This window comes from Electrophorus electricus, unplaced genomic scaffold (assembly GCF_041902795.1).
Source record: "Electrophorus electricus isolate QZ-2024a unplaced genomic scaffold, ASM4190279v1 Scaffold34, whole genome shotgun sequence".
Taxonomy (NCBI): domain Eukaryota; kingdom Metazoa; phylum Chordata; class Actinopteri; order Gymnotiformes; family Gymnotidae; genus Electrophorus; species Electrophorus electricus.
This window is the reverse complement of record NW_027658627.1, coordinates 768084-840172: the sequence shown is the minus strand read 5'-3', so window position 1 is coordinate 840172 and position 72089 is coordinate 768084. Positions and strand designations below refer to the sequence as shown.

At 40.5% G+C, this 72089-nt stretch overlaps 4 long non-coding RNA genes across 5 annotated transcripts; 3 read left to right on the top strand and 1 right to left on the bottom strand.

Moving 5' to 3' along the window:
- Positions 1 to 27834: 27834 nt before the first annotated feature.
- Positions 27835 to 36366, bottom strand: LOC145655748 (uncharacterized). 2 transcript variants are annotated; one of them, XR_014121705.1, is made up of 2 exons: positions 35763 to 36366; positions 27835 to 29911 (listed from the first exon to the last, which is right to left on the bottom strand). It is a non-coding gene; the product is annotated as an uncharacterized LOC145655748 (long non-coding RNA). The 2 variants fall into 2 exon arrangements; XR_014121704.1 differs by having other exon boundaries at positions 27835 to 29908.
- A 443-nt stretch (positions 36367 to 36809) lies between these two features.
- Positions 36810 to 42114, top strand: LOC145655749 (uncharacterized). Its single transcript, XR_014121706.1, has 3 exons — positions 36810 to 37515; positions 38831 to 38926; positions 41740 to 42114. It is a non-coding gene; the product is annotated as an uncharacterized LOC145655749 (long non-coding RNA).
- A 4231-nt stretch (positions 42115 to 46345) lies between these two features.
- On the top strand, positions 46346 to 51650 carry LOC145655752 (uncharacterized). The gene is made up of 3 exons (XR_014121708.1): positions 46346 to 47051; positions 48367 to 48462; positions 51276 to 51650. It is a non-coding gene; the product is annotated as an uncharacterized LOC145655752 (long non-coding RNA).
- A 4234-nt stretch (positions 51651 to 55884) lies between these two features.
- LOC145655750 (uncharacterized) lies at positions 55885 to 61176 on the top strand. The gene is made up of 3 exons (XR_014121707.1): positions 55885 to 56590; positions 57906 to 58001; positions 60802 to 61176. It is a non-coding gene; the product is annotated as an uncharacterized LOC145655750 (long non-coding RNA).
- Positions 61177 to 72089: the final 10913 nt, after the last annotated feature.

Genomic DNA, 72089 nt, shown 5'->3' with positions numbered 1-72089 from the left:
TATCCAAAGTGACTTACGAGTGAGTATAACTTGAGCAATTGAGGGTTAAGGGCCTTGCTCAGAGAACCAACAGTGGCAACTTGGCAGCAGTAGGGCTGGAACAGGTAAGCTTCTGACTACATGTCAAGTATCTTAACCACTGAGCTACCACTGATCACTGCTGGAGGTAACCATAAATGTTAGAATTTAAAATGTTGGATACTAAACTATTTAAAAAACATTTTGGAACATTTATTTATTTCATTTCCCCTAACCTTTGACAGCACGGCTAGTCCAGACCTCTGTATATGCATCTTCTTACCCCTTCTCTCTGCACACAAAAAATAAAACGCATTGAGAAGAGACTAATTGCCCAAAGGATAAAAAATAAAATGACATATATAATGATAAAAGGAAAAGGTAAATAGATAACAGTAGATGTGTTAATATAAAATCAAAAGTCATCTAAACAGAACTCAATGCAATAAGTGTGTTTTGAGATGTTTTTGTTTTGCTGTTGGGTTTTTGTTTTTTTTTTCCTTTCAAGTGCTAATGCCATTATGAGTTGCTAGACCATGAAAACATTTAAAGACATTTAAAGAATAATAAAATAATTTGATTTTGCTGTAAAAGACAGATGTCATGTTCACACTGCACAACTGCACTGCTTAAGCAGACATCTGGCAGACACGCTTATCTATAGCAACTTACAGTTTCAACTATATTACAGAGCTAGGTCCATATAGCGGTAGGAGTTTGACTCAGTTCAGTTCAGCTCACTCAGGCTTTCATTTCTGTTGTCTTGTCTTCAGGTTTTGTTTCATTGTCCCTAATAGGTCCAACTTGTGCTTGTCTACTCATGTCTCACTGTCCTCCTTTGCTTGATGTCACAACTTCATTGATACCTAAAGTGAATGTTGGAAATATCACATGTTCTTTGAGTAGGAATCAAACATCATTGCTCTAATACACTGGACTGATAGTGGACTCTGCCGAGGTACACCTACCCCTGATGTTGTGATGTTACTGAGCCTCATCCTGTCTCAGATGCCTTGGCTACTCCCATCATCCCCTGACGTCCCCTGTTGTAGCCCACACCACCTCCACCCCAACCAGCTACTCTCTGTTGCCCTTAATGGACGTTCTCTTGCGACTTGGGTCTCGGACACATGCACACAAGTCTAGAACCTCCAGAAAGTTGGACTAAACATTAAATGCTTATTTCATTTTTTAATTTATGTCTCTCTTTAAACAGCCAGAGGAAGATGGGACCCCCTTTGAGTCTTGGTTCCTCTCGACGTTTCTTCCTCATGCTCTAGGGAGCTTTTCCTTGCCACTGTCACCCTTGGCTTGCTTACTGGGGGCTTGGACTTGGACATTTGAAAAGCTGCTTTGTAACAACACCTGTTGTAAATAAAATAAAATAAAATAAAATTTTAAAAAGTACTTTATAAATAAATTTTGAATATTTGATTTTTATATGTAATCTTAAAATTCATAAGATAACTAAAATATGTTTTTTAATGATTACATTTTTTCACTTAAAACAAAAATAGAATTTGGAGAGTCCCAATAATCTAGAAAAATCAAATCTCATCATTACAGTGCCAACAACACATCAACATCACCAGACTTCAAAGCACTTGTCTGAGAGGAAGATTTGTATGCCTGTAATTCTGTTGTTGAAGAGCCTATAAAATCAAAATAGGCTTTTAAATTTGAAATTTTAAACTCAAATAAATACAGCCTTATTTTAAATGCCTAAACACACACACACACACACAGTTACCTCACAGTGTGAATATTGTTGTTGGTGGAGAAAGTATCATAGATCCTCTTTGCTGACACATCAGTGATGTCATTGTGACTGAGGCTGAAATTAGATGGATTATAATTACCACATTGTTCAGGATTCCCAAACACACCTCCCTCTACTAAATCACCGTGTAGCAGTACAAACACCTGTAGATTTATATATCAATGAATTAAAGTAATGAACGAATGAATGAATAAACGAATGATTGAATTAGCAAATGAATGAATAAGCAAAGCAATAAATAGTATATTTGTGTCAGTGGACCTGAGTCATTAATGGCCAGATAATTATGCATTTTGACATTTTAAACAAAATATCATTTCTTTCAGTTCTTGTACACATGACTTGTTATCTATCAGGTATGAAACTGTAAATCATAAAGAGTCTGTTATGCCTTATTTCTCTTTTTAATGAGAACATGTGTTTCTACAAGCAGTCTGGATATTCTGTAGACCACAGAGATCCATCCTGCCAAGTACAGGCAGTGATCAGTGATCCAGGCAGCCAGTGAGAGAGGTCGTCATTTCCAAATAAAATCACCAAGAAAATCAAGCTTTTTGCTGTTTGCTTTTGAAAAATAAAGTCCTTGAAGGAACACAGGATATGACTGAATGAGCAAAGTTACATTTATATAGAGCCTTTCAAGGAACATACAATGCTTTACAATGAACACACACAGCTTCTATGTTCAGTCACCCTGCCGGATTTTGTGTTAAATTGTGAGAAAAAGAGTAAAATGTGTTATGTTCTATGTTAGTGCTCACTGTGCACTCAACAATCAAGACTCTCTACACATCCCTCCTCCCGCTTGTCCACTCACTCCAGGATGTGGGCTTTGTGCTGGTGTGCGAACAGCATCTGCAGGCAGTGGTTAGTGAGCTGACAGTGGCTAAGGTCCAGTTCTGACAGCCCTTCAGAATGTTCCAGAAACAGTGCCAGTGACCTACAGGCCTGCTGGTCCAGCCGGGTCTGACTGAGGATCACCATCTTACCCAGAGCCCGGGAGAGAGCCACAGCGCGTCTCACACACTCCACATCAGTCCCCACACAGAGAAGAGACAGGAACTGGAGCAGCATGGCTTTATTGCTGCTGAACACACTCAACATTCACCAACATGTAGAGTCACAAAACACTAACACACTCACATAACTACTAACATTAATGCTATTTACACACATTTTGTTTCAAATGATAAAATTATTTTCCCTTTTCCAGAATGTTTCCCTAGTTTGTGTGGTGTTGAGTCAGTGGCTTACTGAAGGGTGACTGTGTGTAAAATGGGGAAGAGTTGCCCTCACAGCCGTGTAGAGTGAGCTGTGTGTGTGTGTGTGTGTGTGTGTGTGTGTGTGTGTGTGTGTGTGTGTGTGTGTGAGAGAGAGAGCTCTCTGGATGACCATGGAGTCGACTCTGCAGTCCTCAGTGCTCAGAGTCAGTGTGTGTTTCTGTGTGTCTGCTGTGAGGTCCAGAGCAGAGCAGCAGGAGAAATCCAGTCTGTGCTGCAGAACGAAGAGCAGATCTGTTGCTGCTGCCCCCTGCTGTAGTTCAGAGACACTGTAGCAGTGGAGCAGCCTCAGCAACAGCAGCCTGTCAACACGGAGAAAACAAAACACACACAGACAGTGGCAGAGCAGTTAATTTCAGGTTAATATAAATATTTCACCTAAATTTAACAATTTCCTCCAGAAAGTCATTTTATTCTGAAGTAAATATTCATGGATATTGCTGATTACCTGACAGGAGTCTCAGTAAAACCTAAGTGATGCTGGCACAAAATGACTTTTGAGGAAACTCGTGAAAAACACATAAACGTACATAAACGTTTATATAACACTCCCTAAACAGACCAGTTCTGTGTTAAAATTCTGATTGTGAGAAAAGTTCAAGCCTGAGACGGGAGACGTGTTAGAGCAGTGGCTCAATGCTCTCCAGCTCCGCCTTTGGTATGGAGGTGAAAAGCAGGCTGAGAGAGACTGCTGTGCAGTGCTGGAGGGTGAAGCGCAGGGCAGCACAGTGGACAGAGTCCAGCTCTCTGCTGTTCAGGTTGATGCAGTTCTCTGCTGAATTCAGCAAGCTGGACACACAGTGATCAGAGCCAGTCTGATAGATCTCTCTGATGATGGACAGTACAAAGCTGGAGCTCAGCCTGGGGAGAAGGCACACACACACACACACACACACACACACACACACACACACACACACACACACACACACACAAAAACACAGACACAGACACACATTTCCAGGTCTCATACTGTACAGTATAATTAAAGTGTTTGGACTGTTACTAACTGTGTGAACAATCTGAGCCACACAACACATGACTGTATTCTCTCACCTTCTGATCTGAAGTCTGGCCAGTACAGGCAGAAGGTCTCTGGGATTTTGTTACTTAATGTTGGGGATGTGTAGTGGTCCCATGAGCTGGTGGAAGCTCGTCTACTTTGCCGTAACGTCACCCTTTCGCCTTGCTGTCTGGATGCGTACTGTCTGTCAGACTAGCAATTCATCTACACTTCTCACAGATAAAACTGCCACTAATGACGAAGAATAAACATGCTGCATTCAGTGCTCTGAAGCAGAACATAAGTCATGATGAAAAAGCAAAATGTTAACATTACTTATGTTTGTGGTAGTTCCTTAGATATAGTTTGTGATGATAAAATAGTTTTCCATGGAAGTTGCCAGTTTCCAGGTAGAAAGTAGTTAAATGCAACAAAACATTTGTTAAACAGATAGAGAGCAGTAAGAGCTAGTATGCTGAAACTACCTTTTTCAAAAACAGGAAGCTTCCTTATGAAGGAAAGAGGTTCTTATGAACCTCAGCATTTTGACAGCAAGTATTAACCATGGCTATAAAACCATGTGAATAATTCAGTTATGGGATTAATCCACAAAATAGAACATCAAATCTAATTATTTGGCCAGTACAGGGTTATGCAATATTCCTTCATCTCAGCAAAATGCAATAGCTTGACTTCCTTAACTGATTAATAATTAAAAAATATCTTTCTTGACTATAAGAATATAGCTTACCCATTAGAAAGATTAAACATCCAGTGAGTGTGTATCCTGGCATGTTAATGTAAAAGGCAGCTCCTACTGGATTTGGGGAAATGTGAGGTTTAGGTTCATCTATAGTGTTACAGTATCAATGTGAAATATGAATATTGAGGTCAGCATCACGTGAGAATGTATATGTGTGAAACATCTTCGTCGCCATAAATGTTGTGTTGTTACATAATTAAGCAGTCCATCCAGTTTCATTTACTTGATTTATTAGCAACCTGTGTCCACTGTCTAACTCAAGTATTTTTATTTTTATTTCCTCCATGTTGTTTATAATAGGCCTACAATAAGAAATCCTTTTAACTGATTAATAATTAAAATATATCTTTCTTGACTTTAAGAATATAGCTTAACCATTAGAAAGATTAAACATCCAGTGAGTGTGTATCCTGGCATGTTAATGTAAAAGGCAGCTCCTACTGGATTTGGGGAAAGATTAGTAAAAGATTTCAAGTATCTGCAAAGCAGAAAACTGCCTATTCAACAGGCATGAATGATGTGCTACAGAAGTAGTTGTTTTATTTGCATAGCCTAATTAATATCATTAGATCAAGTTCTATATTACCTATATTGTTATATTACAATTTTGCTTTTGCTTTTTTGCTTCACAGTTGTTACACATAATTGCTGCACCTGATACAAGGATAGGAATTTAAATTTATTCATACTGGATATAAGAATCATTAATGGCTGCTGAGTGAAGCACTTTCATTGAAAATTCATCCACCAATTTTTTTTTTTTTTAACCAGAAACAGGGCACATCAACCAGGAATACATTCCAGCTCTGTTTTAGAACACTGGCTGTGATTCATTACATTTTGGCAATTGTGAAAACAAACTGGATGATACTTCTAAAAGTAATTGTGTTTGCAGTTTATTTGCACAGTTACATGAACAACACATGTAGTAGAAAGTTGCCAACCCTATTAAAATATTAGATTTATAGTATAATATTTGAATTAAACAGACAAAGCATTAATCACAATCATTTGCATGATGATTAAATCTTGAACCAAAAATGTATCAGAGAGCTCCAGTGTTTTTCACAGACACACACCCAATTAAACTGTGCTTGACCATTTCTTGCCCTCTATATCATTCTCTGCAGTTTACTGAGAAAGACCTGACACTGGGTAATGCCATTGTCTATTCGAAGGCCAAAACAACAACAATCTTGGTTATCAAAGATTCACTCCACCCTGACCACAGCCTCTTCTTTTAGAAATCTGCAGAAATAAATATATGAATTTATTACCCCCCATCAGTGGACCTTTAGAGCTTTATTATTCAAAATAAGACAGACAGATGAACAGACAAACGCAAAATGTATATATAATATTTTTAAGTATTCGCCATCTGCACCATTACAGGAATAATGTGTGTGTGTGTGTGTGTGTGTGTGTGTGTGTGTATGTATGTATGTATGTATGTATGTATGTATCTATGTATATGGTTATGTGTGAGTACATGTATGTTGGATTGTATATATACACGTATTAGAGTGTGATATTTATCGTTTATGGATTGGCTCTGTATGGATTTTATCAAAGGTGTCCAGTCTAGATTATTGGTTCTGTTATTGATTAATTCTGAGAATTATTCTATTGATATATAGTCTATCAATAGATTTTTCTACTGGGTGACACTAATATTATTTTTTGTTTTCCAGTTCATGAGTATGTTTTTTTGTTTGTTGTTTTTTTGCAATAATATTTTTATTATATCAATATAATAATGTTATCCATAGTATCCTGTCATATTGGATGATGATATGTCTCCTAGGAGACATAAAGATGGTGTTGGATGGATATCGTTATTTAAAGCATGGGATATGTTGGTGATGCACTATATTGGACTGTTTGCACTTGTGTAGCATGTTGTCTGTTGCACTGTTGTTTTTATGTTGCACCAGGAACGTTGTCTCGTTTTTGTTGTGTACTTGTATATAGCTGAAATGACAATAAAACCTCTTGAACTTGAACTCGAACTTGATGATGACTTGCCAAAATTGCTTGATAGGTGTGCTCTGCCACGTGGCGTGAATGTAATCGTCAACTGTGTTTTGAGTAAAGTATGTACAGATTGCTGAGCTTGTGAAACCAATTTTAAACATCCAATGTGTAGCATAATGTACTCTGTATTATTTTGTACTGAATGCATTGTAGGTTAGTGTTGCTGTCATGTGGTAATGATTATTACACATTTTAATCCAAACTGCATCGTCGGGGGCTAGTAATAAATGTTCCTCCTATTGTCTCGATGGGAGAGTAACTGTGAGATTTGATTTCACTATTATTTTGTATATCTTAGATAATAGGTTTTTTGTATTAAGAATGTTTGTTTATAAATTCTGATATGGATGTAGGTATCGGAATTGATTTTTGAACACATAGGTGATCTTAGCTGATGTTATTGTAGGAACTGGGTGCTCTTTATACCGTATTTTGGGGCTAGTTGTGGGCGTGACATGAAAGAAGTCTTATGATAAATATGTTTAAGGTGTGTAATGCCCTTTTCTATCCAAGATGTAAAGTTTAATATTTTTGTTCATGGTAAAGTCTGGATTGTTCCAAATGGGAGAATGAATAGTTTGTGGAATTTCCACCAGACTGTTAGTGTCATGGCCACCTTCAAACTGTTGAAACATGGATATTTTTGAATATGAGTCTGGGCACATTTGAAACACCTGCCGCAAACATTACTGACATTATATCTTGTTTATGTGATTGGCTGTTTGTCTAGCCACAAGTACTTTTTGATTTATTTATTTTTTAATTTGGCAATTTTATATATAACAGCAACAAATGACATCTTAAGTTTTATGACAAAATGTGCAAACAAGCTGGCCTGAGAGGTGTGTAGCGGGATATGACTCAGTGCATCTCTGGTGCTGCTTTTGATGAGTACAGTGTCATAAGTGTGTCTGTCCAGCAGCGCAAACAGGGGATACAGCTTCTTCTCCCGGAGGTTTCCGATAAATATGTAGATATGTTAGTATGTAATAGAAAGACAGCTGCCCATCCTCATAGTCTAGGTACATGCCCACAATTCCTGGGCAATTGTGTCAGGGGCAGAGGGGTCTCAGGCTTGGTGCAGGTGTACGACTTCTGGATGCTCCTCCAGAGCACCCAGAAACCCTCATAGTGGGTTTCTCAACTTGCTCAGACTCAAATCTGAATATCGACGTCCGAAAGGTCTTAGAGAGGAACAAAAAACACAATTCATTTGATTAAATTGTTCCAGTATAAATATGGTTACCAAACATGCTTTTAAAAATATACTTCCATGTAGATGGTACCCTACAGTGTAGTGTTGGAACAGTGTGTATAGGCTTAGCGTCATGTTGTGGCCCCGCCCCCTCCTCAAATATCTTGGTGTTTGTGTGTTCGTCTTTGTTGCCACACCCTCTCGTGTCGTTCACCTGTTCTCTGTTATGTGTAATCGGCTTGGGTGTATATATGTCTCGTGTGTCATAGTACATGTGTTGGTGTTTGAGATGTGCATAGTGTTTGAGCTTTGTTGTATGTTTTGCATGTTTGCAAAAATAAAAGTGCGTTTCATCGTGCCTCGTCCCCGCATCCTGCTTATCCTCGCAACGTCACAACTAGACCACTTTAGATGTAACTTAGAACCTCCAGTGACCTCTGTATGTGTTTCTTTAGTTGTATGAGCTCCACTGGAGGACTCTGAATAGTTGACAATGGAAGAGGGGTATATCAGATTCACCCGTTCTGCGTCGGTGTGACAGATTAACACACTGCATTAACGTTTAGAAATAAAAACATATGGTAAACACAGTCTAGAAAATATTACCTTGTAACAATTCATTCAGTATATGAACTGTTTTCTGTGTCCTTATGTCTATAAATTAAAAGTAATAAAACATTTAAATGATAAATAAATTACAATGAATGTATAAATGTTCACAAATAAGAAACTACATTGGTCTGCACTTTTCTCCACAGATTCAAGGAACTCATGAAAGTTGGAAGCTATAAAAACACATAATACATAATTATAGACTGACTGATGTGTGAGCAGAAAGATCACTGTGATGTTCTCATATCTAAAGCACTCAAAGCATTGTTGTTGTGTAAATAAACTGTGATCTGATTGGTTTAAGGAAATAGATTCACCTACTTTGAAGTTCAAGTTTTTATCAAAAGGTTAGAACTGGTTGACTATACTTTGTCTGTCCTGCAACAGGAAATTTAAACATTTATATCCAAAGTATTACGCGATAGAAATCAATTCAAGACAACCCATTATTGACCGCTAGAGGGCGGGAGATACGAAGAAATAAATGAGTCCAGCTCCTCCTGCCCGACTTTACGGTGAGACTCTGCTTTTACGTCATTAAAACGCTAAAGAAAAAAGGCCGCCATATTTGTAGTTCCACAACGTGAAAAGGCGTCATTTTGTATGCCGATGTATGAATAAACACCGTGCCATGCCTTGAAGACGACGAAATTGCAATTTATTTAGCTAGCCATAAGAATAAGAATAGCTGTTTAATTTACATAATCACAAATATATTGCATGTACATACATCTACATTTCAGTCGATCAAAATGTTTCACGTATTTATAACCGCAACTTTGTTACAGTGGTCATATCAGAGATTTACCAATATAAAACGCAACAGGTGTCGTGTTCTGTAATAGAACATTTTAACATTTATATCCATATTACACATAACCAAGGTGTAATATAACCATATGTACTGAACAGACATGAACAGCCTGTGTATTGTGAAAATACATGTATGTGTCTTCTACAGCAATTACTGTGCCGTGCACACCTTAAGTTTGGCATGAAGTGTTTGCTTTTTCCAAAGCAAGTAATATTAAATTATTCTCATAGAATAAATTTCACAAAGACATGGACTTCTCGGTTGACCGTAGAAATATGTTTTTTTTTTTGTATTTAATTTATTTAATGCGAATCGTATGTAGGTTACCACTGCTAAGCTTCACCAGTGTCAAGGTAAGACCTCGAAAGGACGCAGAAAATTATTTTAATAACAGCTTCTGCTGATTTATTCAATAACTGTATGACACCGTTTGAGTGTACGTACCGACTGAAAACAAACTCAAATTATTAGAGACACTCTTACTGCGTCTCCACATTGAAACATATCAGTTAGTTAGCTAGGCTGGCTAACTAGCTTAGCTTTATTAGCTAGCTAAGCTAATGGCGAAGAGGATTACGTTAAAGAACCCCCGGTCTACAGTTGTGCACATACAGGAAAATTAATGAATAGCATGGTAATACACGCATTTATTGGAACAGTTATGTAGCTAATATGCATTTGTAGTATGTGCGCCTGGCGTAGAAATGAGTCTTTGTTAGCCCATTAAGGCTATCTTAGCTAGGCTAGTTCGAGCAAGCTAAGTGCTGGTTGCTATGACAACGGGCTTGGTGTATTTCGCGAGCTTGTCAGCTACATAAGACAAGTGTTTATCGCTTTACTGCTGCGGTGAACTGTTATTATTGTAACACTCTGCTAATGCCAGATGTGTAGAATAACTCACTAGTGATGTTTACTTCGAGACTTTGGCAGTTTTAAGATGGATAGAAAGCGAATGAGCCAGCTAGCTGTCCTAGCTAACATGCAACCTTCTGTACATCCCGGGTACTCCCAGCCCTTATCAGGACCTCACAGTTCCCTTTGAGAACTCCCTGGTATCACGATCATAACTTTGGACAACCAGTTGTCATTCTCAACTCATGTTTCAAATCATGTTTCAGATTTCTCCCTTGTAACATACGAAGGATTTGGCCCTTTCTTTCGCAGGAAGCTACCCAGGTGTTTGTGCGGTCTCTTGTGATCTCAAAGCTAAACTACTGCAACTTACTACTTGCTGGTCTAGTAGTACTCTAGTACTTATTGTTTATTGCACTTATCAATGTTTAAGGTAGACCTTATGTATTTTGTACTTCTTGTTAGGAACTGGTTCAAAGTGACAAGTCCTTCAGGTTCAATCTCCTCCAAGTTACCCTCTGCCCTCCGTCCTCTGTAGCCGGATCCGGGGAAGTCAAGAGATACTGACACCAAGGTAGTGAATCAAGAGAGTTCCACTTTATTGAGGAAAGCACAGAGTATATATGTGTCCTATATCTACTATCTAAATCTACAGGATGATGGAGAAAAGTGAGGCATGTTCTAAGGGTCTACGTAGAAAGGAAAGGGACAAGGTTATTAAAGATTAGATGTTCTCTGCATGAACGAGCCACGAGCTGTTCCCTTGCCCGCCATTAGCCACTCCTGTCCTTAAAGAGAGACGGAGAGAGAGAAAGGGAGGGGTAAAGGAGACAAGAAGAGGGAGCGGATGACCTAGGGCGACCAGCTTGTGGTCAAGCCGCCATGTCATGGCTGATAGGCAGAGACCTTGCGTTGGGTGCCTGAATAGAGAAAGGCTCCAGTATCTAACACTTCTAGGCATCAGCAGTAATCCCTGTATTTCTACAGTATTCTAGATCATTGCTATATTGGACTCTAACCTATTGGACTGGCTAGGATGTATTCTATGAATAAATAACAAAGCACTTTTGTAAGTCGCTCTGGATAAGAGTGTCTGCTAAATGCAGTAAATGTAAATGTCCAAGGAAAGCCGACACTAGCAGGCAAACCGAGCATTGCACAGGCCATATTTGAAATTCCCACAATGCTTTTCTCACCGAGCGTATGTCCGGGCAATAACGTCAGTTGGTCCTACCAGACAATTATCAGCATGACGAGAGTCTTTCATATCAATAAATTCTGACAACACTTTGAAAGTGATAAGCAGTGGTTAGCTCGAAAGTTATTCATAAACAAGCACGTTGAAAATTACGAAACAAGAGACTTAGATCAGCTGTTGTCTCTATCGATGGTGTGGGTGACCCATGTGTTCTTAGGATGCAGGTAGGGTCTAACGCCTTCTGTGCTGAGTTGCTGTTTCCATATTTTAAAAATAGAACATTGTTAAACGGCATCTGTAATAGTTAAGGAAAATGTGTTATAAGTATAAAGTGTTACAGTAAGTGTTTTGGCCCCTGACTGCCATTAGGACAAGCCAAGACAACCGCACACTACGTTATCTTATCTACTTGTTAAATCAGCCTGAAATTAAGATACAGATAAAAGTGTTGATTTTTATACTAACATTATAACAACTTCAGCCAAAGTATTCAGAATGTAAATGTTTGGTCTAGCAGATATGGCCCACAACTGATGCAGAGAGTGCATGACATGGCAGAGGGGATTCATGTTGGCAAAATGCCCTCCTACGAATTAGTCCCAAATACTGAAGCAAAAAAGAGGCCGAATTCATCTGATGGAAGTAAGTCTAAAAGGGCTTCTTGATGATGTTACCCTGGTGACTTGCATTCTTTCCAGATGCTCAACAACCATTAAAAGTAGTGCATTGCTAAAAACTACTACTTGTTGTGCTGGAGGTGTTGAAAATATGGTTTCCTTGTCATTGTCAGTTTGATTTTATAAGGTTCTACGTGGGTATCGATAGGAGCTGAAACTGTGCATGTGTTGCCACTCTGAGGAGATGAGCCAATGAGGAAGATGCCCGTGTTCAAATTTGACTCTAGACCACGCTTTGAGCCGGTGCACTTTGTCAGCGTTTGAAGTTGCAGCAGCATTGGCGGAGTGGGACGCAATGGTGAGAAGGAGAACGAGAAGGATCTCAGGCGTGAGAAGCTGAACAGCGGCAAGCAGCAGGAGGCTGGAGACAAAGCCTCTCCTCTCCCTTCTCTGACACAAACAGTCACGTGTTATATACTCACATAATCCAAAATCTAGCATCTTTTATTTGCTGTTAGCTGGCGAAGAGTAATCAGTATAGTCAGATTCCTTTAATGTAAACACCTGGGAAAATTCCTGCCATGAGATCACTTTGGACACAGGGAAGATCTGATAGTAAATATTATGACAGGGTGAGGTCATGACTGCTTAGAAAAGTTTATAATGAAAGTCATGAAAGGTCAGTTTTGACTAATTGCAAAAAACGCCATGTAAACATTAGAATGGGAAAATCAAGCGGTCTGAGCGAAGCGAACTGCGAACGAGGCATGGAACAGACTAGCCAGGACCAATATTTTGAAAGGGATCAGAAGAGGATGACATCAAGAATCATTCTGATGATCATGTGGCGCACGGTCAAGCAAATTGCAGCCAGATACAATGCTGTTGCTCCAACTAACATGTCTGAAGGCACACCATGGGTCCTCTGAAATCAGTAGATGTTTGAACAGAAGGGCTTACCTATGTATTGTGACCAAGTGCATCCCTTCATCCAGCTGCTTAAACTATGGCAGAAGGACACTTTCAACAAGACAAGAAACCCTGCCGCAAGGGTTGTATAATCACGGATTTGTTCCAGTATCAAGACAGCAAATTTTCAATGTTTCCCTGGCCTTCACAGTCCCCAGATCTTAATCCTATAGAACATCCCTGGGTAAAGGTATAACAGGCAGTTTAGAACATGTCAGTCCCTCCAAGTAATTTAAGAGAAAATATCCTATGAAGATTGGACCAAGATTCCTGCAGAGCATTTTCAGCATATAGTGGAAACTATGCCAGAAAGAATTGCTGCAGTTCTGGAGGCCAAAGAAGGTCCAACATGCTATTAAATGGGTGTACTTAAGCCAGATACACTGTGTCCTATAATAGGATGTTGCTGGAATGTATGTGGATGTTGTTGGAATGGCCGCAGAGTTGCGGCAGCAGTACAGGTAGTCTGTGATCCTTTCCCCCATCCGAGTGAGTTTGCCCTTTTACACGGGGTCGAGTTATGATGTGAATGTTTAATTACACAGGATGGATTGTGGGTGACAGAACCGAACAGCCTTCAGGATTCAAATAGAGAAAGGTGAAACTTCTCCAGCCTTTGAGTTAATCACAGGACTATTGCATAGCAATTAGGGATAACAGAACAGCTTTCGGGGGGGTTTGGGTGGGGTGCCTTATCCGCCCCTTTAACAGAGTAGTCACAATTCAAATTTCCCTTCTTCCATTGTTTACAAGGCATTATACATGTGGTTTATTTATAGTGCACGGAGTAATATGCAGCGAGTCTGGTCTGTCTGCTTTGGAAGAGAAACATTTGGCCAAAAGAGCAAGACACAGCCAGGAGGATGATTGGTAAGAGCACATCATAATATGCACCTTAAAGCTGTGCTCTACAGCTAGGTCCTGTTCCATGACTGCATATATAAATTTACTACTGACATTGCCATTTATATCTGGCCATTTACAGTGCACTCTTGCTCAATGCAGCACTTGAAGCTGATTTTCCATTGTGTAGTTATTATGTTCAAGAGATGTTTGACCCGGTCAGGGTGACACACTTTAGGGAGGGCAGCAGTATCCTAGAGGACACTACAGACAGTGACGGAGACATCTCAGAGCGCGAGGTGAGAGGTTGAGTTTTTTGTTACTCTCTCTACGACATACTTTTCATGCCAGGTACTATTGTCCAGTTCAGCCAAATTTAATTTACTGCCTTGTATTATCATATATAAATTGCTGAACATCTTATCACTCAGTTTCAAACATCCCCTCAGCTGTTTTAAGCCATTTCGGTTATTCAGAAGTACTGCTAAATGGATGTGGTGGGAAAATGAGAGCACATCAAACACAGACAGCTTTATGCATTGAGTAGTAAAGAGTAAAAGTTTATTGAGTTTGTAAAGGGAAAGAAATGTGAGTTCCACCTTCCAACTATAACTTTTCTAGGATACGTGATCAGCCATGGTGAAATCACTACGGATGATAAGAAGATCAAAGCCATCTTCCAGTGGCCCATTACTATTATAGTTAAAAAACTCCAGAGATTCTTGGGATTTGCAAACTTTTACCGATGCTTCATATGGAATTTTAGCAGCATTGCAGCTCCTCTCACAGCCCTCCTGAAAGGAGCAATGACCAAGCTACTTTGGAATCAGGAGGCTGATCAAGCATTCAGGAAACCGAAAGAAGCTTTTACCACGACTAGCATACGTCGACATCCTGATCCTTCCATTCCATTTGTCGTGGAAGCTGATGCTGCTAACATCGGGGTAGGAGCTGTACTTTCACAACGATACGACAAGTCCAAGTTACAATAGATGATTAAATAGACAAGTGTATATAAAATAGATGATGGAATAAACAAGCCATACAAGACACAGTCATCCCAATGGAATGTCTGTCGGGAAAACATTACCTACCTTGTGCTGTGACCATCTGTTGAAGTGGGCTCATTCTTCGCTGGTTCAGGGCTATGACAAGCGATATTTATAAGTATGTTTCTTCATGTTCAATTTGCAGTCAAAGCAAGATGCCTAAGACCCTACCCACAGGAAAGCTCATGCTTCTTCCCGTACCAGAAAGTCCTTGGTCTCACATCACCTTAGATTGCGTTACTGACCTCTCTGTCCTCACTGTAGTTGATGGATTCTCCAGGGGTGTGTGGTTCATTGTGTTTCCGAGTATGCCTACAGCCTGCCAAACTGTGGAAGCCTTGTTTAACCAGGTGTTCCGTATATTTGGCATCCCAGAGGACATAATATCATATTGGGGACATCAATTCACATCTCGAGTTTGGGCTTCCTATATTGAACACATCGGGGTAGCTATTAGTTTTACATCCACAGTCAAATGGCCAATTCCTACATTGTTTTTATATGAACAATCCATCAGACCGGTCCAAGTTCCTCTTATTGGCAGAAATGGCCCAAAATTCACTTACTAGTTCATCCACTGGCTTGACTCCTTTTTATTGTATTTTAGGTTATCAGCCTCAAATGTCCCATGGATTTCCATATCAGCTGGTTTCTCAGCTGTGGATGAGTGGATGCAGCGGAGCGAAAGGGTATGGGAGGAAACAGATCAGTGTATTGTATGAGCTCTCTGAATGTATAAGGAAATTGCGGACAGGCACAGAGGGGAGAACCCGATATACCAACCTGGTGACAGAGTGTGGCTCTCTACACAGGACTTCCGCAAGCCGGGGTCATGTCGCAGGTTAGGTCCCAAGTATATCGGTCCATATGAAATTACCAAGCACATTAATGAAGTCACATATCAACTCAACTTACCTGCTCACTTTGTGTTTTGAGGTCATTTCATGTGTCGATTTCAAAATCGTTTATACAGAAGCCAATGTTCAAATGGCTCTCTGTGCAGTGAGGAAACATATCATAAGGAAGTGCAAATTCCACTAAAGTTTAAGTAGGATCACTGAATTCAAAGTCTAGAGCACTATTACACTATGACTTCTAACAATAGCGTAAAAACAGTAATGTCATTCGTCTGACTAGCACATGCACAGAAGCATAGGGTATTATGAAGGCTCTGCATGATATCGTGACCCAAGGTTGAGCTTACAGTAGGTGGCCATATTGCCTCATATCAAGGGCAATGTATGTTGGAAGACCATAGCAGAGACGTGTGACCGAACTATGTGCACGAGCGCATAACATGCCGCATTCCTTGTTTTCTCCCATTTTTGAGTGAAGCTAATTGATAGTGCCATCTGCCATCTCCTTTTAGAAAGCCAGTGCAGTGCCTTGGCTGTTGATGTGAGTTGTTTTGTCAAAGGAAATAATTGAAAATGTGAGCGGTGATCTCCATGTAATACTTAGGCTTTAATGCCCTTTACCACTCATTCAGTGCTTGTCTGTGTTTATGTTTTCAGTGTTACAGTGTGATTTTATTTAGGTGAAATTTGTTTTCAGTCTATCTGCAGTAGTGCACTTAAAGGGCCAGGAAGGTTAGTGGAACACATTTGCTGGATTGAGGATTTGGAGGATTGAGATCCATTCAGGTAATTTTGCAGTCTTCAAAAAATGCATTGAAAGACATTCCAGTAGCTCAGTGGTGCACCTGCGCTCCACTCTGCTCCCCAGTTCGGAGGATGCCAGCACCTATGTTTAGTCTTTTATGTTTAGTCTTTTTTAGTCTGTTTCTCTTTATTTCCTTTGGACTCCAGTGCTTTTTAATAATCTGTTTTGGACATGGTATGGCTGCTCCATTACCCAGGAGCCCATACAAAGGTTCATTTCTGCCTGCCTGCATAACTGCTGGAGGGAGGATTTTATGTCCAGAAAATGTTAAGATGGCAACAGCTCGGTGGGAGACAGTATGTGAGAATCACGTCTTAGGCTCATTTTACTGTTTCTCATGTAGAAGGAATTCCCTCACTATGTTCCCATTCTGAGCATCAAAGCCAACTGGGATGGGGGTTTGTCACATTCTGAATTCTAGCTCATGTCATATTTTGTCAGCATTGGCTTTGATAGACTCAGGTTATCGGTACAAATTTACATTCAAGATTAGTTGTCTTTTACATATATATCCCCTCTCTTGCAATCATGGCTAATTAGCTGCATCCGTCATTGTAATTGTTTAATTTTTCATGCTAGTTCATTCACCCTTGTATTAGTGCCATGCATGTGAAACAGACTCTTGAAAGGTTTTCTTTTTGTATCTTGCATGCCTAGCATAATAGGACATTCAAAATCCCTTACATTTTAAACTTTTTTTTTTTATGTATATATCTCCTCAACATTCCCAGTACAACTGCTGTAGAGTCCACGACTCAACTCTTGACTAAAGTCTTCACTCCGAGCGTCTGAGTCGGCTGCTGCGGCATACGCCACGCTGCTCTGTGACCCTCACTCTCCACTCCTCTCCTCTCCCAGCTTTTCCAGATCCCTCAGATGCAGACAGCCCAGCCTGCCATTCCAAGTAACATCGCTTCCTTTCGACCCGTGTCCAGCCAGCCCATCATGATGTTCCTGACGCCCATGCCCTTCACCTCATCCCAGACCGCACAGTACTACGTACTCCAGTACTATGTGCCTCAGGTACCCAGAGCAGAGAAAAGCGCCTATGCAAATATGTACACAGTGTAGCAAATGGGTTGAAAATCTGTCTATAAACAGGTTGGCCAGCAATAAATAAACTGCTCCTAAAATGTGTAGATAAAAATGTTTTATCTTGGAAGCAGAAATGAGAAGTTCTAGTTTAGTTTTTTTTCAGTGTAAAAACTAAATGTTTTTGTATTTTTTGTTTGTTTACCGCTTTGAATATCTCTTTTAGGAGTGTCCTATATGAATGGCCATGTCTGGTGCTAGGCCCTTTACCTCTGCTGTTCTGTTTCATTCTCAGTATCACCACAGTGGCCTTCCTTACGTGGGACATCCCCAGCAGTACTCCGTCCAGCCCACAGGACCCAGTACATTCTACCCTGGGCTCTTTCCTGCAGACTGCCCACTAGCATATGGTGAGTTTGGACTTCCCTTTCTCTACCCCCACCTGGGAAACCTACATGCGTGCTCTCACTGATAGAGACCTTTCTTCTGGGTATTCCTGCTGGCTGAAACTGGTTTTTCTTTTGCTCTCTAACTGAAACCAGTGCTTTTTTTTGGTCACCACTAGTGGCAGGGCCTTCATACTATCCTGGCCAGATCATATACACCAAATCTCCATCCATAATAGTGCATACAGCTCAGCAGCCTCCACCCACTAAGAGGGTAAAGAAAACAGTGAGTATTCCCCATGCCTCAGAGGTGAAATTAATTTAATTGTGGATTGACTAGATGCAAATAACTTGCTGTTCGCTAAGATCCGTATCCGAGACCCTAACCAGGATGGCAAGGATATCACAGAGGAGATCATGTCAGGAGTAGGCATTAGCCAGAACACAAGCCCACCAGTGGGACGTCCCTGCACTACCCCTACTGCTCCACAGGTAAGCCATTCAGTCCCACAGCCCGAGCCCCTGATCGGCTGCAGGCCGCTGCTTCGCGTCATCCACTCCACAGGTCAAAGTTCTCTCTCATCTAGTCCTCCCTCATAATAAGCTCTGAGCTGATTGTTTGGTTGTTTGGCTGGCTTTCATTGTCTTGTCCTATTAAAAGCATCATACAATCAGCAACAAAATCTGATGGTGTAGTTTGATTTCCGGCCATTCTCTCTTCCTTCTTCAGTGATTCGGTCACACCGTTGACCCTCCTCCGTCATGTTTGACTGGTTCCAGTAGCTTGTGTGATTGTAGCTGTTCTGATTTAAGAAGGCTTCTCAGATGTGTTTTGATGTTCCGACTTGCCGTGCCTATTCTTTCGTCTGCCTCCATCTTAGTTCTCCCTCACAGCCACTCGAATCCTCCTGATCTTCCCTCGTGTTCCCTCTACACAGACAGCCCACATAAAGGCCCTGTAAGAACAATTCAGCCAAACCCTGAGCACCTCAGCTTCTCTGAGGAAAGGCCTCTCTGTAAACTCTAATTATGCTGTGCTGTGCTGTGCTGTGCTGTGCTGTGCTCACCCCCCCACCCTCGTTGCCATTCCCCTTCTTCTGCATGTGTGTGCAGTATATCTCTCTCTCTCTCTCTCTCTCTCTCTCTCTTTCTTTCTCTCTCTCTCTCTCTCTCTCTCTCCATCTTTTCTGTCTTTTGCTAGTTTTTATGTCCACACCCTCATTATCCTCGCATTTTCTACCTCAAATCCCAGCAGCTGAACAGCCAGGTAGCAGAGCAGGGGAATGTCATGTATAACGTGGACAGTGCTCAGGTCCTTCCTGCTCCTGTGGACTTGAAACCAGGTCAGGCCTCACTGTCCCTTTCAACCCTCTAACTACATCACACACACACACAGCTGGTTTAGGGCTAGCTAGCACATGCATGAACTTCCTTATGAAACTAGTACTAGTTTTGTGGATGATTTGCTTTTGACTCCACTGATTATTATTTTATTTGAATTTTTTTCCCCCTTTTTGGTGGTTCAACTTTCCCAACCCTCATCTGTGATTGGCTGTAGATGACGAGCCAAAGCTTGAGTGTGCAATGCTGAAGTCTTCATCACCAGCACTACGGCCAGTCGAGCCTCCTGTGCAGAGACGAGAGCCCGGCAGTCCTGCTTTTGCTCCTGCCCCTGTCTCTGCACATGGACCCGTCCCAGCTCCAGCTCCCACTCCTGCCCCCACCCCAGACTCTTATCCCCCTGAGAAATCAGAGCTTCCTCCGCAGATGTTTAACCAGCTGATGAAGCAGGTGATGGACCTCACCATCGACACGGAGGAGCGCTTCAAAGGCGTGGTTGACCTGGTTTTTGAAAAAGCCATCGATGAGCCCAGCTTCTCTATGGCCTATGGCAATATGTGCAGCTGCCTGGCTATGGTGAGTAACATGTTCCCATACATTGCTGCTGAAGTTCCATACAAAAGCAAATGCCACACAGAAGTGAACTCTGTTTGAACCACTCTAAACTGACATGGAGCTTTAATCAGCTTCTATTTAGTAACAGAACTCTCAACACTGTCTTATACCCAAGTGTTTCTCCTACATGTCTTTCCTGTGTAGTTAAAAGTGCCCATGGCAGACAAGCCCACCAGCACTGTGAGTTTCCAAAAGCTGCTGCTGAACCGCTGTCAGAAGGAGTTTGAGAAGGACAAGGTCAACGATGATGTTTTGGAGAAGCTGCGGCACCAGCTGGAAGCGGCCACTTCAGTAAGCAGCACTTCTGTCTAATTTACCCGACTCACCAACCCACAGATCAGGAGAAAGGGGACTGAAATCGGCAGCAGTGCTGGGAGGCGGCCTGGTCGTTATCGGGTCCAAACGCACTGTTTCTTGCTTTTGTCTTTGTTCTGGTTACTCCTCGCAAGGCCAGCGAGCGGGAGAGGCTGGAGGAGGATCTGGAGGAGGCGAAGGACAAGGCCCACAGGAGGTCCATCGGCAACATCAAGTTCATCGGGGAGCTGTTCAAGCTGCACATGCTGTCAGAGGCCATCATGCACGACTGTGTGGTCAAGCTGTTCATGAACCACAGCGAGGAGAGCCTGGAGCGTCTGTGCCACCTCCTCACAGCCATCGGCAAAGACCTGGACTTGGAGAAGGCCAGGGTAAGCAGGCCGCGGGCCTGGTCTGGGTTGATTTAATATTCTCAGCAGATGCTCAGCACTTGCATCGGTTTATCTTTAGTATGTCATGTAAAGGTTTACGGGGCATGTGTAGATGAGTGCTAGTGTGCAGTGCAGCGACTGTGCCTATTTTGTCCAGATTTGGTCTGTATTGCGTTTTTCACAACAAGTACTTTACACATCGAAACTGGATGAAGAAGTTTTGGATATTGTATCTTGACTGTCAGTTTTGTCTCTAGTAGGAACAGCAGTTGTGATGTTGACAGTTCAGTCACCAACTAGTTTGACAGTTATGTGTTCAATTTTCCTGGTCTTTTTTATTGTGTATTTTTTTCTCCATGCACGCTTTTAACCAAAAAACAAGCATGTTGAAATGTTGTTTATAAAAGTTTTGCCGTCAGTGTTTTCTGTTGCTTGCCTGTTGCCTGCACTCTGACTACAGGGTAGCCAACTAATTAGGATCATCATCTATAGTGCGACTAGCATGCTGTGCTGATATCAGTGTATTATTAGGCCTTGGCAATGATTTTAAAAGTGTCCAAGTTCATGTTGTTTAGTGAAGTTGTTAGTGTGGTTGTTAGCTCTGCTCCTACTGCAGCTGACAAAATAAAAGGCTTTTATTCAGGACTGGTCAGCTGTTAGAAGGTTTTGCTCTCACAGCCTCCTCCACGTTTGCCGCCTCCTGCTGCTGCACCCTGGATTCCCCAAAGCCAAGTGCAGCTGATGACAGCACAGCTACACCCACAGTGGCAGTGAACTGCTTTACAGCACTGACCAACGTGCAAGGCAGCAGGGTTTACATAAGAGTCATAAACGTCTTGTGACATGAGTTCAGCTGAGAGCACACCTGATCGAATCGAAAGGTAAAGAATATCTGAAATTTGTCGACGTTTCTCTTACACTCTCTCTCTCTCTCTCTCTCTCTCTCTCTCTCAGCCAAAAATGGATCACTACTTTAAATATATCGAAAAGACAGTGAAGGAGAGGAGAGGTTCCTCACGCATTCGGTTCCTGCTCCAGGACGTCATCCACCTGTGACTGGTTAGAGACTCTGCCTGTGTTTGTGTGTTTGTGTTTGCCATTCCAGCGCATGGTGATGCAAAATTATGCATCTGCTGATTTTGCTTTTCTAGCATAACTGGGTGTCGCGGTGAGCTGACCACGGGCCCAAGACCATCGAGCAGATTCATAAGGAGGCCAAACTTGAGGAGCAGGAGGAGCAGAGGAAGGTGCACCAGCAGCTGCTGTCCAAGCACAACAAGAGGCAAAGGTGTGGCCCTCAATTCCGTGACAGCCTTTTTCACCTGGCTGTGTGAGGCCGAGGACAAGTCCAAGGACAATCGACAAGAGGATGGACACATTTGCCAACGTGTGCTAAAAGACAATACAATAATTCAAAAAAATAATAAAACTGTGTGACAAAGAAACAAAAGTTCTGACTCTAATGTATTTTTGCTTTTTCCTTTATGAACTGCAGACAAAACTATATTTAACATTTGGAGATGTTCAAAAGAAAAGACAGAGGTGAATATAGAAATAATATTATTTATTTTTTATTTTATTCTTCCTTGGCTTCTCCTGAATTCAGATAGGCTCTGCCCATTAGATTTCACTTTTTTGTTTGTTTGTTTTTTGTTTTTTTTTGCTAATTTCAAACCAGTCCTAGGATTTTCACACAATCTGAGTGAAATTGGTGTCAAAATATTTGCAAGAGTCTGAATCTCAGTAATTATTTAAACAAAAACCTGACATAAAAAATACAGCTGTCTGTGATGGAAAATGATACGAAACTATGTATTATGTGATTCATATAAAATCACACTGATCCTTTTGTTCGTAAATTAATAATGCTGTTTGCACATTTGTATCCACCTGTTGCTGATTAAGTTGAACATGTATCAGGAACTGTTAACATCAAGGTCAACTTGACACACAACCCACACTGTTTGGAGTCAGTTTGGGTTGGTTTGTGGAAAAAACCAAGCCGAGAGCTGATTGGCTTATAGCCACAGCAACAAAGGAAAGAAGAGCTGCTTAAGAAAAGATGATTGGTTAAAGACAGCACAGGAGTAGTATAACTAGCCACGGTTTTGTATACTCGGGGCTCCCTACCTGAGGAGAGCCAAACATTTATTTTATTCTTTTTCTTATTAAATTACTCTCTTAATCACGTCTGACTTGCTGTTTGTTCAAAATTCCACAACAGTGTACATGAATGGAGAAAAGCTATAACTGTTCAGAATAACATTCAGTGCTTTTGGAAGAAATGTCTACAGTGTTGTCATGTAAAGAGAGAAATGAAAGGCTGAAATATCAGAAACATTACAAGTGCAATATGCATGTATGCAAAGAAAATTGAGTTCATGTGAACCACATTAAGATGTCAATCTGCCTGTGGAACATAACACCTCTTAAGAGGCTCGATTTTTGCTCTCAAGCTGCGATGGTTTTGTCATGTTGTCTAAGAGAAGAGGCTTTGGTCGGTGGAGTGAGTCTTTGATAACTAAGATTGTAACTAAGATTGAAACTGCTCACCGCACTACAACGAGTACACAAGGTGTAATGAACTTGCTATGAGAATGATCTCAGTAAGTAACTCAAAAAGGATAGGCTCATCATGATGCATTAGCTAACAGTCAGCACTCATACACAAGTGTGAATGTTCAACATTCATTCAAGAACCTCGAGGTCACAGTCTGAAGTGTGTACAAAAGGAATCTAAAGTAAAGGTGTGAGCAAGTACATCCTCCACTGATAAGAGATGTAAATTAAGACTCGAATTGTAACATTAGAAAAAAGATGTACAGTTCTAACAATTTATTTAAAATGCCACACCTTAAACATGTAAAGTTATTGTTATTTACAATAAATTTATTATAATGCAAAATAATTAAAAAATATTATTACAATGACATGTCATGAACTATTACACATTTATTTAACAAGGGACAGACTGAATGACTAAATTTAAAATTAAGAAAAGCTTAAACCAATTTTAAACAATACAGAAACTCTACATATAGAATATAAAAAGTTAATAACAACAATCACAATAATAATAATAATCACAATAATAATAATCACAACAACAATAATATAGATATTGATAGAACAAGAATAATAAGAATAATAGTAAAAATACAAACAAGGATGACAATAACAATCACAATAATAATAATAAAGTCAGTATCTTCGCCTTTTCTTCTTACGCTGTTCAGGCACGGGTTCTTCACTTATGTCCACTTCAAAGTGCGGCACGAAGCTGTTGAAAACTGGAGTGGAGAAGCTTTCAGTCACGTGGAACTGTCCATCAGGCTTCACTTCCTCGTGCAGAGTCGGACAGTGGAGCGCCTCCCACAGGCGCTGCTTGATCCTGCGGCCCAGTTCCAGGCTGTAGGGCTTGGCCTGACCGGACGAACTTCTGAGCATAGGCTCCACCACAGAGTTGTAAATTTTCTGGTAGTCCTGCTCTCTGTGACCGTGGATCAGCAGGGGTTCGTCCTTGCTTAGCTGCCCACTAATGCAGTAAGACACAAGCCTCTCAGAGACAGGCTCAGGGCCCACCCTCATCTGAGGAGTTTTCATGGACTTGGAGGTGCAGCTGTAAGTGTGGTCCAGTCTGGAGCTAAGCACCTGTACTGAGAACTCAGTGCCTACATTCTCAGTACCTTTACATGTTGATGCTAAAACTCCCCCCACCAAGTAATCCCTCAGTCGCTCTGAAGGTATTATGTCCCTTCGGAGGCCATATGGACCTGTAGAGGTACGCTTCCTATTGTTCTGAGACAACAGATTAAACATCACTTCTTAGGCTCATGAACCAAAGAACATTTTAAAAATTTTTCATGCTGTCACACTTTAAATCATTAACCTACATCAAAAGTTCTGTATCCTAAGAAAAACATTACCATTTCTGAAGATGGTTTTAGAAGAATGTTTTTGTAGCAAAGTTCTGAAACCACGATTGATATCTTGTTGAAAATTGCCTGATGTTTTGTTTACAGTTGGTTGCTGTTACCAATATTCTGCTGAATGCTGGTAAACATTCTAGAATAGCATTAAACCAATCATAAGGCCCTGCAGAATGAGTCAAAATTTCAAATGTATACATAGCTACAATATGTCCTGGAAATAAAACACTGGCAAATTGAATGTTTATCTTATTTAAATGTACACAAAACCAGTTTCCACTGGACTGATTAAAGCATCAATATACAGATAGATCATTTCACTTTACCTTTAGAGTTATCCCAGTAGTAACCTGTTGGCACGTCACGGCCCCGCCCCCTCCTCAAATGTTTTCGTGTGTGTTCGTCTCTGTGGCCACGCCCTCTCGTGTCGTTCACCTGTTCTGTGTTAGGTGTAATCATCTTGTGTGTATATATGTCTCCTGTGTTGTAGTGCGTGTTGTTGGTGTTTGAGTTGTATGGTTGTCGTATGTGTTGCGTGTTAGTAAGAGAAATAAAACTGTTTCATCGTGCCTCGTCCCATCTTAAATGATCATTTAAGAGGATTCGAAAGCCTGCGAGATAGTAGACTAAACCACAGGATATTACTAGCCTAATATTAACACACACAGTTAACATAAAAATTGAATATTGATCGTATACAGCTTTTATATATATATATATATATATATAATTTTTATTTCATTTTATTTTTTAATGTTTAGTCGTTAGTCATGCTAAACATTGTGTGAAACTTTGTGCACTTTCACTTGCTACTTACAATTGGTCACTTGCTGACACCAGACACGCGCACAGCATAAATGTAGCCAATCAGCGTCCTGAATCTGAAGCCTAATGGCGCTTCATTGATCCACCCAAGAGAACTTTGGTGAACTGCCCTTTACTGTGGAGCTTCCTGAGGTGGCCGCGTAGCTAGCTAGTCAAGTTGTGTACTGTGTATTTTGTGTTAGTTTTTCATTTATAGTACCAATGAATTAGTTAAGATAGTGACTAATAGATAGTGCTAGTTAACGTTTAGCTAACGTTAACTTAGTTCTCTAGCTAACCTGGTGGTTTAGATTAGTGGTTCTAGTGAATTGAAGTGGCGAGCGTTCGCTAATTGTTAGTTCGCTATCTTGTTTAGCTAGTAGCTTGTGAACGTTAGCTAGCTAGCTAACCAGCTGTGTGTTTTAGTGGTGGTTCTGGCGAACTGAGCTACGTTGAGCTCGCTTTTCAGTTCTGAAGTTTAAGCAGTTGTAATGTGTAATTTTTGATACCCAATGTATAGCTAGATAATAAAAGGCCATTGCATTAACTTTTAAAATGCAAGCCATCTTTTGCAGTAAACAAAAGATTCAAATATTTTTCTAATTATGCATACTGTCCCTTCTATCAGAACAAATTAGAGCTGCAACTAGAGATAATTGTCTTTTATTATTCTGTTGATTTTTAATGCAAATTAAATAATGATTGGCTCTTTCACAGACCCCTAGTAGTATGTGTTAGGTTGTATTGGAATGATTGCAGAAAATGACAACAGTCATACGCAGTACATTTTTTTAGCAGCCTCCACTGGTTAGTGCATCTTCTTTCTTTCACTAATAAAAATAAATATAAGAGAAATAAATACATTTACATGGTTCATCAATATCCTTTTACAATATTCTTTTACTGTATGAAAGACTTCACCAGACCTTGCAGGGGCAGTACGCTTGTACAGAGAAAGTACTCCACACTCATGCATCAGGGAAATCACTGCATTTGCATGTTGAGACCAAGAAATGGTTCTGGTCAGTTTTTATAAAGCAGACACCATAGATGGGTAAGTTCTCAGCAAAGCAGACTTAAAGGTTGCAGTGCTTTGTAGCTTTCATTTGTATTTAAATATATTAAATGCAGTCTGTCATGAAGTTAGAAGAACAGATATAAACTCACTTTTAGGCAGATGTTTTTCTGTTGCTGATTACTGTATCTTCCTATGTTTTCCTTCATAAAAACAGATGAGATCATCAAAAAATCAGCAACTTGAATGTCGGTTGTTGCAATATGTGCATTAAAATATCCTTACAAATGTAAGGGGGGGGGGGGGGTATCTTCTTTTTCCTGAAGATCTGTGTAAGTGATTGCACTGCTTCTTTGGATTTATTTTTGTTTTAGGCACAGGAAGTTTACTAACCACAACATGAACTGTGCTTTTCCTTTTCTCATCTCCACTAGTCATAATGAAGCAGGTGTACTAGCATGTAATTTTTAAGTTTTTTATTTAAATTTAAATGAATCCTTTAAGTTCTCCTTAGTATTATTAGATTTTACATCTATGTCATGACATCCAGCCTAGTGAGAATTGCAAGGGACCCAAGAGATGGCCAATGTGCTGTTTCATTGTTGTAGTCTTAATAAAGTCTTGGTCTATGTTTTCCTTTATTCAGGTTCTACATAGAAGCACCAGGCACTTCACTATAAAGAATCTCAATATTATGGTTTCAAGATACAGTCTGAAGTATTCTTATTGAGGTACAGCACTCGTAGTATTATACCCCTAATGAGCGGGTTTAAAAACAAAAATGATGACCACTGCTGGTAGAGGAACAGATATCTGAACTCTTCTAATTTAAGAATATATATTTTTGAAGTTGCTCTTTTAAATTCAGCTAAAACAGGGTACAGGTGTTTGCAAGTGTTTAGTGGCTAGGCAGTGGCCTAAAAAATTTCAGACATAAGTCTCAGTTTTTCTTCATTTCAAAAAGCACGCTATCATTAAGATGCCTCTTTAGTCTGTGCACCTCACTGTTTCCTTCCCTTTATAGGCTTATAGACTACCACACCGCTGTGGAACTCACAATAACTCAGGGGACTTTTAACGGTGCGACTTCCTCTTTAAATTTTACACAATCAATATTATGTGTTTCCCTACTTTGGCACAGGTGTCTGTTTTTGAATGGTGAGTATTGTGTGAGTAATGGTGAGTATTTTGAATTGTGTGTTTTTGCTCTGCATTTTGTTCATCAGGATGTGCAGTTCTTAAACATGCCGTTGAATATTTGCAATATTCGTAACTCTATTATTAGCCATTGCTTGTAAATATTGTGGTGGAAATTCAATGAAACGGGGAGTCAGATGTGGATAATAAGTAAAAAAGGTTTTAATAGAAAAGAAAGATTCCACAGAGTGTGGGGCTCACTACCAAGAGAAGCCCCGAGTCATACAGAGCATTGCTTGATATACAATTCTAACTGTATGCCTTGACCAATCACAGAAGCGTTGCTTATCTCTTTCAGGCCGGCTGGTAAGAATCTTGCTTGACTGTCATCTCTTAATTGCAGGCAATAAAGCGATTGCAGGCAATAAAGTGATTGCAGGCAATAAAACGAGAGACATCTTCCTGCTTATCTAATCTACGGTCTCACTCCCTTAAAGTTCTTTGCTTACATAAACATTCTTCCTAGGGAACAGGATAGTGCTGAATGTATGTGAATCACTGAAGCACATAGTATTCCCTTTACATTTCCCCCCTTTGATTCTCATACAATCATTAACTAAAATCTTCAGTGAATAGTGCCTGGAGGTCATTAAATTCTTCAGAATCCTCATCCACCTCCTCTGGCAGTTCTTGCAACAGTTGATACTGTATACGAGTAAGATTAGTCACCCAAGTGACACAACAATTCATAATACATGGCAAGAAACACATAACCATCAATATGACAATGAGCACAGGAAAAAACACCGTCATTGCCCAGTGTCCCCATGGGCCCAGGGCCGAGGTGAACCATGAGAACCATGAATTGTCTGCTGGGGACGGCTCCTGGATGTCCTGTTTCATATGTGTAATCAGGTCTGTTATATTATCATAATAATCTGGGATGTGAAAACAACATGATACATTTATCTTCTTACACACCCCACCTTCCTGGGCTAGGAGCAAATCTAAGGCCATTCTATTCTGCAGGACTACTTGGCGAATCTGGTGCAATTCTTGGTTTAGGAGTGTAAAAATCGTCTCAGTCCTATTAGCCAAAGTTAGGACTTGCCACGCTAAACCGTTAATCTTATTCAAGGCTGCAGTGGTGCCTCCTCCCAGAAATATAGACCAACCTATTGCCGATGCAGGGGTGGTCCATGGGTCGGCCAGTGTATAGCCATTGTATTTAGCGGGGTTCTGCTTGCCAGTGCCTCGTTTATGTATGGTGTGTGCATGTGCCCCACGTAGTTTGAAAATAGACACTGGCGGGGTTAGGAGTACTGGTGTGCAACATCCTGACCACTGGAACTCATAGTTCTTTCCAGTTTTCTTCCAATTACTGGCCTTGGTAATGGGGAGGGCAGAGTAGGTTTTTTTCCCCACATGCCCACATCATTGCCCCTTGTGTAATAGGGTTGACTATACTGTAGCATCTCCTACTAAAGGTTTTTGTGGCATTCCTTAATTCATTTCTTCCCTGAATGGTACAGTTGTGCCCATCCTTATCTAATGCTATATAATTCACCTTACACTCAGTATGTCCTAGATAAGGGTCAGTGGGTTCCCCCCCTTTTGAACACAAGCACCAGTCCCCTTGAATATTAGTTGTATCAAAAGTCATATCAGCTAAATGCATCTTTGTCGTAGTCTCGCAGTCATTATTTCGATGTGCCACTTCTGCCCTCCCATTACCCGCCCAGTCGGGTATTTTCATCGAGCTTATGATTTCTCTGGATAAATTATAGAGCTGTCCTGTTAGCCTATTTAGTTCACATGTAGTCTTATTGGTCATCTGGGTCGCCATGTCGTGGGTGATGGGTATGGGCGTCCATGGCACCTGAAAGGGGTGACACACTAGGCAAGACTGGTTTGGCTTGGCAGTGGTTGCCATCACCAATGCCATTGCACAAGCGATATTGCCTTTGCATCTTTCCTCTGGCAGGAGTTGTCGTCCCGCGATCGGGGCGAAAGTAGTGAGTAAGATAGTAACAAACAGAAAATTCATCATGAGTCCTCAGGTCGTTCTGGCGCCTTCTTGCAATGAGTGTGGTGTATCCACGTTGCTCGTCCGTCGGTTTTGACGGCGGTGTTAGTCGTCAGCAGCACTTGGAATGGTCCTCTCCACCTGGGCTGGTTCCACCGCTTCCTTCTGAAGTCCTTTATCAGCACCCAATCACCTGGTTGGTGGGTGTGGAGTGGCGTATTCGTCACCTCGGGAAGAACTGCCTTCACCTGCTTAGACACATGGGAGAGAGATTTGTGCAGAGACACACAATACTGCAAAAGTGATTCATTGATCAGGTTAGTATCCCAGTCGGGCGGTCCGATCCCCGTGTTGGGAGGCCGTCCAAACACTATCTCAAAAGCTGATAAGCCTGTTCGTGCCTGCGGTCTGGTTCGGCATTGCCACAGGACGAGGGGAAGGCATTTTACCCAATTCATGCCTGTTTCCTGCGTTAATTTAGCTAGACCTCCTTTAATGGTGCCGTTTGTCCGTTCTACTGCCCCTGCACTAGCAGGGTGATAGCTGCAGTGTTTTCTCATATCTACCCCTAGATATTTAGTCAGAGCTTTTAGTCCTTCGTGTACGAAGGGTGTCCCATTGTCACTGGACACTCGTTGTGGTAACCCCCACCGGGGAATAATTTCTCTCAGTAGCGCTTTTGCTACTGCATCACTATCTTGTTTTCCCGTTGGGAAGGCCTCCACCCACTTGCTAAACATGCACACACACACAAGCATGTACCTCTTTCCTTCAGCTGGTGTTAGTTCTACAAAATCTATTTGCCAATGTTGAAATGGCTCACTAGGCGGCGGGTGTCCGGCGGGTGCGTGTTTGGTATGATTGTCCCCGTGTGGTGTGTTTTGTGCACATACCAAACATCGAGAACAAAAATTTTGGGTGTGTGTGTTTATTCCTGGTGCATACCAATGTCTCGTTATACTCTCCACTATCCCCCCTTTGCTCATGTGACTCCTCCCATGAGCAATCTCAATTAGTCCTTTCATATAAGCTGTGGGGAGACAGGGTTTGTTCATTTCTGGGTGTACCCATATCCCGCCTATTTGTTTACACCCCCCTTTTTTCCATTTCACATAATCTTGTGGAGTGGCTTGTTTTTGGATATCTTTAGTAGATATTCTGGTTTCGGTATCTGCTTGTGCCATTTGTGTATGGAGCGGTTGTAACGCTGTGAGTTGAGCTACTTTATCCGCATAAGCATTCCCTTTTGATACGGCGTCATCCGCCTTAGTGTGTGCAGCGCACTTTATAATTGCTACTTCCTTTGGTAGTTGAATTGCTTCCAACAGCTCTGCTACTAGGTGGTGATTCTTTATCTTTGCTCCTGAGCTGGTGAGAAAGTTGCGATGTCTCCAAATGGCCCCAAAGTCATGTGCTACTCCCCACGCGTACCGGGAATCGGTCCAGACGTTCACGGTCTTGTCTTATGCTAGTTTACACGCATATATGAGTGCAGCAAGTTCAGCTGCCTGCGCTGAGTAATTAGATGGGAGTGGTTCTGCTTTCACCACTTCTGTGTGTGACACAACAGCATATGCTGCTCGATTAGTGCCTTGAGAGTCACGTTTAGCTGAACCGTCCACAAAAAATTCCAGGTCCGCATTAAATATTGGTTCCTCCTTTAAATCTATTCTGGGAGATGTTGCAATTTCTAACACCTGTTGACAGTCATGGGGCTCTCCTTCCTCCTCTGTAGGCAATAGAGTGGAGGGATTTAGAGTTGTGCATCGTTTCACAGTAACATTTGGCATGTCTAATAAGGCAGTGTGGTACCTAAGCCATCGCTGAGTGGACAAATGTGCCACTTTTTGATCTTGCAGTATTCTTGACACTGCATGAGGCACATGTAGGGTAAGCTTAGCGTAGCCTACTATGTCTCTGGAAGCCACTAGTGCCTTCTCGGCGGCTGCCACAGCTCTTACACATAAAGGTAGGCCTGCTGCGACTGTATCTAATTTTCCTGAGAAGTAGGCCACCGGCCTTTGTTTGTCCCCATGTTTTTGTGTCAATACACTTGTCATATATTGCCCTTTAACATCCACTGTCTGTTCAAATGGTTTGTTTGGGTCGGGAATGCCTAACGCTGGCATAACTTGTAACAGCTGTTTCAGTGTTGTGAAGGCCGCCTCAGCTTCCGGTGTCCATTCCGGCTGTGAGGAATTTGACCCTTTTGTCGGTATTATATCTCTGAGTGGTCCCTCATGTTCTGCATAGGATGGTATGAATGTCCTACAATAGGAACACATTCCTAAAAAGGACAACAGTTGTTTTTTCGTCGTGGGTCTTGGTATAGTCAAAATGGCATTCACTCGGTCTTTAGTCAGCATGCGCGTTTGCTCAGTGATGTCATGTCCTAAAAAATGCACTTGCTGCTTACAGAACTGTAATTTGGATTTGGATGCCTTATGGCCTTCCCCTGCTAAATGATGTAGCAGTGCCACCGTGGCTTGTTTACACGCTTCTCGTGTTCTCCCACAAATCAAAAGATCATCAACATATTGCAGCAAGGCTATTCCCTTAGGGAGTTCTAAAGCCTCTAGGCTTCGATGTAAAGCGGCATTGTAAATGGTTGGTGATTCACAATACCCTTGACACAATCTCGTGAATGTGTATGGCTTTCCTTCAAAAGTGAAAGCAAACCAAAATTGGCTATCCTTGTGCACAGGTACGCTAAAGAAAGCGTTGGCCAAATCAACTACACTGAACCACTTACTGTCTGGTGGGATCTGAGAGAGAATAGTGTGCGGGTTTGGAACTTCTGGGGCTCTAGGGTGTACTGCCGCGTTGACAGCCTGCAAATCCTGCACAAATCTCCATTCATCTCTCCCTGGCTTCTTAACTGGGAAAATTGGAGTACGTACTGGTGAGTCTGGGCATGGTACGATAACTCCTGCTTGTTTTAATGATTGGAACACAGGCCTGATGCCCTCCACTGCCTCTGGTTTTAGAGGGTATTGGTGCTGGCGTGGTCTGTAATCAGATTTTGGGGTGATGTAGACAGGCTCACATCCTTTTATTAAGCCCACATCATTTTTTCCCTGTGCCCATAACCCTGCAGGAACTGTTTTCAGTTCCTCTTCCTCCTCCTCTGAGAGGGTAACAGAGGCTGCCATAATTACTATATTTGGACTTACAAGCTCGACCCCCCTTCTGCAACTTAGCCTATACAGGGTTGGCATTTTCCACACTTCTATGCTTGGGCTGTACATAATTTTACACTGGGGTTCTTTTATCCAATCAGTTGCGCTCAACACGCGTTTTGTCCACAACCCTACTCTCTGCCAGTCTGGGTCAACATGTGCGCTAGCCAGCGACACATGAGGTGTTGCATGTGAGATTGAATATAAAGATTTCTGTTTAGCTGAGAGCTGCACCACTCCCGCAGCCCACTCGCAGTCCCACGCTATGGCTGTGATAATCAAACTGTCACTGCCCCCTAAGTCAAATTTCTGTTCAAAATCAACGTCACATCCCTCATGGACCTTCATTGTACAGTGAATAGAATCACTTTGTTTAACTGTCAGCTCACCAGGTAGCGTGTTAGTAACTTCAGTCATAAAATGTGTTAGTACTTCCCCCGCAGTGCACTGCAATTCATACACGTACAAAGGGGCTCCTGCCTCTAGCTGGACTCCCTGTGTAGGTGTTTCCCACGTAACAAACAACCCCTCTGGGTTGCTGCTAATTGTGCACCCAAGTTTACACATTAAATCTCTAGCTAACAAATTAATTGGACAGGTTTCTGATATCAAAAAACTATGTTTAAATTGGCTTTTCCCTAAACTACATCGGAGAGGCTCGGACATCCTTTCATCAATGGGATGACCTCCCACTCCAATTACTGTTATCCCATATCCTTGTCTCATTCTACATTCTATTAATCCTTCTTTTAACACTGAGTGGGTGGCACCACTGTCAACCAAAAACCTAACATTTTTTCCCTCTACTTTCACAGTTACCTCGGGGAGGCCTCTTGGCCCTTTACTAATCTGCTGTAATAGTTGGTAATTTAAATTTGTCACTTCCCTTTTGCTGTCTTCACTCAGTGGTCCGCTGCTGTCCTGCCTCTCCACCGCCCGTCACTCGTGGATTGTGGGATCCTGATCTGTGCCCCCGTCATACGAGTTATCCTCCTCCGGACAGTTTCTGGCAAAATGTCCAAGCTTTCCACAGTTGTAGCATTCCTGCTCTTTCATCCAATCAATTTTTCCTCCTTTTCCTCTTCCTCTGCCTCTGCCTCTTCCGCGACCACGTCCCCTGCCACGACTACTTCCTCGTCCGCGGCCTTCTCCTTGATCTCCCACCGTCTGGAGCATTGTCAGCATCGCTTGGTGTGTGGTATCTGCTCGTTGACGCTCTCGTCTGGCGTCTTTCTTCCCCAGGATTGTCTCATGATGCTTGGCATGCTCCTCAATAGTAGATAGGGGAGCTCTGCTGTAGCCTATGCAGTTTTTTCTAATGAGATCGCTGATGTCTTTTCTCATATTCATTAGGAAGCTGTTTCTCAAATGAGCTTCCCATGCACCTACTTCTCCAGGTCCTGCTGCTCGTTGTGCTGGTGTGTCAATTCCACAATGGTCAGTGTGGACACGCGTCAGACGGACGAGAAAGTCAGCGACGGGTTCGTCATCTTTCTGTTTGCATGATGCTATCACATCGGTGTTGATGGTGGTTGGATAGGCTGTTTCCACCCTTTCGATGAGTCCTCTTATCATCTCTCTGTATGGGCCATTCAGGTCAGGTTGGCCTTGGGGCGGTGCATTCCACTCAGGCAGGTGGAGACGGACATCTCCATCCACCCAGTTTCTATCAATGCGGTTATACTGTGGTCCGAGTCGAATCATCAATAACCGTCTCAGTTCAGCCTGTGTTGGTCTGCAGGACTGCACGAATGCCATCAGTTCTTGTCCGAAGCGTCGTCCGCCGATGTCACCTGGCTTGCTCAGGCCATCGGCCGCTTTCATGATGTCGTCTGCAGTCCAGTGACGGTGGACCATAATCACTCCCTCAGGTCCTGACACTTCCACCATCGGGAACTGTGGGGCATAGTCTACCTCAGGCTCTGCAGATGGCTTTATAGTGGTGTGACTTCGAGTGCGATGAGCCACTGGTGAGGTTATTGCCTCCAGTTGTCGTCTTAATTCGTCATATGGAGACGGCTTTGGTGTTAATGAAGTTCCTGGTTGCGGATAAGGAGGTGGATTTGCTAGCGCTTGTGGTTGCTGAATCAGCTGGGGGGCTCTCGGCGGGGCGGCATCGAGGTCAGGATCAGCTAAAGAAACACACTGAGACACTTCATTATTACCTTTTCTATGCCCTACCTGCTGCTTCTGCCTTTTCTCAGCTTCTTCTAACCACATTTTTGCCTTTTCCAGCATGTCTTCACTGTTCTCATCAAAATATTTCCGCGCTTTCTTATCAGCTTCCCTAGGCTTAACCTTAACTCTTTCAATTAATTTTAACAGGTATGCAACACTTAGAGTCCCTGAGACATTAAAACCGTAATATTTAATCCAAAATGGGACATGTTTGTTTACATGTTCCCCGTAGTCCTTATTCATTTGAAAGAGTAGGCTACTGGAGAACTTGTCCTTACTGAACTCATACTCCTTACTGTTGCCCGCACCCATAATAATAATAATAATAATAATAATAATAATAACCAATTTTTTTTTTTTCTTTTTTTCTTGGATCCAGGCAACAAAAGAACAAAGGAAACTTACCTACTCTCTACAATTTTCCTATTCTTATCTTATTATCCACACCATCTACCCCCGATATGGATTAGTTCCGCTCCAGCAAATCGTGCTAGTATACTGAGTCCACTCCTTTCCCTACGGGGTGTTCTGTCGGCCCGGGCCTATTTCTTACACTAGTACGTCTACTCAGTGTGCCTATTCTCTTAGGCTGGCGGAGTCCCAGACTCCGGAGTCCTCTAGACCCTATTTTTAAGCCCTAGTATCTCATGTACTATGCTACTTTACAGACCCACCCCAGGGTAGACTCAGGCGGATCACTATGTCACTTTCTTCTAGGATTAAATTACTGAACTTCACCACTTACTTTCTGTTCGTTAGATCAGGCGGAGCACACCACCGGAGTCAAGCGGGACGTCACTCCCTGGTTAGGTACTTTCCCGTATTCTTGTGGGTTTCCCTTTTTCTCCAGCTCAGTTCTCTCTGAGGAGCGTCCTCGAAGTTTAGTCACCGCTGCTCCGCATGGTGCCTCTCGCTGATCCTGCCGACTACGCCAAATTCTGTGGTGGAAATTCAATGAAACGGGGAGTCAGATGTGGATAATAAGTAAAAAAGGTTTTAATAGAAAAGAAAGATTCCACAGAGTGTGGGGCTCACTACCAAGAGAAGCCCCGAGTCATACAGAGCATTGCTTGATATACAATTCTAACTGTATGCCTTGACCAATCACAGAAGCGTTGCTTATCTCTTTCAGGCCGGCTGGTAAGAATCTTGCTTGACTGTCATCTCTTAATTGCAGGCAATAAAGCGATTGCAGGCAATAAAGTGATTGCAGGCAATAAAACGAGAGACATCTTCCTGCTTATCTAATCTACGGTCTCACTCCCTTAAAGTTCTTTGCTTACATAAACATTCTTCCTAGGGAACAGGATAGTGCTGAATGTATGTGAATCACTGAAGCACATAGTATTCCCTTTACAATATGCAGTCTTAAGACACTGACAAAGTGCTGTTGTAGTAGCAGAGTTGCAAAATGTACCTACAATCTAAGCTCCTGCTGGATTTAATTTCAACCCTAACCAAATAGGTAGTCTAGTTCTACTGGGGTCCTTTAATGTTAAACTCTCAGCACATTTGTTATAAACATGTCTAGCATACATATAACTGGCAGTTCATAATGCACTAGACAATGACATTGTATTGGTGTTTTAGCTTTATGCTCTTTAACATTAGAATATAGATGAAACGGTAAATACGAGATCAAGTATAGAATGTCAGTCTTAATTGGAGTGTATATAGAACTCTCGCAATACTGGGTAAGCCATACAGTCATCAGTCCATTTGTTTAAAATGTTCTTTGATGTGAAGCTCATATTATTTTTCCCCCACTTACGCAGAACTTGACTGTGAAAATGTCTGTTGGAAGAATACAACAGGGGAACTCTCAGTTGTACTTCACATCACTGACACTGTGTAGACTTTAACTAATGTACAGTTGTGTAGATTTACAGTTGTGTACAATTAGAGCAAGTGACCTAAGCAACATGTATTGCATTCTCAGTTTGCCTTAACCAACCTATCACTTCATCATGGTCAGAATATTTGCTATAGATATTTGCTATAGATACATGTAATGCTTCAGCAGTGCTACTAGTTCTAATACACTCAAACTTGTGCACCAGAGTGGGTGATGGTAATGGTACTGTTAGAAGCAAACCTATATGACGGGGGTTGGGCTTCCACACACTGTCCCTTTCTCCCAGTTCACCGAGCGGAAATGACTCTCAGCCTGGTTGGCTGGGTTAAGAACACAAGCAAGCGGACAGTCGTGGGGCAGGTCCAGGGGCTGTGACATCTTGTCAATGAGATGTGGCTACTGTATGCTATGCACCAGGATGCTTTTCCATTGAGGATGTCTCTTGTGATACCTCCAGGGTGCATGATTGAAGACTAGGTGAGAGGATTCCCTTAGCAGCTGAATACATTTGATTATTTTCTGATACCTTGTCCCCGTCTCTCTTTGTGTTCGTACCGCAGGATACGGCAGAGCCTAGACAACAGGACAACTTTCCAGTGAAGACATCTCTCGTGACAGCTGCGGAGTACACGATTGAAGACAAGTGAGAGGATTCTGTTAGCAGCTGAATACATTTGTTTTTTTTTTCTTGTACCTCGTCTCTGTCTCTCTCTGTGTTCGCATGGCAGGAACCGCCACATGTTACGCACCAGGACTGCTTTCCAGTGAGAGCATCTCTTGTGACCCCTAAGAAGTGTGCAGTTGACGACAAGGTGAGAGGATTCCTTTAGTTGCTGGACCTACTTAATTCTTCCTTTCATTCCTTGCCTAATCTTTCCATGAATTCAACTTTATTTTAATGGATGTGTTCATAATGTATGGTTCAGGTTATGCAGATACTTTGAGAGTTGCATGAATTAGTCAACCTACTGAATTCCCCACAAACAACAATATGAATAATTAATTGACATTTATAACTTTTAACAACGTAGCAGCTGCTTGTGAGTTATATGAGTTTGTACTTCATTAGCTCTATTTGTATCACATTATTCATGTTACAATTGTAATAGTAATAGTAAATGTTCAATCGTAATAGGGCAAATTGATTTGACACAGTTCCTTGGCTATAAGTACCTAAGGTCCTGCTTTGAAAATAATATAGTACAACACTGGATGATTTTACTACACTTTTATTCATATATTCAATGTATTTACATTATTTTAGAGAATACTATATTAAAGAAGTAAGTTATATAGCTCCAATATCATCATGTAGTTTCATATTAATTACAGTCCATAACTGTCTGTGGTCATATTTCAACTGGCCTTTTTACAGTAACAGCAAAGACATATAGTGGACTTCATGGGCTTCCCCACATCTGTGTTTTTAAACCTTTTTGGCAGTGCTTTGTGTGACTAATATCCTGCCTTTTTATCCCTCACTCATGTCTTGCTCAGGTGTCAATATGTCAAACAACTAAATTAGTGTTCTATTATTTTCTTAGTTTGTACAAGAAGTATAAATATGTAGCTACCCAACATTTATAATGTGTATTGTTTCTTATTTTGTGAACAAAACCAGGTTAAAACATTTAAATGTAAAAACTGGTTTCACACTGCTTTGGATCTAGTGAAAATCCTAGAAGCTGTCAACACCATCATCTGAGCAGGCTCCATTTAACACAAAGAGAGACAGAGACGATGTACCAGACAAAAACCAAATGTATTCAGATCCTAAGGGAATCCTTTTACCTTGTCTTCAATTATGCACTCCATAGATGTCATGAGAGACACCCTCACAAGAAAGGCGGCCTGGTGCGTGGCATGCAGTGGTGCCTATCATACGAACACAGAGAGAGACAGAGACGAGGTAGCAGACAACAACCAAAGGTATTCAACTGCTGTCTGGTCTTTCTCAGTAAACTGCAGATAATGAAGTACAGGGCAAGGAATTGAACATGCACATGTCCTTGCCTGGATACAGACACTTTGCCTGAAAGACAGTTGCCTCACAGGTTTGTTCCGAAATGACTTCCCTTATGCATTAGCTAATAGTCGACACACGTGCACAAGTGTTAATGTTCAACTTTCATTCAAGTGTAAATGGATTCTATGACTTGAATAAGTCTGCTCTAATATAGAAACTGCTCACCGCACTACAATAAGTGCACAAGGTGTAATGAACTTGCTATGAGAATGATCTCAGTAATCAACTCAAAAAGGATAGGCTCAGAAGTGTTGATTTTTTAAAGTAGGAAGGATTTTGAATTTTCATCCTTGCCAGGAGAACTAGCTAGCCTAACCTGGGATAACAGCCAATGCACAGAATCACAGCTTGGGAAAACTGATGTGACATGTCAGTTTAATCGGCAAGGCTCAAGGCAACAGGGTCCTGTCCCTTGACTTAGGTTGATCTAGAGGTATTTCAAGAAACTTCTCAAGCACACTTTAGTGGCAAAGAACAATATTTTCACTTGAACAGGGACCTCCGATTAAAAGTCTGATGCTCTACTGACTGAGCTATTCAGGATAGAAGCAAAGCTTCCTAGCTACTTCAGGAAGGATTCAGGACACGAAAAATAAGTCTCAAGCTTTGATATGGTATCTGTGTGCCAGTCTTCTCAAGTGAGACAAAGGCCCAAATGGTCTGGTTTGGTCATCCTCCCCAATCCAGGACATCGTAACTGACATGACATGTTAAGAGCTTTCCAACAGTGAACTCCTTCAGTGAGCAGGGAATGATGACACATCTGTCAGCTAACTCCTTTGGCAGTGTAGTGTTAAAGCATGCTAAGTATCATGTGAGATCCAGTCAGTTTGCATATAATGAATGTTCTTCCTCCTCTTAAAACTCTTTAGCTCTGATGGCAACATCCTATTACAAAGGCCCACTTTGTCTGGTGGTCTGCCTGATCAGGACAAGTGGGAGATGCTAAAACATTTCTAAAATATCACATTGGCAGCAGGCTGTTGTGTTACATTTGCGATCCAGCCATATATATATATATATATATATATATATATATAAGTGTGTGTGTGTGTGTGTGTGTGTGTGTGTGTGTGTGTGTGTGTGTGTGTGTGTGTGTGTATAATGGAATGCCATCCCCACCCTCTTGAAACTCTGAAGTTATCATGCCAACAGCACCTAACCCCTTTATTTCTGCCTGAAGATTTGTCCCTGTGTGTACAAGAAATGCCAATAATGGCTCTTTCCATGTTTTAGTGACACTAGCATTCCCACTTTTCTTGAGTGATTCCATAGGGTAAAAAAATTCCTGACTCTTACAAACTTCATCTTTTTTGTAAAACAAAAAGAAAGATGAATAACTCGCTTAATGGCCCGTTTCCTCTCATGCATACCCAGTCCAGTATGCATCCAAATGTCATCAGTATAGTAGGACTGCAGACTTTGAAAAATGTTTGTGTCAGGAGAAACATGCAGCTTTGTTCCTGGTGGTCTTGTGGCTAGGATTCAGCGGTCTGACCGCTGCGGCTGATTCGATTCCAGGTCCTGGAAAGTCCTCTTCTTTCGCTCATGTAAAATGGAAGATTTTAGGTGAAAACACAAACTTCCTTCGAGCCGCATTTGAACGGGCAGACCAAGGATTACAGTCTTAACTTCTGCAGTTCTCTGCTGTACCAAATGAGCTATCAGAGGTAACATGAAAGTACTTCCATTGGTCCAAACACCAGTATTTTTTGGATGTTTCAATATTTAAGTTCATTTGACACAAAGAAGAAACATCACATTGTACAAGTTGGAGATGTTCAGCTACCAACAGATATCTCTTTTGATGACATTTCGATACATACTGGACTTTGTGTACATGAATGGAGAAAAGCTATAACTGTTCAGAATAACATTCAGTGCTTTTGGAAGAAATGTCTACAGTGTTGTCATGTAAAGAGAGAAATGAAAGGCTGAAATATCAGAAACATTACAAGTGCAATATACATGTATGCAAAGAAAATTGAGTTCATGTGAAACGCATTAAGATGTCAATCTGCCTGTGGAACATAACACCTCTTAAGAGGCTCGATTTTTGCTCTCAAGCTGCGATGGTTTTGTCATGTTGTCTAAGAGAAGAGGCTTTGGTCGGTGGAGTGAGTCTTTGATAACTAAGATTGTAACTAAGATTGAAACTGCTCACCGCACTACAACGAGTACACAAGGTGTAATGAACTTGCTATGAGAATGATCTCAGTAAGTAACTCAAAAAGGATAGGCTCATCATGATGCATTAGCTAACAGTAAGCACTCATACACAAGTGTGAATGTTCAACATTCATTCAAGAACCTCGAGGTCACAGTCTGAAGTGTGTACAAAAGGAATCTAAAGTAAAGGTGTGAGCAAGTACATCCTCCACTGATAAGAGATGTAAATTAAGACTCGAATTGTAACATTAGAAAAAAGATGTACAGTTCTAACAATTTATTTAAAATGCCACACCTTAAACATGTAAAGTTATTGTTATTTACAATAAATTTATTATAATGCAAAATAATTAAAAAATATTATTACAATGACATGTCATGAACTATTACACAATTATTTAACAAGGGACAGACTGAATGACTAAATTTAAAATTAAGAAAAGCTTAAACAAATTTTAAACAATACAGAAACTCTACATATAGAATATAAAAAGTTAATAACAACAATCACAATAATAATAATAATCACAATAATAATAATAATCACAACAACAATAATATAGATATTGATAGAACAAGAATAATAAGAATAATAGTAAAAATACAAACAAGGATGACAATAACAATCACAATAATAATAATAAAGTCAGTATCTTCGCCTTTTCTTCTTAGGCTGTTCAGGCATGGGTTCTTCACTTATGTCCACTTCAAAGTGCGGCACGAAGCTGTTGAAAACTGGAGTGGAGAAGCTTTCAGTCACGTGGAACTGTCCATCAGGCTTCACTTCCTCGTGCAGAGTCGGACAGTGGAGCGCCTCCCACAGGCGCTGCTTGATCCTGCGGCCCAGTTCCAGGCTGTAGGGCTTGGCCTGACCGGAGGAACTTCTGAGCATAGGCTCCACCACAGAGTTGTAAATTTTCTGGTAGTCCTGCTCTCTGTGACCGTGGATCAGCAGGGGTTCGTCCTTGCTTAGCTGCCCACTGTTGCAGTCAGACACAAGCGTCTCAGAGACAGGCTTAGGGCCCACCCTCATCTGAGGAGTTTTCATGGACTTGGAGTTGCAGCTGTAAGTGTGGTCCAGTCTGGAGCTAAGCACCTGTACTGAGAACTCTGTGCCTACATTCTCAGTACCTTTACATGTTGATGCTAAAACTCCCCCCACCAAGTAATCCCTCAGTCGCTCTGAAGGTATTATGTCCCTTCGGAGGCCATATGGACCTGTAGAGGTACGTTTCCTATTGTTCTGAGACAACAGATTAAACATCACTTCTTAGGCTCATGAACCAAAGAACATTTTAAAAATTTTTCATGCTGTCACACTTTAAATCATTAACCTACATCAAAAGTTCTGTATCCTAAGAAAAACATTACCATTTCTGAAGATGGTTTTAGAAGAATGTTTTTGTAGCAAAGTTCTGAAACCACGATTGATATCTTGTTGAAAATTGCCTGATGTTTTGTTTACAGTTGGTTGCTGTTACCAATATTCTGCTGAATGCTGGTAAACATTCTAGAATAGCATTAAACCAATCATAAGGCCCTGCAGAATGAGTCAAAATTTCAAACGTATACATAGCTACAATATGTCCTGGAAATAAAACACTGGCAAATTGAATGTTTATCTTATTTAAATGTACACAAAACCAGTTTCCACTGGACTGATTAAAGCATCAATATACAGATAGATCATTTCACTTTACCTTTAGAGTTATCCCAGTAGTAACCTGTTGGCACGTCACGGCCCCGCCCCCTCCTCAAATGTTTTCGTGTGTGTTCGTCTCTGTGGCCACGCCCTCTCGTGTCGTTCACCTGTTCTGTGTTAGGTGTAATCATCTTGTGTGTATATATGTCTCCTGTGTTGTAGTGCGTGTTGTTGGTGTTTGAGTTGTGAGGTTGTCGTATGTGTTGCGTGTTAGTAAGAGAAATAAAACTGTTTCATCGTGCCTCGTCCCATCTTAAATGATCATTTAAGAGGATTCGAAAGCCTGCTAGATAGTAGACTAAACCACAGGATATTACTAGCCTAATATTAACACACACAGTTAACATAAAAATTGAATATTGATCGTATACAGCTTTTATATATATATATATATATATATATATATATATATATATATATATATATATATATATATATAATTTTTATTTAATTTTATTTTTTAATGTTTAGTCGTTAGTCATGCTAAACATTGTGTGAAACTTTGTGCACTTTCACTTGCTACTTACAATTGGTCACTTGCTGACACCAGACACGCGCAGAGCAACATAAATGTAGCCAATCAGCGTCCTGAATCTGAAGCCTAATGGCGCTTCATTGATCCACCCAAGAGAACTTTGGTGAACTGCCCTTTACTGTGGAGCTTCCTGAGGTGGCCGCGTAGCTAGCTAGTCAAGTTGTGTACTGTGTATTTTGTGTTAGTTTTTCATTTATAGTACCAATGAATTAGTTAAGATAGTGACTAATAGATAGTGCTAGTTAACGTTTAGCTAACGTTAACTTAGTTCTCTAGCTAACCTGGTGGTTTAGATTAGTGGTTCTAGTGAATTGAAGTGGCGAGCGTTCGCTAATTGTTAGCTCGCTATCTTGTTTAGCTAGTAGCTTGTGAACGTTAGCTAGCTAGCTAACCAGCTGTGTGTTTTAGTGGTGGTTCTGGCGAACTGAGCTACGTTGAGCTCGCTTTTCAGTTCTGAAGTTTAAGCAGTTGTAATGTGTAATTTTTGATACCCAATGTATAGCTAGATAATAAAAGGCCATTGCATTAACTTTTAAAATGCAAGCCATCTTTTGCAGTAAACAAAAGATTCAAATATTTTTCTAATTATGCATACTGTCCCTTCTATCAGAACAAATTAGAGCTGCAACTAGAGATAATTGTCTTTTATTATTCTGTTGATTTTTAATGCAAATTAAATAATGATTGGCTCTTTCACAGACCCCTAGTAGTATGTGTTAGGTTGTATTGGAATGATTGCAGAAAATGACAACAGTCATACGCAGTACATTTTTTTAGCAGCCTCCACTGGTTAGTGCATCTTCTTTCTTTCACTAATAAAAATAAATATAAGAGAAATAAATACATTTACATGGTTCATCAATATCCTTTTACAATATTCTTTTACTGTATGAAAGACTTCACCAGACCTTGCAGGGGCAGTACGCTTGTACAGAGAAAGTACTCCACACTCATGCATCAGGGAAATCACTGCATTTGCATGTTGAGACCAAGAAATGGTTCTGGTCAGTTTTTATAAAGCAGACACCATAGATGGGTAAGTTCTCAGCAAAGCAGACTTAAAGGTTGCAGTGCTTTGTAGCTTTCATTTGTATTTAAATATATTAAATGCAGTCTGTCATGAAGTTAGAAGAACAGATATAAACTCACTTTTAGGCAGATGTTTTTTGTTGCTGATTACTGTATCTTCCTATGTTTTCCTTCATAAAAACAGATGAGATCATCAAAAAATAAGCAACTTTAATGTCAGTTGTTGCAATATGTGCATTAAAATATCCTTACAAATGTAAAGGTGGGGGGGGGGGGGGGGTAATCATCTTTTTCCTGAAGATCTGTGTAAGTGATTGCACTGCTTCTTTGGATCTTTGGATTTATTTTGTTTTAGGCACAGGAAGTTTACTAACCACAACGTGAACTGTGCTTTTCCTTTTCTCATCTCCACTAGTCATAATGAAGCCGGTGTACTAGCATGTAATTTTTAAGTTTTTTATTTTAATTTAAATGAATCCTTTAAGTTCTTAGTATTATTAGATTTTACATCTATGTCATGACATCCAGCCTAGTGAGAATTGCAAGGGACCCAAGAGATGGCCAATATGCTGTTTCATTGTTTTAGTCTTAATAAAGTCTTGGTCTATGTTTTCCTTTATTCAGGTTCTACATAGAAGCACCAGGCACTTCACTATAAAGAAGCATCAGACCAACTACAAGAATCACTGTGCGTAATATAGCACTATTCCTCAGCTCTAGATTTGAATTAGATAATGCTAAATCTTATTCTTTTTGTCCAGTGATATTATTTACAGGGCACCGATCTCCAAATTTATAATGTACAATTTTCATACATATGGAACATTGTAACTTTGTCTGCCCATTCTCCCTCATTCATCGTTGAGGGATATGGCTTGGCATGTAGATTCTCTTTGTATTTTTATTTTTTTTAACTGAAGTGCAAAGTCATGTAAGAACATCAGCCTACTATCTAATGTAATCTCAATATTATGGTTTCAAGATACAGTCTGAAGTATTCTTATTGAGGTACAGCACTCGTAGTATTATACCCCTAATGAGCGGGTTTAAAAACAAAAATGATGACCACTGCTGGTAGAGGAACAGATATCTGAACTCTTCTAATTTAAGAATATATATTTTTGAAGTTGCTCTTTTAAATTCAGCTAAAACAGGGTACAGTTGTTTGCAAGTGTTTAGTGGCTAGGCAGTGGCCTAAAAAATTTCAGACATAAGTCTCAGTTTTTCTTCATTTCAAAAAGCACGCTATCATTAAGATGCCTCTTTAGTCTGTGCACCTCACTGTTTCCTTCCCTTTATAGGCTTATAGACTACCACACCGCTGTGGAACTCACAATAACTCAGGGGACTTTTAACGGTGCAACTTCCTCTTTACATTTTACACAATCAATATTCTTATGTGTTTCACTACTTTGGCACAGGTGTCTGTTTTTGAATGGTGAGTATTGTGTGAGTAATGGTGAGTATTTTGAATTGTGTGTTTTTGCTCTGCATTTTGTTCATCAGGATGTGCAGTTCTTAAACATGCCGTTGAATATTTGCAATATTCGTAACTCTATTATTAGCCATTGCTTGTAAATATGCAGTCTTAAGACACTGACAAAGTGCTGTTGTAGTAGCAGAGTTGCAAAATGTACCTACAATCTAAGCTCCTGCTGGATTTAATTTCAACCCTAACCAAATAGGTAGTCTAGTTCTACTGGGGTCCTTTAATGTTAAACTCTCAGCACATTTGTTATAAACATGTCTAGCATACATATAACTGGCAGTTCATAATGCACTAGACAATGACATTGTATTGGTGTTTTAGCTTTATGCTCTTTAACATTAGAATATAGATGAAACGGTAAATACGAGATCAAGTATAGAATGTCAGTCTTAATTGGAGTGTATATAGAACTCTCGCAATACTGGGTAAGCCATACAGTCATCAGTCCATTTGTTTAAAATGTTCTTTGATGTGAAGCTCATATTATTTTTCCCCCACTTACGCAGAACTTGACTGTGAAAATGTCTGTTGGAAGAATACAACAGGGGAACTCTCAGTTGTACTTCACATCACTGACACTGTGTAGACTTTAACTAATGTACAGTTGTGTAGATTTACAGTTGTGTACAATTAGAGCAAGTGACCTAAGCAACATGTATTGCATTCTCAGTTTGCCTTAACCAACCTATCACTTCATCATGGTCAGAATATTTGCTATAGATATTTGCTATAGATACATGTAATGCTTCAGCAGTGCTACTAGTTCTAATACACTCAAACTTGTGCACCAGAGTGGGTGATGGTAATGGTACTGTTAGAAGCAAACCTATATGACGGGGGTTGGGCTTCCACACACTGTCCCTTTCTCCCAGTTCACCGAGCGGAAATGACTCTCAGCCTGGTTGGCTGGGTTAAGAACACAAGCAAGCGGACAGTCGTGGGGCAGGTCCAGGGGCTGTGACATCTTGTCAATGAGATGTGGCTACTGTATGCTATGCACCAGGATGCTTTTCCATTGAGGATGTCTCTTGTGATACCTCCAGGGTGCATGATTGAAGACTAGGTGAGAGGATTCCCTTAGCAGCTGAATACATTTGATTATTTTCTGATACCTTGTCCCCGTCTCTCTTTGTGTTCGTACCGCAGGATACGGCAGAGCCTAGACAACAGGACAACTTTCCAGTGAAGACATCTCTCGTGACAGCTGCGGAGTACACGATTGAAGACAAGTGAGAGGATTCTGTTAGCAGCTGAATACATTTGTTTTTTTTTTCTTGTACCTCGTCTCTGTCTCTCTCTGTGTTCGCATGGCAGGAACCGCCACATGTTACGCACCAGGACTGCTTTCCAGTGAGAGCATCTCTTGTGACCCCTAAGAAGTGTGCAGTTGACGACAAGGTGAGAGGATTCCTTTAGTTGCTGGACCTACTTAATTCTTCCTTTCATTCCTTGCCTAATCTTTCCATGAATTCAACTTTATTTTAATGGATGTGTTCATAATGTATGGTTCAGGTTATGCAGATACTTTGAGAGTTGCATGAATTAGTCAACCTACTGAATTCCCCACAAACAACAATATGAATAATTAATTGACATTTATAACTTTTAACAACGTAGCAGCTGCTTGTGAGTTATATGAGTTTGTACTTCATTAGCTCTATTTGTATCACATTATTCATGTTACAATTGTAATAGTAATAGTAAATGTTCAATCGTAATAGGGCAAATTGATTTGACACAGTTCCTTGGCTATAAGTACCTAAGGTCCTGCTTTGAAAATAATATAGTACAACACTGGATGATTTTACTACACTTTTATTCATATATTCAATGTATTTACATTATTTTAGAGAATACTATATTAAAGAAGTAAGTTATATAGCTCCAATATCATCATGTAGTTTCATATTAATTACAGTCCATAACTGTCTGTGGTCATATTTCAACTGGCCTTTTTACAGTAACAGCAAAGACATATAGTGGACTTCATGGGCTTCCCCACATCTGTGTTTTTAAACCTTTTTGGCAGTGCTTTGTGTGACTAATATCCTGCCTTTTTATCCCTCACTCATGTCTTGTTCAGGTGTCAATATGTCAAACAACTAAATTAGTGTTCTATTATTTTCTTAGTTTGTACAAGAAGTATAAATATGTAGCTACCCAACATTTATAATGTGTATTGTTTCTTATTTTGTGAACAAAACCAGGTTAAAACATTTAAATGTAAAAACTGGTTTCACACTGCTTTGGATCTAGTGAAAATCCTAGAAGCTGTCAACACCATCATCTGAGCAGGCTCCATTTAACACAAAGAGAGACAGAGACGATGTACCAGACAAAAACCAAATGTATTCAGATCCTAAGGGAATCCTTTTACCTTGTCTTCAATTATGCACTCCATAGATGTCATGAGAGACACCCTCACAAGAAAGGCGGCCTGGTGCGTGGCATGCAGTGGTGCCTATCATACGAACACAGAGAGAGACAGAGACGAGGTAGCAGACAACAACCAAAGGTATTCAACTGCTGTCTGGTCTTTCTCAGTAAACTGCAGATAATGAAGTACAGGGCAAGGAATTGAACATGCACATGTCCTTGCCTGGATACAGACACTTTGCCTGAAAGACAGTTGCCTCACAGGTTTGTTCCGAAATGACTTCCCTTATGCATTAGCTAATAGTCGACACACGTGCACAAGTGTTAATGTTCAACTTTCATTCAAGTGTAAATGGATTCTATGACTTGAATAAGTCTGCTCTAATATAGAAACTGCTCACCGCACTACAATAAGTGCACAAGGTGTAATGAACTTGCTATGAGAATGATCTCAGTAATCAACTCAAAAAGGATAGGCTCAGAAGTGTTGATTTTTTAAAGTAGGAAGGATTTTGAATTTTCATCCTTGCCAGGAGAACTAGCTAGCCTAACCTGGGATAACAGCCAATGCACAGAATCACAGCTTGGGAAAACTGATGTGACATGTCAGTTTAATCGGCAAGGCTCAAGGCAACAGGGTCCTGTCCCTTGACTTAGGTTGATCTAGAGGTATTTCAAGAAACTTCTCAAGCACACTTTAGTGGCAAAGAACAATATTTTCACTTGAACAGGGACCTCCGATTAAAAGTCTGATGCTCTACTGACTGAGCTATTCAGGATAGAAGCAAAGCTTCCTAGCTACTTCAGGAAGGATTCAGGACACGAAAAATAAGTCTCAAGCTTTGATATGGTATCTGTGTGCCAGTCTTCTCAAGTGAGACAAAGGCCCAAATGGTCTGGTTTGGTCATCCTCCCCAATCCAGGACATCGTAACTGACATGACATGTTAAGAGCTTTCCAACAGTGAACTCCTTCAGTGAGCAGGGAATGATGACACATCTGTCAGCTAACTCCTTTGGCAGTGTAGTGTTAAAGCATGCTAAGTATCATGTGAGATCCAGTCAGTTTGCATATAATGAATGTTCTTCCTCCTCTTAAAACTCTTTAGCTCTGATGGCAACATCCTATTACAAAGGCCCACTTTGTCTGGTGGTCTGCCTGATCAGGACAAGTGGGAGATGCTAAAACATTTCTAAAATATCACATTGGCAGCAGGCTGTTGTGTTACATTTGCGATCCAGCCATATATATATATATATATATATATAAGTGTGTGTGTGTGTGTGTGTGTGTGTGTGTGTGTGTGTGTGTGTGTGTGTGTGTGTGTGTGTGTGTGTATAATGGAATGCCATCCCCACCCTCTTGAAACTCTGAAGTTATCATGCCAACAGCACCTAACCCCTTTATTTCTGGCTGAAGATTTGTCCCTGTGTGTACAAGAAATGCCAATAATGGCTCTTTCCATGTTTTAGTGACACTAGCATTCCCACTTTTCTTGAGTGATTCCATAGGGTAAAAAAATTCCTGACTCTTACAAACTTCATCTTTTTTGTAAAACAAAAAGAAAGATGAATAACTCGCTTAATGGCCCGTTTCCTCTCATGCATACCCAGTCCAGTATGCATCCAAATGTCATCAGTATAGTAGGACTGCAGACTTTGAAAAATGTTTGTGTCAGGAGAAACATGCAGCTTTGTTCCTGGTGGTCTTGTGGCTAGGATTCAGCGGTCTGACCGCTGCGGCTGATTCGATTCCAGGTCCTGGAAAGTCCTCTTCTTTCGCTCATGTAAAATGGAAGATTTTAGGTGAAAACACAAACTTCCTTTGAGCCGCATTTGAACGGGCAGACCAAGGATTACAGTCTTAACTTCTGCAGTTCTCTGCTGTACCAAATGAGCTATCAGAGGTAACATGAAAGTACTTCCATTGGTCCAAACACCAGTATTTTTTGGATGTTTCAATATTTAAGTTCATTTGACACAAAGAAGAAACATCACATTGTACAAGTTGGAGATGTTCAGCTACCAACAGATATCTCTTTTGATGACATTTCGATACATACTGGACTTTGTGTACATGAATGGAGAAAAGCTATAACTGTTCAGAATAACATTCAGTGCTTTTGGAAGAAATGTCTACAGTGTTGTCATGTAAAGAGAGAAATGAAAGGCTGAAATATCAGAAACATTACAAGTGCAATATACATGTATGCAAAGAAAATTGAGTTCATGTGAAACGCATTAAGATGTCAATCTGCCTGTGGAACATAACACCTCTTAAGAGGCTCGATTTTTGCTCTCAAGCTGCGATGGTTTTGTCATGTTGTCTAAGAGAAGAGGCTTTGGTCGGTGGAGTGAGTCTTTGATAACTAAGATTGTAACTAAGATTGAAACTGCTCACCGCACTACAACGAGTACACAAGGTGTAATGAACTTGCTATGAGAATGATCTCAGTAAGTAACTCAAAAAGGATAGGCTCATCATGATGCATTAGCGAACAGTAAGCACTCATACACAAGTGTGAATGTTCAACATTCATTCAAGAACCTCGAGGTCACAGTCTGAAGTGTGTACAAAAGGAATCTAAAGTAAAGGTGTGAGCAAGTACATCCTCCACTGATAAGAGATGTAAATTAAGACTCGAATTGTAACATTAGAAAAAAGATGTACAGTTCTAACAATTTATTTAAAATGCCACACCTTAAACATGTAAAGTTATTGTTATTTACAATAAATTTATTATAATGCAAAATAATTAAAAAATATTATTACAATGACATGTCATGAACTATTACACAATTATTTAACAAGGGACAGACTGAATGACTAAATTTAAAATTAAGAAAAGCTTAAACAAATTTTAAACAATACAGAAACTCTACATATAGAATATAAAAAGTTAATAACAACAATCACAATAATAATAATAATCACAATAATAATAATAATCACAACAACAATAATATAGATATTGATAGAACAAGAATAATAAGAATAATAGTAAAAATACAAACAAGGATGACAATAACAATCACAATAATAATAATAAAGTCAGTATCTTCGCCTTTTCTTCTTAGGCTGTTCAGGCATGGGTTCTTCACTTATGTCCACTTCAAAGTGCGGCACGAAGCTGTTGAAAACTGGAGTGGAGAAGCTTTCAGTCACGTGGAACTGTCCATCAGGCTTCACTTCCTCGTGCAGAGTCGGACAGTGGAGCGCCTCCCACAGGCGCTGCTTGATCCTGCGGCCCAGTTCCAGGCTGTAGGGCTTGGCCTGACCGGAGGAACTTCTGAGCATAGGCTCCACCACAGAGTTGTAAATTTTCTGGTAGTCCTGCTCTCTGTGACCGTGGATCAGCAGGGGTTCGTCCTTGCTTAGCTGCCCACTGTTGCAGTCAGACACAAGCGTCTCAGAGACAGGCTTAGGGCCCACCCTCATCTGAGGAGTTTTCATGGACTTGGAGTTGCAGCTGTAAGTGTGGTCCAGTCTGGAGCTAAGCACCTGTACTGAGAACTCTGTGCCTACATTCTCAGTACCTTTACATGTTGATGCTAAAACTCCCCCCACCAAGTAATCCCTCAGTCGCTCTGAAGGTATTATGTCCCTTCGGAGGCCATATGGACCTGTAGAGGTACGTTTCCTATTGTTCTGAGACAACAGATTAAACATCACTTCTTAGGCTCATGAACCAAAGAACATTTTAAAAATTTTTCATGCTGTCACACTTTAAATCATTAACCTACATCAAAAGTTCTGTATCCTAAGAAAAACATTACCATTTCTGAAGATGGTTTTAGAAGAATGTTTTTGTAGCAAAGTTCTGAAACCACGATTGATATCTTGTTGAAAATTGCCTGATGTTTTGTTTACAGTTGGTTGCTGTTACCAATATTCTGCTGAATGCTGGTAAACATTCTAGAATAGCATTAAACCAATCATAAGGCCCTGCAGAATGAGTCAAAATTTCAAACGTATACATAGCTACAATATGTCCTGGAAATAAAACACTGGCAAATTGAATGTTTATCTTATTTAAATGTACACAAAACCAGTTTCCACTGGACTGATTAAAGCATCAATATACAGATAGATCATTTCACTTTACCTTTAGAGTTATCCCAGTAGTAACCTGTTGGCACGTCACGGCCCCGCCCCCTCCTCAAATGTTTTCGTGTGTGTTCGTCTCTGTGGCCACGCCCTCTCGTGTCGTTCACCTGTTCTGTGTTAGGTGTAATCATCTTGTGTGTATATATGTCTCCTGTGTTGTAGTGCGTGTTGTTGGTGTTTGAGTTGTGAGGTTGTCGTATGTGTTGCGTGTTAGTAAGAGAAATAAAACTGTTTCATCGTGCCTCGTCCCATCTTAAATGATCATTTAAGAGGATTCGAAAGCCTGCTAGATAGTAGACTAAACCACAGGATATTACTAGCCTAATATTAACACACACAGTTAACATAAAAATTGAATATTGATCGTATACAGCTTTTATATATATATATATATATATATATATATATATATATATATATATATATATATATATATATAATTTTTATTTCATTTTATTTTTTAATGTTTAGTCGTTAGTCATGCTAAACATTGTGTGAAACTTTGTGCACTTTCACTTGCTACTTACAATTGGTCACTTGCTGACACCAGACACGCGCAGAGCAACATAAATGTAGCCAATCAGCGTCCTGAATCTGAAGCCTAATGGCGCTTCATTGATCCACCCAAGAGAACTTTGGTGAACTGCCCTTTACTGTGGAGCTTCCTGAGGTGGCCGCGTAGCTAGCTAGTCAAGTTGTGTACTGTGTATTTTGTGTTAGTTTTTCATTTATAGTACCAATGAATTAGTTAAGATAGTGACTAATAGATAGTGCTAGTTAACGTTTAGCTAACGTTAACTTAGTTCTCTAGCTAACCTGGTGGTTTAGATTAGTGGTTCTAGTGAATTGAAGTGGCGAGCGTTCGCTAATTGTTAGCTCGCTATCTTGTTTAGCTAGTAGCTTGTGAACGTTAGCTAGCTAGCTAACCAGCTGTGTGTTTTAGTGGTGGTTCTGGCGAACTGAGCTACGTTGAGCTCGCTTTTCAGTTCTGAAGTTTAAGCAGTTGTAATGTGTAATTTTTGATACCCAATGTATAGCTAGATAATAAAAGGCCATTGCATTAACTTTTAAAATGCAAGCCATCTTTTGCAGTAAACAAAAGATTCAAATATTTTTCTAATTATGCATACTGTCCCTTCTATCAGAACAAATTAGAGCTGCAACTAGAGATAATTGTCTTTTATTATTCTGTTGATTTTTAATGCAAATTAAATAATGATTGGCTCTTTCACAGACCCCTAGTAGTATGTGTTAGGTTGTATTGGAATGATTGCAGAAAATGACAACAGTCATACGCAGTACATTTTTTTAGCAGCCTCCACTGGTTAGTGCATCTTCTTTCTTTCACTAATAAAAATAAATATAAGAGAAATAAATACATTTACATGGTTCATCAATATCCTTTTACAATATTCTTTTACTGTATGAAAGACTTCACCAGACCTTGCAGGGGCAGTACGCTTGTACAGAGAAAGTACTCCACACTCATGCATCAGGGAAATCACTGCATTTGCATGTTGAGACCAAGAAATGGTTCTGGTCAGTTTTTATAAAGCAGACACCATAGATGGGTAAGTTCTCAGCAAAGCAGACTTAAAGGTTGCAGTGCTTTGTAGCTTTCATTTGTATTTAAATATATTAAATGCAGTCTGTCATGAAGTTAGAAGAACAGATATAAACTCACTTTTAGGCAGATGTTTTTTGTTGCTGATTACTGTATCTTCCTATGTTTTCCTTCATAAAAACAGATGAGATCATCAAAAAATAAGCAACTTTAATGTCAGTTGTTGCAATATGTGCATTAAAATATCCTTACAAATGTAAAGGTGGGGGGGGGGGGGGGGGGGTAATCATCTTTTTCCTGAAGATCTGTGTAAGTGATTGCACTGCTTCTTTGGATCTTTGGATTTATTTTGTTTTAGGCACAGGAAGTTTACTAACCACAACGTGAACTGTGCTTTTCCTTTTCTCATCTCCACTAGTCATAATGAAGCCGGTGTACTAGCATGTAATTTTTAAGTTTTTTATTTTAATTTAAATGAATCCTTTAAGTTCTTAGTATTATTAGATTTTACATCTATGTCATGACATCCAGCCTAGTGAGAATTGCAAGGGACCCAAGAGATGGCCAATATGCTGTTTCATTGTTTTAGTCTTAATAAAGTCTTGGTCTATGTTTTCCTTTATTCAGGTTCTACATAGAAGCACCAGGCACTTCACTATAAAGAAGCATCAGACCAACTACAAGAATCACTGTGCGTAATATAGCACTATTCCTCAGCTCTAGATTTGAATTAGATAATGCTAAATCTTATTCTTTTTGTCCAGTGATATTATTTACAGGGCACCGATCTCCAAATTTATAATGTACAATTTTCATACATATGGAACATTGTAACTTTGTCTGCCCATTCTCCCTCATTCATCGTTGAGGGATATGGCTTGGCATGTAGATTCTCTTTGTATTTTTATTTTTTTTAACTGAAGTGCAAAGTCATGTAAGAACATCAGCCTACTATCTAATGTAATCTCAATATTATGGTTTCAAGATACAGTCTGAAGTATTCTTATTGAGGTACAGCACTCGTAGTATTATACCCCTAATGAGCGGGTTTAAAAACAAAAATGATGACCACTGCTGGTAGAGGAACAGATATCTGAACTCTTCTAATTTAAGAATATATATTTTTGAAGTTGCTCTTTTAAATTCAGCTAAAACAGGGTACAGTTGTTTGCAAGTGTTTAGTGGCTAGGCAGTGGCCTAAAAAATTTCAGACATAAGTCTCAGTTTTTCTTCATTTCAAAAAGCACGCTATCATTAAGATGCCTCTTTAGTCTGTGCACCTCACTGTTTCCTTCCCTTTATAGGCTTATAGACTACCACACCGCTGTGGAACTCACAATAACTCAGGGGACTTTTAACGGTGCAACTTCCTCTTTACATTTTACACAATCAATATTCTTATGTGTTTCACTACTTTGGCACAGGTGTCTGTTTTTGAATGGTGAGTATTGTGTGAGTAATGGTGAGTATTTTGAATTGTGTGTTTTTGCTCTGCATTTTGTTCATCAGGATGTGCAGTTCTTAAACATGCCGTTGAATATTTGCAATATTCATAACTCTATTATTAGCCATTGCTTGTAAATATGCAGTCTTAAGACACTGACAAAGTGCTGTTGTAGTAGCAGAGTTGCAAAATGTACCTACAATCTAAGCTCCTGCTGGATTTAATTTCAACCCTAACCAAATAGGTAGTCTAGTTCTACTGGGGTCCTTTAATGTTAAACTCTCAGCACATTTGTTATAAACATGTCTAGCATACATATAACTGGCAGTTCATAATGGACTAGACAATGACATTGTATTGGTGTTTTAGCTTTATGCTCTTTAACATTAGAATATAGATGAAACGGTAAATACGAGATCAAGTATAGAATGTCAGTCTTAATTGGAGTGTATATAGAACTCTCGCAATACTGGGTAAGCCATACAGTCATCAGTCCATTTGTTTAAAATGTTCTTTGATGTGAAGCTCATATTATTTTTCCCCCACTTACGCAGAACTTGACTGTGAAAATGTCTGTTGGAAGAATACAACAGGGGAACTCTCAGTTGTACTTCACATCACTGACACTGTGTAGACTTTAACTAATGTACAGTTGTGTAGATTTACAGTTGTGTACAATTAGAGCAAGTGACCTAAGCAACATGTATTGCATTCTCAGTTTGCCTTAACCAACCTATCACTTCATCATGGTCAGAATATTTGCTATAGATATTTGCTATAGATACATGTAATGCTTCAGCAGTGCTACTAGTTCTAATACACTCAAACTTGTGCACCAGAGTGGGTGATGGTAATGGTACTGTTAGAAGCAAACCTATATGACGGGGGTTGGGCTTCCACACACTGTCCCTTTCTCCCAGTTCACCGAGCGGAAATGACTCTCAGCCTGGTTGGCTGGGTTAAGAACACAAGCAAGCGGACAGTCGTGGGGCAGGTCCAGGGGCTGTGACATCTTGTCAATGAGATGTGGCTACTGTATGCTATGCACCAGGATGCTTTTCCATTGAGGATGTCTCTTGTGATACCTCCAGGGTGCATGATTGAAGACTAGGTGAGAGGATTCCCTTAGCAGCTGAATACATTTGATTATTTTCTGATACCTTGTCCCCGTCTCTCTTTGTGTTCGTACCGCAGGATACGGCAGAGCCTAGACAACAGGACAACTTTCCAGTGAAGACATCTCTCGTGACAGCTGCGGAGTACACGATTGAAGACAAGTGAGAGGATTCTGTTAGCAGCTGAATACATTTGTTTTTTTTTTCTTGTACCTCGTCTCTGTCTCTCTCTGTGTTCGCATGGCAGGAACCGCCACATGTTACGCACCAGGACTGCTTTCCAGTGAGAGCATCTCTTGTGACCCCTAAGAAGTGTGCAGTTGACGACAAGGTGAGAGGATTCCTTTAGTTGCTGGACCTACTTAATTCTTCCTTTCATTCCTTGCCTAATCTTTCCATGAATTCAACTTTATTTTAATGGATGTGTTCATAATGTATGGTTCAGGTTATGCAGATACTTTGAGAGTTGCATGAATTAGTCAACCTACTGAATTCCCCACAAACAACAATATGAATAATTAATTGACATTTATAACTTTTAACAACGTAGCAGCTGCTTGTGAGTTATATGAGTTTGTACTTCATTAGCTCTATTTGTATCACATTATTCATGTTACAATTGTAATAGTAATAGTAAATGTTCAATCGTAATAGGGCAAATTGATTTGACACAGTTCCTTGGCTATAAGTACCTAAGGTCCTGCTTTGAAAATAATATAGTACAACACTGGATGATTTTACTACACTTTTATTCATATATTCAATGTATTTACATTATTTTAGAGAATACTATATTAAAGAAGTAAGTTATATAGCTCCAATATCATCATGTAGTTTCATATTAATTACAGTCCATAACTGTCTGTGGTCATATTTCAACTGGCCTTTTTACAGTAACAGCAAAGACATATAGTGGACTTCATGGGCTTCCCCACATCTGTGTTTTTAAACCTTTTTGGCAGTGCTTTGTGTGACTAATATCCTGCCTTTTTATCCCTCACTCATGTCTTGCTCAGGTGTCAATATGTCAAACAACTAAATTAGTGTTCTATTATTTTCTTAGTTTGTACAAGAAGTATAAATATGTAGCTACCCAACATTTATAATGTGTATTGTTTCTTATTTTGTGAACAAAACCAGGTTAAAACATTTAAATGTAAAAACTGGTTTCACACTGCTTTGGATCTAGTGAAAATCCTAGAAGCTGTCAACACCATCATCTGAGCAGGCTCCATTTAACACAAAGAGAGACAGAGACGATGTACCAGACAAAAACCAAATGTATTCAGATCCTAAGGGAATCCTTTTACCTTGTCTTCAATTATGCACTCCATAGATGTCATGAGAGACACCCTCACAAGAAAGGCGGCCTGGTGCGTGGCATGCAGTGGTGCCTATCATACGAACACAGAGAGAGACAGAGACGAGGTAGCAGACAACAACCAAAGGTATTCAACTGCTGTCTGGTCTTTCTCAGTAAACTGCAGATAATGAAGTACAGGGCAAGGAATTGAACATGCACATGTCCTTGCCTGGATACAGACACTTTGCCTGAAAGACAGTTGCCTCACAGGTTTGTTCCGAAATGACTTCCCTTATGCATTAGCTAATAGTCGACACACGTGCACAAGTGTTAATGTTCAACTTTCATTCAAGTGTAAATGGATTCTATGACTTGAATAAGTCTGCTCTAATATAGAAACTGCTCACCGCACTACAATAAGTGCACAAGGTGTAATGAACTTGCTATGAGAATGATCTCAGTAATCAACTCAAAAAGGATAGGCTCAGAAGTGTTGATTTTTTAAAGTAGGAAGGATTTTGAATTTTCATCCTTGCCAGGAGAACTAGCTAGCCTAACCTGGGATAACAGCCAATGCACAGAATCACAGCTTGGGAAAACTGATGTGACATGTCAGTTTAATCGGCAAGGCTCAAGGCAACAGGGTCCTGTCCCTTGACTTAGGTTGATCTAGAGGTATTTCAAGAAACTTCTCAAGCACACTTTAGTGGCAAAGAACAATATTTTCACTTGAACAGGGACCTCCGATTAAAAGTCTGATGCTCTACTGACTGAGCTATTCAGGATAGAAGCAAAGCTTCCTAGCTACTTCAGGAAGGATTCAGGACACGAAAAATAAGTCTCAAGCTTTGATATGGTATCTGTGTGCCAGTCTTCTCAAGTGAGACAAAGGCCCAAATGGTCTGGTTTGGTCATCCTCCCCAATCCAGGACATCGTAACTGACATGACATGTTAAGAGCTTTCCAACAGTGAACTCCTTCAGTGAGCAGGGAATGATGACACATCTGTCAGCTAACTCCTTTGGCAGTGTAGTGTTAAAGCATGCTAAGTATCATGTGAGATCCAGTCAGTTTGCATATAATGAATGTTCTTCCTCCTCTTAAAACTCTTTAGCTCTGATGGCAACATCCTATTACAAAGGCCCACTTTGTCTGGTGGTCTGCCTGATCAGGACAAGTGGGAGATGCTAAAACATTTCTAAAATATCACATTGGCAGCAGGCTGTTGTGTTACATTTGCGATCCAGCCATATATATATATATATATATATATATAAGTGTGTGTGTGTGTGTGTGTGTGTGTGTGTGTGTGTGTGTGTGTGTGTGTGTGTATAATGGAATGCCATCCCCACCCTCTTGAAACTCTGAAGTTATCATGCCAACAGCACCTAACCCCATATTTCTGCCTGAAGATTTGTCCCTGTGTGTACAAGAAATGCCAATAATGGCTCTTTCCATGTTTTAGTGACACTAGCATTCCCACTTTTCTTGAGTGATTCCATAGGGTAAAAAAATTCCTGACTCTTACAAACTTCATCTTTTTTGTAAAACAAAAAGAAAGATGAATAACTCGCTTAATGGCCCGTTTCCTCTCATGCATACCCAGTCCAGTATGCATCCAAATGTCATCAGTATAGTAGGACTGCAGACTTTGAAAAATGTTTGTGTCAGGAGAAACATGCAGCTTTGTTCCTGGTGGCCTTGTGGCTAGGATTCAGCGGTCTGACCGCTGCGGCTGATTCGATTCCAGGTCCTGGAAAGTCCTCTTCTTTCGCTCATGTAAAATGGAAGATTTTAGGTGAAAACACAAACTTCCTTCGAGCCGCATTTGAACGGGCAGACCAAGGATTACAGTCTTAACTTCTGCAGTTCTCTGCTGTACCAAATGAGCTATCAGAGGTAACATGAAAGTACTTCCATTGGTCCAAACACCAGTATTTTTTGGATGTTTCAATATTTAAGTTCATTTGACACAAAGAAGAAACATCACATTGTACAAGTTGGAGATGTTCAGCTACCAACAGATATCTCTTTTGATGACATTTCGATACATACTGGACTTTGTGTACATGAATGGAGAAAAGCTATAACTGTTCAGAATAACATTCAGTGCTTTTGGAAGAAATGTCTACAGTGTTGTCATGTAAAGAGAGAAATGAAAGGCTGAAATATCAGAAACATTACAAGTGCAATATACATGTATGCAAAGAAAATTGAGTTCATGTGAACCGCATTAAGATGTCAATCTGCCTGTGGAACATAACACCTCTTAAGAGGCTCGATTTTTGCTCTCAAGCTGCGATGGTTTTGTCATGTTGTCTAAGAGAAGAGGCTTTGGTCGGTGGAGTGAGTCTTTGATAACTAAGATTGTAACTAAGATTGAAACTGCTCACCGCACTACAACGAGTACACAAGGTGTAATGAACTTGCTATGAGAATGATCTCAGTAAGTAACTCAAAAAGGATAGGCTCATCATGATGCATTAGCTAACAGTCAGCACTCATACACAAGTGTGAATGTTCAACATTCATTCAAGAACCTCGAGGTCACAGTCTGAAGTGTGTACAAAAGGAATCTAAAGTAAAGGTGTGAGCAAGTACATCCTCCACTGATAAGAGATGTAAATTAAGACTCGAATTGTAACATTAGAAAAAAGATGTACAGTTCTAACAATTTATTTAAAATGCCACACCTTAAACATGTAAAGTTATTGTTATTTACAATAAATTTATTATAATGCAAAATAATTAAAAAATATTATTACAATGACATGTCATGAACTATTACACAATTATTTAACAAGGGACAGACTGAATGACTAAATTTAAAATTAAGAAAAGCTTAAACAAATTTTAAACAATACAGAAACTCTACATATAGAATATAAAAAGTTAATAACAACAATCACAATAATAATAATAATCACAATAATAATAATAATCACAACAACAATAATATAGATATTGATAGAACAAGAATAATAAGAATAATAGTAAAAATACAAACAAGGATGACAATAACAATCACAATAATAATAATAAAGTCAGTATCTTCGCCTTTTCTTCTTAGGCTGTTCAGGCATGGGTTCTTCACTTATGTCCACTTCAAAGTGCGGCACGAAGCTGTTGAAAACTGGAGTGGAGAAGCTTTCAGTCACGTGGAACTGTCCATCAGGCTTCACTTCCTCGTGCAGAGTCGGACAGTGGAGCGCCTCCCACAGGCGCTGCTTGATCCTGCGGCCCAGTTCCAGGCTGTAGGGCTTGGCCTGACCGGAGGAACTTCTGAGCATAGGCTCCACCACAGAGTTGTAAATTTTCTGGTAGTCCTGCTCTCTGTGACCGTGGATCAGCAGGGGTTCGTCCTTGCTTAGCTGCCCACTGTTGCAGTCAGACACAAGCGTCTCAGAGACAGGCTTAGGGCCCACCCTCATCTGAGGAGTTTTCATGGACTTGGAGTTGCAGCTGTAAGTGTGGTCCAGTCTGGAGCTAAGCACCTGTACTGAGAACTCTGTGCCTACATTCTCAGTACCTTTACATGTTGATGCTAAAACTCCCCCCACCAAGTAATCCCTCAGTCGCTCTGAAGGTATTATGTCCCTTCGGAGGCCATATGGACCTGTAGAGGTACGTTTCCTATTGTTCTGAGACAACAGATTAAACATCACTTCTTAGGCTCATGAACCAAAGAACATTTTAAAAATTTTTCATGCTGTCACACTTTAAATCATTAACCTACATCAAAAGTTCTGTATCCTAAGAAAAACATTACCATTTCTGAAGATGGTTTTAGAAGAATGTTTTTGTAGCAAAGTTCTGAAACCACGATTGATATCTTGTTGAAAATTGCCTGATGTTTTGTTTACAGTTGGTTGCTGTTACCAATATTCTGCTGAATGCTGGTAAACATTCTAGAATAGCATTAAACCAATCATAAGGCCCTGCAGAATGAGTCAAAATTTCAAACGTATACATAGCTACAATATGTCCTGGAAATAAAACACTGGCAAATTGAATGTTTATCTTATTTAAATGTACACAAAACCAGTTTCCACTGGACTGATTAAAGCATCAATATACAGATAGATCATTTCACTTTACCTTTAGAGTTATCCCAGTAGTAACCTGTTGGCACGTCACGGCCCCGCCCCCTCCTCAAATGTTTTCGTGTGTGTTCGTCTCTGTGGCCACGCCCTCTCGTGTCGTTCACCTGTTCTGTGTTAGGTGTAATCATCTTGTGTGTATATATGTCTCCTGTGTTGTAGTGCGTGTTGTTGGTGTTTGAGTTGTGAGGTTGTCGTATGTGTTGCGTGTTAGTAAGAGAAATAAAACTGTTTCATCGTGCCTCGTCCCATCTTAAATGATCATTTAAGAGGATTCGAAAGCCTGCTAGATAGTAGACTAAACCACAGGATATTACTAGCCTAATATTAACACACACAGTTAACATAAAAATTGAATATTGATCGTATACAGCTTTTATATATATATATATATATATATATATATATATATATATATATATATAATTTTTATTTCATTTTATTTTTTAATGTTTAGTCGTTAGTCATGCTAAACATTGTGTGAAACTTTGTGCACTTTCACTTGCTACTTACAATTGGTCACTTGCTGACACCAGACACGCGCAGAGCAACACCTACTTTGAAGTTCAAGTTTTTATCAAAAGGTTAGAACTGGTTGACTATACTTTGTCTGTCCTGCAACAGGAAATTTAAACATTTATATCCAAAGTATTACGCGATAGAAATCAATTCAAGACTACCCGTTATTGACCGCTAGATGGCGGAAGATACGAAGAAATAAATGAGTCCAGAGCCTCCTGCCCGACTTTACGGTGAGACTCTGCTTTTACGTCATTAAAACGCTAAAGAAAAAAGGCCGCCATATTTGTAGTTCCACAACGTGAAAAGGCGTCATTTTGTATGCCGAAGAATGAATAAACACCATGCCATGGCTTGAAGACGACGAAATTGCAATTTATTTAGCTAGCCATAAGAATAAGAATAGCTGTTTAATTTACATAATCACAAATATATTGCATGTACATACAGCTACATTTCAGTCGATCAAAAATGTTTCACGTATTTATAACCGCAACTTTATGTTACAGTGGTCATATCAGAGATTTACCAATATAAAACGCAACAGGTGTCGTGTTCTGTAATAGAACATTTTAACATTTATATCCATATTACACATAACCAAGGTGTAATATAACCATATGTACTGAACAGACATGAACAGCCTGTGTATTGTGAAAATACATGTATGTGTCTTCTACAGCAATTACTGTGCCCTGCACACTTTATGTTTGGCATGAAGTGTTTGCTTTTTCCAAAGCAAGTAATATTAAATTATTCTCATAGAATAAATTTTACAAAGACATGGACTTCTCGGTTGACCGTAGAAATATGTGGGGTTTTTTTGTATTTAATTTATTTAATGCGAATCGTATGTAGGTTACCACTGCTAAGCTTCACCAATGTCAAGGTAAGACCTCGAAAGGACGCAGAAAATTATTTTAATAACAGCTTCTGCTGATTTATTCAATAACTGTATGACACCGTTTGAGTGTACGTACCGACTGAAAACAAACTCAAATTATTAGAGACACTCTTACTGCGTCTCCACATTGAAACATATCAGTTAGTTAGCTAGGCTGGCTAACTAGCTTAGCTTTATTAGCTAGCTAAGCTAATGGCGAAGAGGATTACGTTAAAGAACCCCCGGTCTACAGTTGTGCACATACAGGAAAATTAATGAATAGCATGGTAATACACGCATTTATTGGAACAGTTATGTAGCTAATATGCATTTGTAGTATGTGCGCCTGGCGTAGAAATGAGTCTTTGTTAGCCCATTAAGGCTATCTTAGCTAGGCTAGTTCGAGCAAGCTAAGTGCTGGTTGCTATGACAACGGGCTTGGTGTATTTTGCGAGCTTGTCAGCTACATGAGACAAGTGTTTATCGCTTTACTGCTGCGGTGAACTGTTATTATTGTAACACTCTGCTAATGCCAGATGTGTAGAATAACTCACTAGTGATGTTTACTTCGAGACTTTGGCAGTTTTAAGATGGCTAGAAAGCGAATGAGCCAGCTAGCTGTCCAAGCTAACATGCAACCTTCTGTACATCCCGGGTACTCCCAGCCCTTATCAGGACCTCACAGTTCCCTTTGAGAACTCCCTGGTATCACGATCATAACTTTGGACAACCAGTTGTCATTCTCAACTCATGTTTCAGATTTCCCCTTTGTAACATACGAAGGATTCGGCCCCTTCTCTCGCAGGAAGCTACCCGGGTGCTTGTGCGGTCTCTTATGATCTTAAAGATGAACTACTGCAACTTACTGCTTGCTGGTCTAGTACTACTCTAGTACTTATTGTTTATTGCACTTATCAATGTTTAAGGTAGACTTTATGTATTTCGTACTTCTTGTTAGGAACTGGTTCAAAGTGACAAGTCCTTCAGTTTCGATCTCCTCCAAGTTACCCTCTGCCCTCCGTCCTCTGTAGCCGGATCTGGGGAAGTCAAGAGACACTGACACCAAGGTAGTGAATGAAGAGAGTTCAACTTTATTGAGGAAAGCACAGAGTATATATGTGTCCTATATCTACTATCTAAATCTACAGGATGACGGGGAAAAGTGAGGCATGTTCTGAGGGTCTATGTAGAAAGGAAAGAGACAAGGTTATTAAAAATTAGATGTTCTTGGCATGAACGACCCACGAGCTGTTCCCGTACCCGCCATGAGGTACTCCTGTGCTTAAAGAGAGACAGGGAGAGAAAGAAAGAGAAAGGGAGGGGTAAAGGAGACAAGAAGAAGGAGTGGAAGACCTCGGGCGACCATCTCGCGGTCAAGCCGCCATGTCATGGCTGATAGGCAGAGACCTTGTGTTGGGTGCCTGAAGACAGAAAGGCTCCAGTATCTAACAATAATAATAATAACAATAGATGTAATATATATAAATAAAATGTTTCTCTCATACTCAAGGTCGCTTCACATAATTCATACGACATAGAACAGTTAACAAATGAAAAAACAGAAACCCTAGAGACAGGAGTCACTGCTGAATAAAAACAAACCATAGAGGGCATGAGTTCATGCTGGATTTACATTTAGCAGACACATTTTTATCCAAAGCAACTTACAATTATGACTGAGTACAACTTGAGCAATTGAGGGTTAAGAGCCTTACTCAGGGGCCCAGCAGTGGTAAGTTGGCAGTGGGGGGGCTTGAAGCAGCAGCCTTCTGATACCTTAACCACTGAGCTACCACTGGAAAAAAAAAAGCTAACCCTAGCAGACCAGCTGTACTGTCCATCCTGCTCTCCAATGTCTGTTCCCTGGTCAACAGGTCAACTCTAGCATAGCACCCAACGCGAGTGTAGAGACTTGTGCTTTAGTTTTCACAGAACTGTGGCTCAGTGACAGAATTCCTGACACTGAGGTAACAAAATGAAATTATTTATGTAATAATATGATGGCAGGAAGTGTAAAAGACCAAATTAGGCTGCATGTAGACATCTGAAAATCGGTAAGCAGGTAATTGTTTTATTCCTAAGAAATGTTATCTCGAAAAAGGTACTGTACTTTAAGAATATAGGATGTTATAAAGTGATTTATTTGAGTATGCCAGTGTGGGTTCTCCCGCGGGCCCGCTAGGGGGCGAAGTGCAGCATAAAGTTAGCCCTAAGATGCAGTAACCGTTAGTGAGCAAAGATAGCCATCAAGCTAGGATAACTAACGTTAGCTAGTTAACTATTCATCCCATTAAATCACGCTTTTAATACTGTAAATGCTGTAATAATGTAAATAATTGTATATTTCCTCATTTATACATTTTGTAGCAGAATTATGATCGTAGCTAGTCCATTGCTAGAAGCCACTGAAGCAACGCTTAGCTTCCAGCTCATAGCTGCCCCCAAACAACTCCACACACACATCAGCTAAAATAAGCCTTTTATTCCATGATGTCTAAAGGTATCGGCGATCAAATCATTTATATGGCTGCATAAGTTTCACCAAACGGCGTCAAACTATTTATCTGCCTAACGGAAACGCAGTTTGACAGTTCAGACCTTTAAATGGTTAAAGGGTCTAACCTAGGTTAGCTATTTTAGCTACCTAACGAGGTAAGATAAGGAACGGGGTGTTTGCAGTTGTTCATTTTTACACCTTCCTGTGTGGTCCGTTTTCAGATATTACAGTTACGTTAACAATATTGTGAAAATTGTAAAGGATACTTTATTCATGTCCTCATTGTTAAAAATTGTATCGCTTTATCACAGCGATAAGCTGGTTAGCTAGCTAATAGTTGAGGTCAGCGAGTGTCTAACTCGGGGCTATAAACCATTCCTTGTGGAACCATTTCATTGTTCATCTTTCAACTTTGATCGTTTAGGTGCTGGTAGTTTGTTAGCTAGCTAACTGTTCAGAAATAGAAAACCTACTTTTGTATGATTTAGAGACCCAAATTCACAAACATGTGGGTTTTCAAATTTATCGTTCTCTCTAAATAAGCAAAATGAGGTAAGCCATTACTACAGCTATCGGACTGTTTGAACTACAATATTCGACTGTTCATTTATTGTTAGTTAGATTAAATTAACTTTCATAAACATTCTTAATTAATAGAATGTGTTTTTTTAATGACTGATTAACTGTGTATATTTAACAGGAAGCTATTCATATAAAGTTTGAAGTTTGGTTTATTTGTCACATACATTTATTTGTCACTTTCATTTTTAGGCTGCAAAATGAAAGATCCTTGCTCACAATTGTATATATATATATATATATATTACACACACACACTCCCTATTCAATGGGAAGAAACCAGTTCATGTCATTGTGAATTGCTGGTTCTGTAATCAAAACACTGAGGTTCCATATGGGAACAGAAACTGCTGGGACTGTCCATTCTGTGTGCAGTACAATGGCTTCTAAGAGGTATTGCTGTATTTGAGACATGGTGAGGACATATTTTAGTGAAAGTCTTCCAATGATGCACCCTTAACTGAACCTTTTTATGCTGTTGCTGCTGTTAAAAAAATGCAGAATGGTGATTATAACGAACCGATCCTTGCACAATATATGGAGCACCTCAACCATGGGGTATCAGCTGGTGTCCCTGTGCTTGATGCATCCAAGACTCAACCAGACACTGAAGATCAAGCAGCTGGCTTCCTTCACTCCCAGAAAGGAAGTAGGTTTTCCATTTGAACTGTTGCCTTCTTAGTTAAGACATATGCAGGGTTGATTGCAGTGCCAGAGTTGTGAAACTATGCAAGGTAATGCATGTCCAGTGCTGGAATTAAGATCATAGCTGTAAATAGTCTCTGACTTGGGCAGAGATTGTGAGTGGGTCTTCAAGGGCAAACAGGATCTGATGGCCCACATGTAGTTTGATATTATTCCTAAATAACTAAGTTGACTGAGTTGACATGGCTATTTGAAAGAAGCTGATCATGTAAGCAGCAAAGACAAAATATCATTCTCTGACTAAGGATTTAGTTGACTCATGTTTAGCCCAACTAAACTGTGGTCCTGGCTGATTTTAGTTGGACTATTGAGCCACTGACTCATGCACAGAGTTCTCTGAGTATTTTGCAGTTTCTTACTCTACTGAGTTCTTACTGAGTATAACACCAACTTTGATGCATTTGTTTTCTTTTCACTGAACAAAGCCTTCAACTTTGACTGTGGTGACATGAATTCCAGATCTGCAGAGTGTTTTTTTCAGTAATGCATCTTTTGCCCGTGAATTTTGATTGCAGTGTTAGGAGGTGATAACTGCTAATCAGAACTTTGGACAAGAGGGCTTATCCTCATGGCTCACTGACATTCATGTACAACAACAATCAATCTTTTCTTATTTATTTTTTTCCAGTTGTAACAAACCGTTCTGCTGTTTTTTAACTTCTGTCAAATTTTTAATGGTTGTACAGGACAATTACGATGGAAATTGAGGTGTACAAGCACCACCTTGAACAGACCTACGAGTTGTGCGTGCCTGTCAGACCGCTGAGCAGTATGACATCCAGCCCCAGAACCAGCAGCTGCGGGCCCTGCTTTTCAACCACCAGCTCAGATGCAGCCAAGGTGCGGACAAAGCATTCATTAAGGTGAGTAATTATTGTCAATGGTTGTCTTAGAATGGTGCTGAAGTGCTTAAGATACTTTTTGGCGCCCCAACTCACACATCAATCTCAGAGGCAGATGGATTCCTGTCTCCCAGCCGCATCCCAACTTTTTGACCAGTACACATACTTGGATAAATGTTCTCTGTGAATATAAAACAGCAACATTTGTCTAGTGTACCGGAGACCTCTTGGAAGTTTTGTAGACAGATGAGGCCGGGCTGTGCTAGCTGAGAGAGACGATATTTGAGCTTGAATCTGACTAGCACATGCACAGAAGCATAGGGTATTATGAAGGCTCTGCATGATATCGTGACCCAAGGTTGAGCTTACAGTAGGTGGCCATATTGCCTCATATCAAGGGCAGTGTACGTTGGAAGACCATAGCAGAGACGTGTGACCGAACTATGTGCACGAGCGCATAACATGCCGCATTCCTTGTTTTCTCCCATTTTTGAGTGAAGCTAATTGATAGTGCCATCTGCCATCTCCTTTTAGAAAGGCAGTGCAGTGCCTTGGCTGTTGATGTGAGTTGTTTTGTCAAAGGAAAGAATTGAAAATGTGAGCGGTGATCTCCATGTAATACTTAGGCTTTAATGCCCTTTACCACTCATTCAGTGCTTGTCTGTGTTTATGTTTTCAGTGTTACAGTGTGATTTTATTTAGGTGAAATTTGTTTTCAGTCTATCTGCAGTAGTGCACTTAAAGGGCCAGGAAGGTTAGTGGAACACATTTGCTCTGCCTCTGACCTCACAATTCCACTGTAACAACAGTGTTCAATTCCGTCATTTAAAAAAAAACAAAACTTGGTTTGGTTTAAATTTGTTTAAAGATTTGTTTAAATTGTGTGTGCCAGTGTATCTGAGCGTGTTACAGTCTCTCTGACCCTCTACACCCATTAGTGCGTTCTTCCACTAGCTTCTCTCTCGTTCCTGCTTCAATATTCAAGGGAGGATTGAGATCCATTCAGGTAATTTTGCAGTCTTCAAAAAATGCATTGAAAGACATTCCAGTAGCTCAGTGGTGCACCTGCGCTCCACTCTGCTCCCCAGTTCGGAGGATGCCAGCACCTATGTTTAGTCTTTTATGTTTAGTCTTTTTTAGTCTGTTTCTTTTTATTTCCTTTGGACTCCAGTGCTTTTTAATAATCTGTTTTGGACATGGTATGGCTGCTCCATTACCCAGGAGCCCATACAAAGGTTCATTTCTGCCTGCCTGCATAACTGCTGGAGGGAGGATTTTATGTCCAGAAAATGTTAAGATGGCAACAGCTCGGTGGGAGACAGTATGTGAGAATCACGTCTTAGGCTCATTTTACTGTTTCTCATGTAGAAGGAATTCCCTCACTGTGTTCCCATTCTGAGCATCAAAGCCAACTGGGATGGGGGTTTGTCACATTCTGAATTCTAGCTCATGTCATATTTTGTCAGCATTGGCTTTGATAGACTCAGGTTATGAGTACAAATTTACATTCAAGATTAGTTGTCTTTTACATATATATCCCCTCTCCTGCAATCATGGCTAATTAGATGCATCCATCATTTGTAATTGTTTAATTTTTCATGCTAGTTCAGTCACCCTTGTATTAGTGCCATGCATGTGAAACAGACTCTTGAAAGGTTTTCTTTTTGTATCTTGCATGCCTAGCATAATAGGACATTCAAAATCCCTTAAATTTTAAACTTTTTTTTTTTATGTATATATCTCCTCAACATTCCCAGTACAACTGCTGTAGAGTCCACGACTCAACTCTTGACTAAAGTCTTCACTCCGAGCGTCTGAGCCGGCTGCTGCGGCATACGCCACGCTGCTCTGTGACCCTCACTCTCCACTCCTCTCCTCTCCCAGCTTTTCCAGAGCCCTCAGATGCAGACAGCCCAGCCTGCCATTCCAAGTAACATCGCTTCCTTTCGACCCGTGTCCGGCCAGCCCATCATGATGTTCCTGACGCCCATGCCCTTCACCTCATCCCAGACCGGCCAGTACTACGTACTCCAGTACTATGTGCCTCAGGTACCCAGAGCAGAGAAAAGCGCCTGTGCAAATATGTACACAGTGTAGCAAATGGGTTGAAAATCTGTCTATAAACAGGTTGGCCAGCAATAAATAAACTGCTCCTAAAATGTGTAGATAAAAATATGTTTTATCTTGGAAGCAGAAATGAGAAGTTCTAGTTTAGTTTTTTTTCAGTGTAAAAACTAAATGTTTTTGTATTTTTTGTTTGTTTACTGCTTCGAATATCTCTTTTAGGAGTGTCCTATATGAATGGCCATGTCTGGTGCTAGGCCCTTTACTTCTGCTGTTCTGTTTCATTCTCAGTATCACCACAGTGGCCTTCCTTACGTGGGACATCCCCAACAGTACTCCGTCCAGCCCACAGGACCCAGTACATTCTACCCTGGGCTCTTTCCTGCAGACTGCCCACTAGCATATGGTGAGTTTGGACTTCGCTTTCTCTACCCCCACCTGGGAAACCTACATGCGTGCTCTCACTGATAAAGAGACCTTTCTTCTGGGTATTCCTGCTGGCTGAAACTGGTTTTTCTTTTGCTCTCTAACTGAAACCAGTGCTTTTTTTTGGTCACCACTAGTGGCAGGGCCTTCATACTATCCTGGCCAGATCATATACACCAAATCTCCATCCATAATAGTGCATACAGCTCAGCAGCCTCCACCCACTAAGAGGGTAAAGAAAACAGTGAGTATTCCCCATGCCTCAGAGGTGAAATTAATTTAATTGTGGATTGACTAGATGCAAATAACTTGCTGTTCGCTAAGATCCGTATCCGAGACCCTAACCAGGATGGCAAGGATATCACAGAGGAGATCATGTCAGGAGTAGGCATTAGCCAGAACACAAGCCCACCAGTGGGACGTCCCTGCACTACCCCTGCTGCTCCACAGGTAAGCCGTTCAGTCCCGCAGCCCGAGCCCCTGATCGGCTGCAGGCCGCTGCTTCGCATCATCCACTCCACAGGTCAAAGTTCTCTCTCATCTAGTCCTCCCTCATAATAAGCTCTGAGCTGATTGTTTGGTTGTTTGGCTGGCTTTCATTGTCTTGTCCTATTAAAAGCATCATACAAACAGCAACAAAATCTGATGGTGTAGTTTGATTTCCGGCCATTCTCTCTTCCTTCTTCAGTGATTCGGTCACACCGTTGACCCTCCTCCGTCATATTTGACTGGTTCCAGTAGCTTGTGTGATTGTGGCTGTTCTGATTTAAGAAGGCTTCTCAGATGTGTTTTGATGTTCCGACTTGCCGTGCCTGTTCTTTTGTCTGCCTCCATCTTAGTTCTCCCTCACAGCCACTCGAATCCTCCTGATCTTCCCTCGTGTTCCCTCTACACAGACAGCCCACATAAAGGCCCTGTAAGAACGATTCAGCCAAACCCTGAGCACCTCAGCTTCTCTGAGGAAAGGCCTCTCTGTAAACTCTAATTATGCTGTGCTGTGCTGTGCTGTGCTATGCTCACCCCCCCACCCTCGTTGCCATTCCCCTTCTTCTGCATGTGTGTGCAGTATCTCTCTCTCTCTCTCTCTCTCTCTCTCTCTCTCTCTCTCTCTCTCTCTCTCTCTCTCTCTCCCTCTCCCTCTCCATCTTTTCTGTCTTTTGCTAGTTTTTATGTCCACACCCTCATTATCCTCACATTTTCTACCTCAAATCCCAGCAGCTGAACAGCCAGGTAGCAGAGCAGGGGAATGTCATGTATAACGTGGACAGTGCTCAGGTCCTTCCTGCTCCTGTGGACTTGAAACCAGGTCAGGCCTCACTGTCCCTTTCAACCCTCTAACTACATCGCACACACACACAGCTGGTTTAGGGCTAGCTAGCACATGCATGAACTTCCTTATGAAACTAGTACTAGTTTTGTGGATGATTTGCTTTTGACTCCACTGATTATTATTTTATTTGAATTTTTTTCCCCTTTTTTGGTGGTTCAACTTTCCCAACCCTCATCTGTGATTGGCTGTAGATGACGAGCCAAAGCTTGAGTGTGCAATGCTGAAGTCTTCATCACCAGCACTACGGCCAGTCGAGCCTCCTGTGCAGAGACGAGAGCCCGGCAGTCCTGCTTTTGCTCCTGCCCCTGTCTCTGCACATGGACCCGTCCCAGCTCCAGCTCCCACTCCTGCCCCCACCCCAGACTCTTATCCCCCTGAGAAATCAGAGCTTCCTCCGCAGATGTTTAACCAGC